The 71,323-nt window shown below is 48.4% G+C and overlaps 1 protein-coding gene across 1 annotated transcript; it reads left to right on the top strand.

The window, feature by feature from the left end:
• Positions 1-23,027: 23,027 nt before the first annotated feature.
• Positions 23,028-35,910, top strand: Efnb1 (ephrin B1). Its single transcript, XM_077106631.1, has 5 exons — positions 23,028-23,954; positions 32,419-32,696; positions 33,452-33,544; positions 33,724-33,849; positions 34,070-35,910. The coding sequence occupies exons 1-5, from the start codon at positions 23,827-23,829 to the stop codon at positions 34,480-34,482; spliced, it is 1,038 nt and encodes a 345-aa protein (XP_076962746.1). The 5' UTR covers positions 23,028-23,826; the 3' UTR covers positions 34,483-35,910.
• Positions 35,911-71,323: the final 35,413 nt, after the last annotated feature.

Raw genomic sequence — 71,323 nt, 5'->3', positions numbered from 1 at the left:
CCATACAAACTTTCCGTTTTCACTTTCAACACTGTATTCAATGAGTTACATGACACCTTTATCATCAAATTCATAACAATTTATTATAACATTTTATTATCAAATAGGCTTGGCGTTGCATGATTTTGTTTTGTTTTGTCATGCAGTGCTGGGGATGGAACCCAGGGCCTCATGCATGCTAGGCAAGTACTCTTGTGTCAGATGATTTTGTTCAGATGTAGGCTAATATAAGTGTTGCATGCCCGTTTCAGGTAGACCAGGCTGAGCCATGATGCTCAGTAGTTTATGTGTATTAAGTGCCTCTTCAACTTATGATGTTTTCCTCTAGGATGGGTTTATCAGGACAGAACCCCCCTGTAAGTTAAGGAGCGTCTTCATGCAGTTGTACTCAGGTACTTAGGGATCTTCACCTGTGATGGATGGGAGAATAACATAATGTCAGGAGGTGGACAGACAAACTGATGACCTCAGAAAGAAGAGGGAAGAAGTCTAAATAAAGAGACTTGGTGGGCATGATGGGGAGGACGCAAAAATGATGAAAAGAAAGAGAATCCAAAGATAAATAGGACTGAGCTACTGGGGGGATGTGTTAGCACTCAAAAGTCTACATAACTGCTGGGCATCCCCCCTCTTGGATGTCACATCAGCACCTCAAAGTCACATGGCCCCAACCCAACTTGGCCTTTTCCCCCTCCTGACCCAGGTTCTCCAGCTCATCAGTTCCCTAGTGCAATGCTTTTTCCCTCCTTCCTATTTCTCAAGTCCAACCCCTCCTCCATAGCAGCACTGCCACCACTGGGCCACTATCATCTTTTGTCACTCGCCTGGAATATCACGGTGCCTCCTAATTGCATGCTCCATGTCACTGACCATTGGCAGCTTCCTGTTGTCCTACAGGTAACATCCAAGCTCCCCATTATGGACTCTGAGACCCTGTGTGGTCTGACTTCTGGCGTCTTCCTCAGTCTTATCTCTTGCCACTGCCTGTGTAGCTGGCAACAGTCCCATCTCACAAAATGACTGCCTCCTGCTCATCTCCAGACCTGCACCGCTGCTTCCTCTGCCTGGAACATCTTTCCTTCTTCCTCCTTGATCACTTGGTAAACGCCTTCTCACCCCTCCAGCCTCAGTGTCTCCAACCTCACCCTCTCTGGCACCCTGTCTGGGTTATGGCTCAGTGTTTAAGTGCCCCTGGGTTCAATCCCCACTACTTCCCCAAAAGACACACACACACACACACACACACACACAGAGAGAGAGAGAGAGAGAGAGAGAGAGAGAGAGAGAGAGAGAGTCTGTCTAGAGTTGACAAACAAAAAATACACGTACAAATATATCATGTGAAGCTTTACCAAAAAGCAAGGAACTAAAGATAATGTATGTAGTGCAAAGACAGCAGAAGACGAGGTAATGTCTTCAACTGATAGATCAAGAAATAGTAGCTTATGCCTATTCACAGGGATAAATGAAAGAACTGATGACAAAGAAAAGCAACTAAAAGAGGAAAGGGTCAGGCCAAGTATGGTGGCACATGCCTATAATCCCAGCTACTTAGAAGGCTGAGTCAGGAGGATTACAAATTTGAGGCCAGCCTGGGCAACTTAATGAGACCTGTCTCAAAATGTTTTTTTAAAAAATTAAAAGGGTGGGGATGTGGCTCAGTGGTAGAGTGCCCCTGGGTTCAATCTCCAGTACCTATAAATAAATAAACAGGGAAATAAATATGGGGCAAGGCCCTGTTGGTTATCATAAAACATATAAAATATATATCATATATCATAAACATATATCATAAACACTTTCGCTCTTTGGTTTATAGCCATATACCCATACTAATTTGATTTCAAAAGTATTTCTTGGCCTGGCACAGTGGTGCATGCCTGTAGTCCTGGTGATTCAGGAGGCTGAGGAAGGAGGATTGCCAGTTCAAGACCAGCCTGGGCAACTTAGCAAGACCCTATCTCAGAGGAAAATAAAACAATTTGGGGATGTAGTAGCTTAGTGATAAAGCACTCCTGCTTTCAATCCCTAGTACAAAAAAAAATCTTAAGCTCTGTGATTCAAATCATACCATTATGGTTTAGATATGAGGTGTCTCACAACAGCTCATGTTAGACAATGCAAGAATGTTCATTGGGGAAATGATCAGATTATGAGACTTTAACCTAATCAGTGGATTAATACACCAATGTGGATTAACTGGGTGGTAACTGCAGGCAGGTAGTATGTGGCTGGAGAAAGTAAGTCACTGGAGGTGTGCCTTTCAGGTTCATACTTTCTCCTTGGTTAGTGGAGTTCTGTCTCTCTGCCTCCTGTTTGTCATGTCCTGAGCTACTATCCTCTGCCACACTCTTCCACCATGATGTTCTGCCTGACCTCAGGACCACAGCCCTGGAGTCTGCCAACTGTGGACTGAACCTGTGAAACTGTGAGCTGAAATAAATGGTTCCTCCTCTTAAGTTGTTTTTCTTAGGTCTTTGGTCACAGGAACCAAAAGCTAACTAAAACCCATGTCCACTCCTGGAATGAAATGATTCTAAGACTTGTTGATACAGGTTAAATTAGATTTTTTAAGAGGGATGTGTTAGAATCCTTGGATGTCACATCAGCACCTCAAAGTTACATGGCCCCAACCCAACCTGGCCTTTTCCCCTGGGGATTGAACCCAGGGCCTTATGCATGTTAGGCCATTGCTCCACCTCAAGTTGCAGCCCCAGTCCTAAATTATGAATTCTTTCTGTATCATTCAAAGCCATTTAAAATCTGGCCCTTGCACAGATTAGTGGCATCATAACTGGCCTACTGCTTAAAGTACCTGGAACTCTGGTCATGCCATTCTAACTTCAGCAGCACGGGTACCATTGTGTTTTGAGCTTTTGCACCTTTTGCTGCCTCTGCCTTCTCCTCCCCACCTCCCTGAAGAACCCACTCTCATCTTTCCAGGTTCTCTTAAGGTCACTCCCCAACTCCGGGAGAGTTTGTTCTTTCCTCTGTGCTCTCTGAACAGTGTGTCACCTCTCTACTATTACTCACATCACATAGAATCTAATTTGATGTGACAAGTCTGCTCTCCCTCCTGGATTGTGAGCACCTTGATGGCATTGACCTGCTTTTATTCATGTTTGTCGACCCAGGGCTCAGCCCAGGCTTTATTAAAGTAAATTTATTTTTGAAAGGATAATAAAAATAAAACATTTTTACTAAGAAACTAGGGTAAAACAATAAATGAATTCTCAGAACTGGTACAGTGGATTAGAGTACAGCATCACCATAATTAGGAAGAAAGAAATATGGACAGTTTGTCTGTTCCTCAAAATATGAAACCCAGAATTACTGTATGACCTTGCAATTCCACTCCTAGGTACAAACCTAAGAGAAATGAAAATGTTTGTGCATACAAAAACATATATACACAAATGTTCATGACAGTTTATGACAGATTCATAATAGCTAGGAGAAAACAATCCAAATGTCTATCAGTTGAAGACTGGTAAACAAAATATGGTATATCCATACAATAAAATATTGTATCCATACAATAAAAAATATTATTTTGTGAATTACTTAAAAAAAAACCCACTAGAAATGTAGTACTAATACATACTGCAATGTGGATAAGCTAAGGGAAGCCAGACACAAAACCCTATACATTGCATGATTCTATTTTGATGAACTATTCTGGTTAGGCAAATATATAGAGGCAGAAAGTAGATTAATAATAACTTGAGGCCTAGGGTGCAGTAAAGGAAATGGGAGTGACTGCTAATGAGTACAAAGTTTTCTTTGGGGGGTATGAAATGTTCTAAACCTAGCTGTGGTCACACAATTTTGTGAATTACAAAAAAACCCATTATATTATATCTTTTAAAAGGATGGACTGTAAGATATTTAAATTATATCTCAATAAAGCTATTAAAAGTAAAGAAAGAAACTCTTAGAAAAAAACATCTGGAAAGAAATCCACCAAAAGGTTGACATGTGGTTAACTTTGTTTGGGCTATGGGATGTTGTTATGCTTTTACTTTACCTCACAGTGATTTCCATGTATTCTTTTTTTTTTTTTTTTTTGGTAGTAAGGATTGAACCCAGAGGTTCTTTATCACTTAAGCCACATCTACATCCCTTTTCATATTTTTATTTTAAGACAAGGTCTTGCTAAATGACCTAGGGCTTTGCTAAGTTACTGAGGCTGGCCTTCAGCTTGCAATCCTCCTGCCTCAGCCTCCTGTGTAGCTGGGATTACACATGTGTGCCATCACCCCTGGCTGACTTCCACATATTCTACTATGGATTTGTTTCTTAAAAGGTACTTTGTATTTTGAAACATGAACAAGGGAAGGAAAGAGGAGGCTTAAATGTTCTAGTACCTAGTATATACTAAATATCTTAGTCTGTTTTCTGCTGCTATAACAGAATATCACAGACTGAAATAAATGATTAACACTGGTCGTTTGATTGGCTCATGGCTCTCTGGAGGCTGGGAAGATCAAAGAGACACATCTGACATGGGACTTCTTTCTGCACCATAATGTGTCAGAAGGGCTACCACGCACATGTAAGACAGAGGGGGCAAGAGGAGACCAACATTATAACAACCCACTCTCAGAATAATGTCTTTAACCCATTCGTGAGGACAGAGCCCTCCTTGCCTAATCATGTTTTAAAGGGCCCACCTCTTAATACTGTCAAATGGCTGTTACATTTCAACAGGAATTTTGAAGGGGTCAAACCATAGCACTAGGTTAATCCCCATAGCATCCCTGGGAGGTCATTGTGTTCATTTCAACTTCATTTGTATGACAGGGAAAAATGAGATGTCTTGCTCTGACCCTCATTTTCTTCTCCCTTCTAAGCTGTTTGGCTTTCTTTGCTTGATTTGGGGCCTTCAGATTTGTTGACCTGGTCATGACTAAAGGAAAATTGAAAGAGGCCTTGAAAGTCTGGACTGATTTACCATAAAAGTAGTAGAGAGTGGCCAGAAGAAGAAAGAAAATATCTGGGGAAAGATCAGAGGTGGACAGAGGGACAGAAGAGATGGCCAAGGTTCCATGTAGGTGGAATTGGCCTTGCGGTGTGGAAAATGAACTTCATGATGGTGCCTGGCTCTTTTGATCATTCTGATCTCAGCTCAGACACAACCTCTTCAGGGCACCCTTTATATGCCTGGCTCGAAAGGAACCCTGTCCACCTCTGCCTCCACGTCTTTCCATTCTATTTTCCTGGGTGATTGTCTCCAGAATATTTATTACTATCTGTGAGTGTCTGCATCCCTGACTCATTTCTTTATTTAGTCTCCTCTTGCTGGGCTCTGATACCATGTCACAACCAGGAACTTCTCTGGCTTTTTCACTGCTGTGCAGGGCTGAGAAACAAGTCTGGCAGCAAGGTGGTTATCAAACAAGAATTATCATAGAATATGTGGAAGTCAGCCAGAGGTGATGGCACACACCTGTAATCTCAGCTACACAGGAGGCTGAGGCAGGAGGATTGCAAGCTGAAGGCCAGCCTCAGCAACTTAGCAAAGCCCTAAGTAATTTAGGTCACTCATTTATTCCTCCCCCACCACTTGTCCCCTTTCTCAAATGCCACTCATCACTCAAAACCTTGTTCATGGGGCTGCGGTTGTGGCTCAAGTGGTAGCGTGCTTGCTTAGCACCTGTGAGGTATTGGGTTTGATCCTCAGCACCACATAAAAATAAAATAAAGATATTGTATTCACCTAAAAAACTAAAAAATACATATTTAAACAAAATAATAATGTTAAAAAAAAAAAAAAACTTGTTCAATGCCCAGAAAATTCTAGAACTCACACTTCCTGGCTGAAATTGAGCTCCTGATTTTGACACAGGAGCCCTACATTACTCCCACACCTGTTTTACCTCTTCAATTAGATGATGAGTTCTTTGATGCCAAGGTTCATTTCTTCTACTTTGCTTCAACAAATTATACTGAGCTTTTCACCCAGGTTTTGTGGTGCATGCCTATAATCCCAGCAGTTTGGAAGGCCAAGGCAGGAGGATTGGAAGTTCAAAGCCAGCCTGAGCAATTTAGGAAGGCCCTAAGCAACCTAATGAGACCCTATCTCGAAATAAAAATGGATGTGGGTGTGGCTCAGAGGTTAAAGTGCCCCTGGGTTCAATCCCCACTACCAAAAAAAAAAATTACTAAGCTTTTCTTGTGTATTTGACAGAGTAAACATTTAAAAAAATGTGAATTTTAGACTTTAGACTTTGATAAGTGTTACGAAGAAAATAAAATAAGCTGGGTGTAGAGCACATGACCATAACTGAGGCAGGAGGACTGCAAATTTGAGGCCAGCCTCAGCAACTAAGAAAGTCCCTGTCTCAAACTAAAATAAAAATGACTCTGAATGTAGCATAGTGGTAGAGTGCCTGACTAGCATATGTGAGTACTGGGTTTGATCCCTAATACTGAAAAAAGAGAAGGGGTACGTGGGGGAAGGAAGGAAGGAAGAAAACAAGAATGCAAATTAATGGCCTAAACAATGAGTAGGTTAGGTGGCATGGTACCAATTTAGCCTGGATGATTGGATAAGACTCCTTGAGGAAGAGGCAACTAAGCTGAAACCTGAACGATGAGATCTGATTATTCTCCCACAATGCCTTGCATATATAGTATGTAGTACACAGAATATATTTGCTGATTGATCTATCATGGTCTCAGCAAGGTTAGATTCCTTAAATATTATCTAACCCAGGTACAATCTTACATAGGTTAAATCTTCTAGGAGTAGTATACTGTTCTCAAGCAGGACAACCTGAGCCACTCATGGTGGCACACACTTGTAATCCCAGCAGCTCAGGAGGCTGAGGCAGGAGGATGGTGAGTTCAAAGCCAGCCTCAGCAAAAGCAAGGCACTAAGTAATTCAGTGAGGCCCTGTCTCTAAATAAAATACAAAATAGGGCTGGGGGTGTGGCTTTGTGGCCAAGGGCCCCTGAGTTCAATTCCAGGTACCCCTACCTGCCCAAAAAAGATGATGCAAACTCAAAGAACTTGAGTAACTTCCTCAGGGCCTCACTGCCAGCAGGCATGTAGCAAATATGCTTGACTCTAAAGCTGGTGCAGTTTGCTACCATTCTTTGTTCCCTTGATTCTGAAGTTTAAATGGCCTAATTCAGGCTTTTTGAAGCTCTTTGAGACTTCAAACCTCAGAGCTGACTTGATTCTTTCTCACTGGAGATATCAGCTCAGCCTTTTTCATACAATGACCCAGCAGAGACATGAAGTTTCACTGTCTTTATTTTTCATAATCCTAACATGAAGACTAAGATCTTGTATGACCCAAATTCCCCTGGCTGGACAATCCCACACTTTATTCAGGCTTCCTTCTTCAAATCTGGGACACACTCATATTTCCTGTGGAGGGGGATGTATAATAGTGTGATGATATATATTTGCCTTGTTTCCATACTAAGAAGTCATTTTATTCCCTTGCATTATGACTTAGTGGGATCCTGGATGAAACCAGGGGTGCTCCACCATTGACCTATATTCCCACTCATTTTTATTTTTTGAGACAGTGTTTTGTGAAGTTGCCCAGGCTGGCCTTGAACTTGCCATCCTCCTGCCTCAGCCCCTTGAATCACTGAGATGTACCTGGCTGCATTATGAACTCCCTCTCCCATTTACCCCCTAATCTGCCTGTTCTGCCTGCCCTTTTACTCTCTCCCATGGGCCAAACAAGCTATCTGCTTTTCCATGTCCCACAGATGATTATGTTAATCTTATACACCTTCTCCCTCTGTTAGGCTCCTTCACAGTCACAGGGTATGTCTGCTGTCCCTCCAAAGGAGAACAAGACAGCAGTGGTCTGAGGTTTCTCTGAAGCCCCTGAGCCAGCTTGTTGTGAGGGGTGTGCGCCCTCATGTGTTCACCTTCTGTAAATTCAGGCTGAGGTTAGCACGGGGGGGGGGGGGGGGGGGGGGTTGCTGTGGGAGCCTTCTCAGTGACCTGGCCTTCCTTTGCCTGCCTGTGTCATTAGCTCCCTGGCACTTGAATTAGTCTAGGTTTAGGAACTTCATCTTGGTCTTACTCCAAACAATGCCTCATGGTCTCCTGGTCACTTCCCCCTCCCCACCCTCAAAACTGCAACTGCAACAACAGTAGTCATTGCTATGAGCTGGGGATGTGCCTCAGAGGTAGACCAGTTGCCTAGCATGTTCAAAGCCCTAGGTTCAATCCCAGTAGCACAAAAGAGAATGGCCAATATTTCTATCTTCACCGAGAATGTAGTACATGCCAAGAATATTGTATAAATTAGCTCATCTATTCTTTTTTTTTTTTTTTTTTTGTACCAGGGATTGAACCTAGGGGCATTCAACCACTAACCCACATCTCCAACCCTTTTTGTATTTTATTTAGAAACAGGGTCTTGCTAAGTTGCTTGGAGCCTTGCTGCTGGCTTTGAATTCATGATCCTCCTGCCTCACCCTCCTGAGTTGCTGGGATTACAGATATGTGCCACCATGCCCGGCCATAGCTCATCCATTCTTCACAGTATTCTGACGGGCATTACCTTCTCAACACATAGTAGGAACTAAGTAAATAAATATATGGTTTCTCCCCAGTTCATTATAGGATAAACAGAAGCCCAAGGTGGTCACACGGGTAAGAAGTGACAGAGAAAGAAGAGAAACCCAAGTCAGTTTTTCCTCAGAGCCTAGGTTTCCAATGGCAGTATTAAGATGCTTGTAAAAACCACTGCAGATTTGTGAAACCCTGTTTGAGAAGGAAGCTGAGGGTTGTGGTTAGGGCCATTGGATTTGAAGTCCAATGCTGCTAGTAATCAAGCAGCACCACTTCCTATCCTTGTGAATGTGGACAAGTTACTTAGCCTCTCTGTACCATAGGTTTCTCATTGGCCAATGGCAGTAATAATAGTAACAATTCGAATGGTTGGTCCACTTAAATGAGATAATGTACATAAAGGTCTTAGCATGGGGCTTAGCACAAAGTAATCACTAGTTGAATATTTGTGAGGCAGTGATGGTGACTGACAAAAACACATCATCTACTGTGTCTGTTCCTTAATCTTCATGGAACCCAGGGCCTCACTCATGCTATGCAAGTGCTCTGCCTCAGAGCTACAACTCCAGCCATAGAAAAGCATTTTTTGCAGATATGATTAGGTTAATCATTTTGAGATTATCTGAGTTATCTGGGTATATACAAAGTCCAATGGCAAGTGTCCTTAGAAGAGAGAAGCAAAGCAAGATTTGATTTGAGTGCCATAAGTATTATACAAATATTGTTAAATTTGTAATGTTTAAGTGACTGCATATCAGGAGAAGAGTAAATACCACTCAAGGAATTTACTTCCTCTTCTAGGGAAGGGGCTACTACATTTTTGCTTGTATACAGGATAGTTGCATCATGTTAGTGGAATTATGATCTTGCTATTGTGTTTGGAGATTAAGTATGGTTTGAGATGATGCCTGTGGGTACCAAGTTGAGAAGGGATGGACTTTTTAAAAAATATTTTTTAGTTGTAGATGGACACAATATCTTTGTTTTATTTATTTATTTTTATGTGGTACTGAAGATCAAACCCAGTGCCTCACACTCTACCACCGAGCTATAACCCCAGCCCAACAAGGGATGGATTTTTGATGGTTAATTTTTCATGTCAATTTGACTGGGTCATGGGGTGTTCCGATGTTTGGTTGAACATTATTCTGGTTACTTCTGTGAGGTTGCTTTTGGATGAGATTAACATTCAAATATACAGATTGAATAAAGCAGATTGTCCCTCCTAATGTGGATAGGATTTATCAAGTCAGTTCAAGGCCTGAAGAAAACAAAACAAAATGATAAAAGCTTATGCGTCCTGAGTAACACAGAATTCTCCTGCAGGGTGGCCTTCAAATTGGAACATTGGCCCTTTCTAGTTCTATAGCTGCCAGCTGGCTTTAGGACTCAATATAGGAGACAGGCTTTGCAGATTTTATTTTCTGTAAACACATGAGGTGACTTTTTAAATCATCTATCATCTATCTACTCCATCTCCTGTTGTTTCTCTGGAGAATGCTGACTTATACATGGAACTACTTCCTAATTCATTCTATGAAGTATTACCTGATTCCAAAATCAAACATCTGAATGTCAAAATTTACTGTAAAAATACAGTATTCAAGAAGTATCATCGGGCATGATAGAGCATGCTTGTAATCCCAGTGGCCCAGGAGGCTAAGGCAGGAGGATTGTAAGTTCAAAGCCAGCCTCAGCAAATTAGCAAGGCCCTAAGCAACTTAAAAGAAAAAAAAAAGGAAAAACATAAAAAGGACTGGGGATGTGGCTCAGTGTTTAAGGGCCCTGGATTCATTCCCTGGTACACCCCCCCCCCAAAAAAAAGTGGATCAAATACCTAAATGTAAGAACTAATATTATAAAACACAAAAAAATCATGGGGGTAATCCACATGACCTCAAATTTGGTAATGGATTTATACAAATGACACCAAAACATAAGAAGCAAAAGAGAAAATAAATAAATTAAGTTTCAGAAAAAAAATCTTCTGTACTTTAAAGCACATTATTAAGAAAGTGAAAAGATAGCTGGGCTCAGTGGCACATGCTATAATCCTAGTGATTCAGGAGGCTGAATCAGGAGGATCACAAGTTTGAGGACAGTCTCAGCAATTTAAAGAGAACTTGTCTCAAAAAAAAAAAAAGTTCAATCCCCAGTACAATAAACAAACAAAGAAAAAAAAATGGAGGGGGAGAAAATCCACAGAATGAGAGAAAATATTTGCAAATCATATGTCTTACAAGGGACATATATCCATAATATTCATAATACTTACAGCTCAACAAGAAAAACTAACTCAATTTAAATCTAGATAAAATACCTGAATAGACATTTCTCTAAGGTAGATTTATAAATGATCCATAAGCATGTAAAAATACTCTCAACATCTTTAACAATCAGGGAAGGCAAATTAAAACCATAATGAGAAACCAGTTCACACCCACTACAATAACTATAATCATAAAAACAGAAAATAATAAGTGTTTGGGAGAATGTGGAGATATTAGAACCCTCATACATTGCTGGTGGGAATATAAAATAATACAGCTGCTTTGTAAAATAGTCTGTAGTTCTTCCAAAAGTTAAACATAGAATTACCATATGAGTCAGCAATCCCACTTCTAGGTAGGTAACCAAGTGAAATGTAAACACATAAGTCCAAACAAAAAATTGTACTTGAATGCTCATAGCAGCATTATTCATAACAGCCCAAACGTGGAAATAATCCAAATACCCATTAAGAGATGCATACATAAAATTATGAAGCTGGAAAGTCACCGGAATAACTGAAAAAAATCACTGTATAAGGCTTTTTAGATGTTTGGCACATGCATTAACAATTGTGTGCAAAATGAAAATTGAACTGACCCTCAACACAACCAACAAAATCTCAATTATGCAAGAAAAAGTACATGAAGTTAGGTGGTATCACCATATAGCAAAATAGTATGTAGCCTATGATACATGCTGCAAAACCTGGGGAACCCCCAAAATAAATACTATGCAGAAAGATCAGGAGAATGAAGGGAATAGGGAAGGGATGTAGTGAGGGAAAGGTAAGTGCTGGGCCCTAAATTAGAGCCGATTATATTCTATGCCTTTAGAATTATGTCAAAATGAACCCTAATGTTATGTATAACTAAAAAGAACCAAAGATTTTTTAAAAAGAAAAAAATACTACGTGAAAGAAGCTATTCACAAAAGACAATGTAGTATATGATTCCATTTATGTGAAATGTCCGAATAGGCAAATCCACTGAGAAAGGGTAGACTAGTGGTCTCCAGGGACTGTGGAGAGGAAGGAATGAGAATGGTGGCAATTGTCAATGGATATGGATTTGTCAGGATGCTGGTGAAATGTTCTGAAATTAGATAATGATGATATTTGTATAACTATACAAATGTACTAAAACCTGCTGATCTCTATACTTCAAAGGGCTATATTTTATGGTATATCTTATATCTCAATAAAGTTTTTGTAAAACAAGGAATAATTTGAAATATGGTAACAGAATAAAAATAATTTTGGCTCCAAACCCCAGGAGTTATGATAAAAATGAGCATTCTTAATATATGAATTAATTTGTTTCTATATATAATATAAATAACTATATTACTTATAATAATGTAAGAAAATATGTAATGTATATTATTAGAAAAAAACATATGGGCAAATTCCCATGACCTCAGATTTGGCAATGGATTTGCACACATGACTCCAGAGCACAAGAAACAAAAGAGAAAATAGGTAAATTGGGTTTCATGAAAATTTAAATTTTCTGTGCTTTAAAGCATAGAATAATAATCATATATTATTCTTACACAATATAATATACGTTATTCTTACAGATTAATAAGAAAAAAACACTAAGGCAAAGAAAACAAATATGCAAAGCAGAGATGAGCTGCAAATGGGAAATAAATATTTGAAGAGGTCAAAAAGACAGCTAAGCCGGGTGTGCTGGTGCACCCCTGAAAATCCTAGCAACTTGGGAGGCTGAGGCAGGAGGATCATGAGTTCAAATCCAGCCTCAGCAACTTAGTGAGGCCCTAAGCAACTCAGTGAGACCCTGTCTTTAAATAAATTTTTTTAAAACTTAAAAAGAGCTGGGGATGTGGCTCCGTGGTTAAGCATCTCTGGGTTCAATTCATAGTATGGGAGCAAAAAGACAGCTAATAAAGGCACTTACTGTATAAATGCCCAACATAACTCATTTAACCTTCACAAGGACCCTATGAAACAAGCCCCCAGCTCCTCATAGTGAACACCACAACCTGCTCAGGCCCGGGTCGCTACTCATGGTCTCCACTCACCTGTGTGGGCTAGGATATGCCCCCACAATGCCCATTTGTGACCCCACTGAGTCCAGTGGCCTGACTTCATCCAGGGGGTTGTTGGAGGTGTCAGGAGAGCATGCTGGCCATCCAGCTTTTAGGCCAGGCTGCTGGAGACATTCTTTCCAGAAGTGCAGATTTTGCTGTGTGCTAGGAGGCAGTGAGTGAGTTGTCAATCTATTTCTGGGGGGGTGGGGGTACCAGGGATTGAACTTAGGGGCACTCGACCACTGAGCCACATCCCCAGCCTTATTTTGTGTTTTATTTAGAGACAGGGTCTCACTGAGTTGCTTAGTGCCTCACCATTGCTGAGGCTGACTTTGAACTTGAGATCCTCCTGCTTCAGCCTCCTGAGTTGCTGGGACTACAGTGGTCACCATGCCCAGCAATCTATCTTCTTTGATGAGCTCCAGGAGCTACTCTGGGTCGCTGTACATGCGCAGCCAGCAGCCTTAGCAATCAGCCAGGCTGGGAGGGGAGTTGTCAGTGGCTGAGTGGAACTTAAGTTGCCTGGCAAGGGCATTTCTGCTCCCTGGGGGAAGACCTCTACACTCCTGCCCAGCAGTGGGCCCTGGAAAGCTCTGTTGGTAGGGCCAGCCAGGATTCCCCCTAGGAAGCACTTCTGTCCTACACCCAGGAATAATGGGAGATCCCAGCCACTGAGTCCTGGGCCTCAATGCCTCAGGCTCTGGTAATTCCAGCCTGGTTGTTTTTAAAAGCAGGTGTTACCAATCATCTACTTTGGCCATAAAACCCCTTAATAAACTGCCCATGGAAAGTCCAACGTGAAACCTACAAGCTTCACTCCTAGCAGGATGTACCTGGGAGACTGAATAGGCTGCCTGCTCTCTGGGTTTGCCATCTCTGAGGAAGAGCCTTGTTGGAAGCCCAGTGGGAGGGACAGGAAGAGAATGGGGGTCCCATCACCTCAGATCCTCCCAGTGGGCTCTCTTCCTCCCTAGCATGAGCAGACCCTGTTCACACCAACGACTAAGAGCTGAGTGCTTAAGAGTCTCAGGGGAGTGGCTTACTTGGGGGAAGAGGAGAGAGCAAGGGTGACATGCCTTACTTTCCTCCAAGGTTACTAGGCCGGAAGAAGATTTCTCAGGTGAACCCAGACAAGAGTAAGACTCAGGTTGGTGGCTCCTCTACTCAAAGGTACTTCCTGACTTGGAACTTGTGTCTAACTGGCCAGGACATGGAATGAAGGGAAGTCACTCAGGCATCTCTTTTGCCTTAAAGTCTCAGATTCCAGAATGTGCCAGGCTCCCAGGGGAGGCCCAGCAGTATTGTGAACTAAACTGACCCTTATTGATTCCTGGGAGAGACTGGGAGGAATCTGGTGGAATCTCCCTCTTTGGCCCTGGATTCTTGACCTTTTCAGGTGTTCATTGTCTTTAGGCATCTTCTATTTGACCATGGCCTCCTTGTGTGAGAGGATTTAGGAGACTGCCTATCTGAGCTGGACAATCTGTCCTTCTGCTAATTGATCAAACTTACCCTGGGTTGAGGAGAGGGGAGAAAGAGGCATGTAGGGCTAGCTCCTCCATGATATGTGGAATATACAACAGGTCTTCTCTGTGGCCCACATCACACCATGTGATCAGGAACTGAGTCACAGTCATCCGTGTCCCTTTCAGGAATAAAGGCAGTGTCTGGCACATGAGAGATGAAGATGCCTGTGATTTGGAGCCAGAAACACCTGCATCAAAGCTCCGAGTCTGCATCTTTTATTAGCTAGGAGATTTTATTTGACATAATAGAGCACCAGTTTCCTTGTGTTAGGATGGCCTTAGGCCTGAGCCTAAGCAACTACATTTAAAAAAAAAAAAAAAAACACTTCATTTTAAAAGACCTGCAGTTGCACTAGGCACATCCACAATGCCCTCCAGTATGGCCTCAAACAAGTTACCTCCCCTCACCCTGATAAAGAGTGAAGCCCCTGTCAGGCTGTCCACGCCTGATAAGAGGGAAAGGCAAGATCATGGTGGAGACCACCAGACCAGATGTTTCTGACCCCAGGGTAAATGATGTCACTGAGAGATCCAGTGGTAGCTGATAAGGATCGAAAGTGGGGTCAAAAGCCCCCAAATGTTGTATAAATAATAGACATTCAGGGATTCAGCCAACCGAAACAAGGATGTACTGGAGCTGGAGAGCCTGATAAGGACCTGGACTGAGGTCCCATCACTTGTCATCATTTTCCTGATCCTCTGCATGATCCTCACTGCTCTCAAACTCTACCCCCTCATCTGGACCCTGGTGAGAGTCACAACTTCTCCCTATGACCCTCTCCTCAACCAGTCATCTGAGGAGAAGCCTGCCTTGGTTCTGGACCTGATCACCTCAGTCTGAGTGAGTGTGTATCTGCTTGAGACTTTTGAACTTAGCAAGCAGAGGGAATGTCTGTCATTAGCCTGTCATGATAAAGTGTGTTTGCAGTGCTTAGAATTAATCTAGAATTGTCTGCTGTGAATTAATTAATCTAGAGTTGTTTGCTGTGAATTGATTATGTCTATTGCAGTGCCTAGCATTAAGGATTGTCATTTTCTTGATTAAGAACCTATAGAGTGAAACTGTATGGAGTAATTTGAGTGAATAAAGCATTGAAAGGGGCAATGCTTTATTTCTCCCATTGACTGCATACATTGCAATTTTGTCTCCTTGTAACACCTTGTCTGTATATAAAATGGATTTTGTATGAAAAAAATGGATACAAAATACCTGGAATGTAGTAGGTTCTCAATAAATGGTTAGGTACTACCATCCCCATCCCCATTAGCATGCATTTGGGGCTCCCTGTATGTCCATACCTATACTTAGCCTTAATGTAGAAGATAAAGGGTCAGTAGTTTCTGCCTCAGGTTAGTATATAGAGGGAGCTCTAAGATGGACACAAATAATGAGAATCTGAGTAGCCATTTCAGGCAGTAATCTCAGGATATGAAGTTCAAAGGAGGGAACAGGCCTTATGACCTTCAAGGAAGACCACCCAGAAATAGATTCTGGAAAAATTGAAATTTGACTTTGGGGATGGAGGAGAAGAAGAAAGGAGGGCATTCCTGGCTTCCTTCTGCCCAAACCAGAACCAGAACTTGACAGCATCTTGGTCTGTTGGCTCCCTGGGGGTCAGGCTCAGTGCTGGGTCAGCTTAGGGGCTGCAAGTACTAATTTGGCCACTAGAGGGAGACAGAGCTTGGGGAATAGCGAGGTGACTAGGGCGGGAACCCATTTCCTTAGGGACTCCACCTCTTCCATTGAATAACCAGCTTAAAGCCTCCCTTTCCCCACTTCAGAGCGCCAACCTTCCCCTCCCTGATCTTGGGACCTTTAATCCCCTCAGTCACTCTTCATTCAGAAACTCCCAAACTTTCTGCTTGCTGTACCTCTGCCCAGGACACCAAACATAGAAAGAAAATTTGCTGTCTTTCTCCATGCCCACCCCGCTTCCTGCAAGGCCGAGGCCATCCTAAGCTCTGCTTTTTGTCCTGGAGAGGGGTTGTCAAAGACAAACAAGCCAAGCCAAGAAGATTTATGTGCCTCTGAACGGCTGGCTTCCTAGTCAGGAAGACGCTGGGTGGTTTGTCAGGCCTTTATCCTCACCCCAAGACCTCCTTGGGCAAACCTGGGGAGGTGGAGCTCTGGGGCAGGGTTGGTGAGCCGGCTAAAGGCATAGAAAGAAACTGGGCTCTCAAGGGACGGTACCTTGAACCTGGACACTGGGACTTTCCTGGACTAAATTGTGACGCAGAGCGGGGTTTCAATGCCAGTGATTCCAGTTGAGTGGGCTCAAGGGCAGCTGGAGGGCTGTGGGCCTGGGTGTTATTTATCTGCCAGTAGTTATCCGACCTGTTGGGTCCAGTCCCTTATCTGTCCTTAGGATGCCCCCAGGGGCCCATGGCCTGTTTCTCAGTAGGCCTGAGGTTATCAGTGGAGAAAATGAAGAACCTGATCCTTTAGCCTTTGTGGCAGGGGGGAAAGTAGGAAGCCAGATTATAGGCTTGTGAGGGCACAGAGCTAGTAGGGCTGGAGAGAGGAGGATGCACCTTCTCCTTCCCTCTGTTCCAGTTGATCCAATGCTTTGCTCCATCTGGGAACTGTATCCCCTGTGTTTATGGGGCCTGGCATGCCCAGTGTGCTCCCAAAGAAGCCACGAGTAGCATTGGGCAAAGATGCCATTTCTTTAGCCAGCATCCTCTTCCTCTGGGCCTCCTGGCCCTCTGAGAAGTAGACCTAGGCTGAGGTCAGTGACAGGTGGAGACAGCTGCTGCTCCCCTCCCCCAAATTCCTGAACTCCTGACAGAGATGAATGACCTGGCCCCTCCTTACACATTCTCCAGGTAACCAGAGCGAGGGAGCAACAGGTGGCCTGGCCCAGCCTACAGCAGACTACCTCCTGCTGGGCCACAGAGAAGACCGGAACGGGGAAACTTAGAGGGGAAGCTGAGCCTGGATCAGTGAAAAAGGGTGTCAGGGTTGTCCAGAGAGGAAGCCCCTAAAGAGCACAGCATCTGGCTACAGTTCACAACCTCATTTATCCCATGTGCATGCTGAGCCACACTCTGCTTCTCAGATGACCTGTCCCCTGGCTCCTTCCAGGAGCAGGAAGAAATTATTTGCGTGTATGGGGCCTGAGGGATTGGGACAGATGTCTAGGATTCCAAGGTACGAATAAAAGGGTATGAGGAGGTGATAAAGAGAGACCGAGAGGGACCAGGCCCTCTCAGAGATCTGGGCTTCTCTCATTCCTGGTGTCAACCTGCAATCAGCCTGACACGGGGTCAAGCTGGCAACTGGGAGACTGTCACCATATCAATACCTATAAAACAGGCATGTGGCTGAGGCAAAGAGGCAGAAGGGCGGGGGTAGAGAGAGGTTGAATTTTTGGCCTATGGGACCAGCTTCTCCATCCCCAGCCACTGCAGTGAAAGAGCTGATCCACTTGGGACTAGATCTAATCTAGCCCCAGCCCAATACGGGCAGTAGCCGGGAGGAGGGAGAGAGTCAAGACTCAGGCGCCACCCTGAGATTGCCCTGAGACTGACTTGCAGAAAAAACGTGAGGTATTCTTGGAGGGAATGCAGCCCTGGGCTCAATATGGGGGCCAACTGGTCTCAACTAGAAGGCAAGTAGGGGCAGAGCAAAAGAGCAGAAGAGAAGCTGCTGGTGGGAATTAGCTGGCTAAGCAGTCATGGCCTTTGCAAACTGAGGTTGGTGGGGGCAGGGACACAGCCAGACTCAGCCTGGAACCTCGGTCTTCTCATCTCTAGAACAGGTCCATTAAAAATAACATTAGAGTGGGGAATGGTGGTTCATGCCTGTAATCCCAGTGGCTCAGGAGGCTGAGGCAGGAGGATTGCAAGTTGAAGGCCAGCCTCAGCCCCAGCAATTTAGTGAAGCCCTAAGCAACTCAGCAAGACCCTGTCTCTAAATAAAATACAAAAAGGGCTGGGGATGGGGCTCAGTGGTTGAACACTTCTGGGTTCAATCCCTGGTAACAAACAAACAAACAAACAACAAAACCCCTTAGAGATATTGTGAGGATTAAGCAAAGATGAAAGCACTCAGCCCGAATGCCCGGCTTCCATGTTCAAGAAGAAATGGTAGCTCTTGGCATGGCTCAGTGGCACACACCTGTAATCCTAGCGAATCAAGAAGCTGATGCAGATGGATAGCAAGTTTGAAGCCAGCCTGTGCAACCTAACAAGACCCTTTCTTAAAATTAAAAGGGCTGGGGACATAGCTTAGTGGTAGAGCACCCCTGCCTTCAATCCCCAATACTGTTTAAAAAAATTTCACTTCCACTCCCTGGAGGGAATGGAGGCTTGTATCTGTGAGGAGGATGCAGGCAGAGGGAGGAGGTCTTCTAGGGGACAGACAAGAGGCATAAGGCAGTGAGGGATGACAATAGAAAGGAGACACAGTTGCTAGCCTCACTGGGTTGAGTTGTCCTGGCTGGCACTGGCCCTCAGGTTAGGATCATTGCTCTCTGGCCCTTCGTTCAGTCTGCTTTTCCCAGTGTTGGCTCTGATGGTGCCTGGTGGCTCACCATGACCTATACCTTGGCACATGCTCCTTTCTAAATCCCAGGGATATCATTGTAGGATCACGATTAGAAGTTCAAGTTGTTTAGCCAGGTGACCTAGGTTTGAATTCTGACTTTTTGGCTTTCTGGCTGTGTGTCCTTGGGTGAGTTACTTCACCACTCTGTTTCTCAGCATATAAGGCAGGCAGGAAGAGGTCAAAGACAAGGGCCACAAAAAGAGAAAGGAGGTGTGTGACTAACATGAGTAAATATGGGTGTTAGATTCTAAGTTCCATGAGGGCAGAACCCAGGCTTGTCACCTAGTGCTGCATGATTGGAGAGGTAAAAACAAATGAGAGTTCATGCACAAATCTGTACATACATGTGAAAATAGGAGAGGAGCTGAAAACCTTATGTGTGGCACACAAAGCATGTGTGAACAGGTGCAAACGTGTGTAACTGGGAATGAGAGCGTACCTGTGGGAGGCTTTGTGGAAGAATAAGAGTTTCCATTTAGTAAGCAGCATGGTGGGCCAAGGCACGACGCTAAGCCCTGTATGTGCATTATCTCATGCTGCTCTGTGAAGGAAGGATGGTCTCCAGGTAACGGAAGAGTACCGGAGGCACACCAGGATGAAGTGACTCGCTTGGGAACACACGACTGATAAGCAGTGAAATCCCTGGCTCTCAAGTGTAGCCCTCTCTACCTCCCATGGGTGTGGGCAGCTGAGCTCACAAGGCGCTCCTCTGTAGTTTTCTGGGGGTGGGGTGGGGGGCACACAACACCTGAGACTTCCTGCGGCTGCTGGATATTCTTTTGTATCCCTGGGCTCCACAAACTGATTTTGGAGCTGGGTGCTTCTTAGGTCAAGGGAAATGATCACTGCTCCAGTTCAGAGTCCAGGACAGAGGAACCATCCATGGACTTGAATTCTGAGGGATCGGGTGGGGGGTGGCATGGTGACACAGTGACTTAGCAGTCTCAGGTGGGGGATAACAGCCAGTGGCGTAGGGAATGCTTGGATAAGAGAGTCCCCACCATCCTTCATAGATTCTGACAGTCTCCCAGACTCCCCTGGTGAATAATTTTTCCCTACCTCAGGGGACTGAATCACTCTATCTGAGGCCCGACAAGGTGGAACAGGAGGTGGGAACTTGGAGTCACTGGTCCTGCCTGTGGCAGGGAGTAGGTCTAAGCCCTGCTCCTGAGGCTCCTGTGGGCAGGTTGAGGCAGAAATGATGTGCCATGACCAGGGGTGACCAGCATGTGGAGCAGGCCTGGACATAAAGAGACCTCTCCTCACTTCCTCTTCCGCCCTCCCCACCCAGAATTACCTGTTGGCTCAGGAATTACTTCTGTCTTTTCTCCATTTTCCAAATCTGGTAGCATAGCTTCATCTCCCCCAGCCCCTACCAGGTTTGGGGCCATCCTTTAGAGGGACACCATGTTGGCTGTGGAAAGAAACAAAATCTGAGGCCAGTTCTGGGATTGGCGGTAGTGGTCTTAGCTGAGAATACCATTGGGCTGTGGCTAGGAACATAGACGGCCTTTCCCAAGCCTAGGAACATCTTGGAGGACTGTGAGTGAAGAGCAGAGTCCCATCCTTTCTGAAAGCTGTCGCTTTCTATACATGATCCAGCCTTGAACTACAAATGAACCCCAAAAGCAATTAAGCAGGAAGGGGCTAGAAACGTGGCAAATCAGAATGGTGTAGGGGAATGGGACAGGCTTTGGGGACACATACACCAGGAGTCAAATCCTGCTTCTCTTAGTGACCAGTTCTGGGACCTTCAGTGAGTTACTTCTTCCCCTTGGGCATTCCCTCTTAAATAAAATGGAGACAGTGGAACTCATTTCAAAGGTTGTGTTAGAAACACATCTAACATGGCTCTTGACACATAGTAGGCATTTAGTACATGGCAGATTGCTCTCTATATTCAGGTTTTTATGTCCTGACATGCACTTCAGGAATCTAATTTCCCAGTGGGACTATTGCTATGTCCTTGTACTTATTTTTTTTTTAATTTTGTTGGTGCTGGAGATCAAACTCATGCATGCTAGGCAAAGTACTCTACCACTGAGCAATCCCCTAGTTTACCCCTCAGTGCAAGGTCCAGCTGGGACTCAAGAGCTTCTAGACTATTCTTGCTCTTCCCTATCTAACTAGAGACATCTCACCATCAAGGCCTTGTCCCTGAAGGTGGGATGAGCTCAGCTTCTTCCTTTTTATTTTCCCCAAAATAGAGACCCAGTCTACAGCCCCAGAGATCATTAGAGGATGCAGTAGCAACTCAGCAGCTCAGTCTCCCATTAAGTGAGATAATGGACATGAAACTGCATATAAATGATAGAGCATTTAGGGAATGTTGCTCACCTAATTATTCCCAAAAAGAAGCAGCAGGGAGGGCTGGGGTTGTGGCTCAGCGGTAAAGTGCTTGCCTGGCTGTGCGGCAGCCCTGGATTCAATCCTCAGCACCACATATAAATCAATAAAATAAAGGTATTGTGTCCAACTACAACTAAAAAGTAAATATTTTTAAAAAGAAGCAACAGGGAGACTATCTATCCTCAGAATTCCCAAAGCCAACCCTGAACCCAGATCTTTCTCACTCTCTTCACACCTGGCGGCAGTTCTTGCCAATGCCACGCCTGTCCACGACAGTCCTGGGTCTAGTATTCAAATGCGCCCCGTTTGTCCCAGGCGGCGGCAGTGCTGTGGAAGACCAGCAGGGGGAGACATTAGCACGTGGGTACCTCTCCTGGGGTCCCACGGAGGAGAGTGGGTCGGACCGGGAGGGTCTGAGCTATGGGAATGAGCCAAGTTATAAGCAAAGAGGCAAGGAGGGGCGGCGAGAATGGGCTAGGGCTTAGAGACAAAGACCCAGATGGTGTGGTGAGGCCGGGAGAGGCTGGACTCCTGCATCTCAGGGCCAGCATGCCTGCTTTTGCTTTTTCAAAAGGACCCTGCCCTGCGCCTTTGCCTCTCGAGCTGTCGTTTTCTAGTCTTGTCTTTCTCGGGGGGATCGAACCCAGGACTTTTATGCGTGCTAGGGAAGGGCTCTGCCACCGAACTATAATCCCCAGTCCCTGTGAGGTCTTTATCGAGGTCCCTTCTTATCCCTGCTTGCTTATTCTAGGGCCTCGCCGGCGCCTTCAGACAGAGCAGGATACTAAGTCTGTGTCCAGGGACCCCACAAGGCTCCCCCTCAAAGCCGATGTTCTGAAGGCCTGGTATCCCGGTGCAAAAAACTCCCTTTCCCCTACGGACCTGATACATTTCCTGAATCTTCACCACCCACTGCTACCGCAAGCCAAGGGTGCACTTCCAGGGTGGAAGGAGGAAAGCCCACCAGAGCCCCACGTGAGACCTGTTGGAGGAGTAGACAGGCCGTCCTTGCTCACCCAGTACTTTTGTCCCACCACCCACTGTTATCGCTTTTGTTATGTTCAGAGCAGGCTCAAGGCGCACTTTTAGAACAGAAGGAAAGCCCAAAGGAAAGCCCACCCCAGCACAGAGCCCTTCGTGAGACTGGACGGGGAGCAGACAGACAATCCTTGCCCACCCAGTACTTGAGCCTCCACCACCCACTGCTACCACTTTTGTTACGTTCAGTGCAGAGACAGTGCATTTCAAGAGCAGAAGGAGGAAGGCTCTCAGAGCCCCTATGTGAGATGGGAGGAGGAGCAAATAGGCAGTCCTTGCCATGGTGGTGGGCCCAGAGTAAGACTTCAGGACGTGTGTGTGTGTGTGTGTGTGTGTGTGTGTGTGTGTGTAAAGAAAATGATGGAAGTACTGTAGTTTCCTGGGGTACTTGGGATAGGGCTTGTCTCGCCCAGGTCAGTGGGTCAGGGTTTTGACTGGATGTGCAAGGAGGAGAACAGGCCGGCAGCTCTCGAGAAGCTCCAACTTCCCACGGGCAGAGCGCTCTGGGAACCGAGCTAAGCAGAACCCAACCCTAACCGCATGAGCCGCACATTCAGATTGGTGCCATCGGCAGCGCGGCGTCCTTAAGAGCTCCCTGAAACCCCGCCCCCTTCCTGCTAAGAGGGCGTGGCATAGGGCAAGGACCCCGCCACGGAGCTTGCTATTGGCTAGAAAGAGCAGGGTTGGCCTTGCGTTCGCCTGAGCAGGGGAGTAGACAGCTCAGCGGCAGCGGAGGGAGTCTATGCGCGCTGGACAGCAGTGGGAGGTGTGTGAGACCTGCTCCGGCCGCAGACCCTAGGGCTTAATTGCCGGGGAGCAAGGACTCGGCGACGGGGCTGCCGGGCTACCCGGCTGAGGCTTCAAAGGCGCAAACTGATGGGACTGGCTCGCTCGGCAGCGTCTCCCCGCTCTTTTAAGTACACTGAGCGGGGCCCGCGCTGAAGTCGAAGCTGTCGGGGGGCGCGCAGCCCGGAGTCCCAGTGTGGCCCAGAGGAACGGAGCCCGTGTCAGGGCGACCCATTCGGGAGCCTGGGGACCGAGCTCATTTTGTGGGGATACCCCCACTTCTTCCCAGGGCCGCCAATCCCAGGACGGTCGAGGCGTCGGGGCAGGCACCGAATCCTCCGCGGGGAGACCCCGTCGGGGAGAGGGCGCACAGTCCCAAACTCTCTCGGGGAGCCGAGCAGAACAAGGCGGAATCACCCGGGGGCGCAGAGCCCCCGTCACGCCTCGTGCGGCAGAGAGGCCAGGGGAGCTAGTCCTCGGAGGCCACAGCCCATGCCCGGATTGGGGGCGCCTGCCCAGTGAGTCCTCCTGGCCGGCCGGGCGGAGAAGAGCTACACCGAAGCCGGCGGGAGGGGAGCACTTCAAGGCCGGCGGCTGCGGAGGATGGGCGCCTGAGTGGCTCAAAGCACAGCGCAGCACGGGAAAGCGAGGCGAGCTTTGCTGAGGAGACGCCAGGGGATTCCGAAGTGCAGCCTGCCCCCGGGAAGATGGCCCGGCCTGGGCAGCGTTGGCTCGGCAAGTGGCTTGTGGCGATGGTCGTGTTGGCGCTGTGCCGGCTCGCCACGCCGCTGGCCAAGAACCTGGAGCCCGTATCCTGGAGCTCCCTCAACCCCAAGTGAGTAACTTATCTGCTCTGATCCCTGGGGGTTGGAGGCACTCTAGGGTGAGGCCGCGCGCCCCCGAGTGCGTGTGAGGAGGTGTTCGGAGGAGGAGCGGCGCCCCATTTTGTCTCCTGCTTTTTCTAGTGTTTTCTTGCGGGCAGGCGGGGCAGGGTGCGGCGGGGTGCGGTGGGGTGGGGGTACTTGTGACCCCTCGGCTTCCCAGCCTTCGCCTCCGCACGTCCCGGATCAAGAGGAGATGATCGCACCAGGCAGAACTGGGGAGTCCCGGCGCTCAAGAGCGCACCCGAGAGCTGGGTGGGAGAGGGAACGCAGTCCCCTCCAGGGCCCCTGGGAACGTGGTGGTTTTCTCCGAGAGCCGCTCCGGAGGCAAGCTTGACCTGGGTGGGGGACGAGGCCAGAACACAGGTTCCTCATTTGCTTAGCTGTGGGGGTAACGCGGCGCGGGACCCGGCGCCTGGGGCGAGTGGCAGCGCCTGTATCCCCACTCCAGCTTCTCCCATTTTCGTTTCTTTCTTCCCTGTTTGCCTCCCTGGCTTTTTGCTTTGCCGTCTCTTCTTGTACCCCCCCTCCCTGCCGGGGCGGTAGAAAGGCGGGCGCCGCTCCCAGGCTCACAAAGGCGGCGGGTGGAGAGGGGCGGAGTGGGAGAGGGGTTGTTTGTTGGGGGGGGGGGTTCGATCCAGCGCCCGTCGGGGGTCCAATGGAGCCGGCAGCAGAGCTTCTTCGAGGGCCCGCCGGGGCGAAGAGTGGCGGCCGAGCGGGAGAGGGAGGTGGGTGGGGAACGAGCGATTCCTGCCCAGGCAGGTTCCTTTGGTCCCCTACTCTGTGTCCCCGAGATTGGGGAGCTGCGTTTAGCTTTTTTTTAAGGGATTGGGGGGATATAAAGGAGATCCTTTCTTTTCTTTCTTCTGCTTCCCTCCACAACTCTCTCTCACCTCCAAACAACACACACACACACACACACACACACACACCTTTCAGGGCGGTGGCTCAGTGGTTTCTGCGCTGTTAGTGGGGAGTCGCTGGGGCTGTTGTGGTGACCTCTGGACCTTTTTCTCTTTTGGCTTGCAGGACTTTCGTTGGAACCCGGGGTCAAAATCGCTCTCCAGTTTTCTGGAGGTCCTGGCAGTGTGTGGACAGCCCCACACAAGGGAAAACTGGGGGCTTTGACCTGCCCCATCCCTCCTCTCCAAACCCCGTATCTGGAATTTTCACTGTCCACTATTGCCGGCTCCCAGCTAACTTCCCAGGCCCCTGTCTGCTGTGGCCTCTTGGTTTCCAGGGGCCGAGCATTTCTCAGCCCTGGAGTGGGAGAAAGTGGCTTCTTTAGTTCTCTTCCTGGGTTAAGATAGGCTTCTTACTACTGGTCGGTGGGATGGCTAAACTAGGGTCAGGGTGGACAATTCTGCTTTGGTACAAGGAAAGAGAGACTGGCAAGAATTTCTCCCTACCTAGAAGCCAAATGGAGTGCAGTGCTCTTCTAACCGCAGAGGCTCAAAGTGGTCTGGGAACCCTGGATTGCAGAGCCCAGGGGAAAAGGTTGTGTGAAGTGCCCAGTTACCCCCTGTAAGGATGGAAGCTGGAAATGCTCTCTGGAGCCTGGAGAGTTGAAATCTGCCTGGGGTAGCCCATCCTAGGGGCTCATGGGAGTGACCTAATTGCTCTCTCGGGTCTCTAACCAGAGATAGCATGCAGCTCCACAGCTGGAAAGGAGCCCTCCTGCAGAGTTGGGGGTGCTGGAAGAAACAAGATCTCTCCTGGAGCTTCCCCGTTTTTTGTGTTCTGAGCCTTTAGTACTCTGGACGGGTTCACAGGTTTGGGGTGGGAATGGGGGGTGGTAGCGGACTCAGTAGAACCTGCCCGAATTCCATCCTGTAATTGAGCAGATCCTGGGAATGGTCGGGGACTGATCCCAGTGCGCTCCCCCCCCCCCCCAGAGTTCCATCTACGCTCAGGGGTCTGGAATGCAGCCGCCGTCTGCGTGTGTTGGCGCGGGGTGGGGGGGGGCAGGAGCACAGGAGGGAGGCACTGCCCTGGGCTCCACTCAAGCTCTGGGGGCTGCTTCTGCCACCGCGCCCAACCCGCAGGCTGCCACAGCCTTTCAAATAAACAGTCTCTCTCTGTCTCTCCCTCTGTACCTCCTGCCCGAGTTCTCCCTCCCTGGCCCATGTCGGTCGTCCTCTCACCCTCCGTGAGCAGCGCTCACCTCCCCTCTCCAGCTCGGCTCGCCTGCTCTCCCTCTTTCTCACACTCCCTCTCACTCTTAGTCACTCTCTGCCTCTTTTTCTCAAGTCCTTTTGTTTCTCGCACATGCCCGTGCTCTCCCTCGCAGGCTCATTTTCTCTCTTCCCTCCTCTCTTCCTCTCCTGGCTTTTGGTCTCTCTCCTAAGCCCTGTCAGGAGCTGGCACCCCCCCCCCAAACAAAAAAATCTCCCAGTGCCTATAAACCCTGCTTAATTGCTTCCTCATTGGGAAAAAATCAAAATAAAGAAGTGATGGGGCTGGGGGTCTGCTTTCAGGTTCCAGGGCGCACACAGCCCCAGCCTGAACTGAAAAGGGAAGCTGGATGGGCTGGCTTGAGACTCCCAGCTTCTGTCCCAAATTGGTGCTGGAGACTTGGGGGGGGGGTGGCAAGAGCTGCTACCTCCTGGGCCCCTCCTGTCAGATTTGCCCCAAGAGTACTGAGTGGGGAGATGGGTTTGGTCCTTCTTGAGTTTGGTAGAAATCAGAGTGTGTGTCTACACGCCTGAGTCGGGGGCTGTGATCTAAATGGTCCCAGAGCGGCCCCCTCCCCCAGCCTCTTCCCCTGGAGACCTTGGGGCAGCCGGCAGGCCTCACACTTGAGTCCTCAGCCAAGTCCAGCTGCTGCAGTTCAGTCTCTCAGTCCTGTTCTGACCCCTTCCTGCCCCCCACTCAGGTTCCCCCACTTCCAGGGAGGGGGGAATGTGCCTGAGATCACATTACAAACCTTCCCTATGTGGGGGTGGGGGTTCAGCTTGACATGTGGGACCCTTGACTCCAGCATGGGTGGGGGCAGCTGCAGACCCCAATTCTTGCTTGCCTGCTACAAGCCAAAGTGTTGGTCCCAGCCCCCTCACAGCTGTTGTAGCTCACAGTCCTGGGGAGGCCAGCTCAAGGGGCCTCTTTCCGGGGTGGCTAGAGACCTGACCTCTTCTACTCTGGCTGATTGGCCACAGGTGGGGGCCTGAGAGTGATGGGAACCCAGCAGTTTATTAAAGTTGCCAGTTGCTCTGCCTCTCTACCCCCACCCAGGGCAGCCAAGCAAGGGCAAGAAGGGCCTGTGAGGTGCGGGTGAGGGCTGAATTGAGGGTTCCTTTTCTTTCTTTGAGCTCTCTGTCGCATCCCCAGCTCAGGTAAATGGGTACTCCTGGATACTACTGTGCATCGCTGTTTTCTGGGGTTAGGAGTGTGGGGAGAACAGGCCAGTCAGGAGGCTGCTGGTTGCCATGGGAACTCCAGGTTTGGGGGAGGGTCCACCCTGTGATTATTAGTGGAGCTGAGGTGGGGGATGCTCACCAGCCTATTCTAGAATCTTGGCCCTGTGAACCTTCGAAGCCCCTACTGGGTGCGTTATTTTTGTCTTGTGTATTGTAGTAGTTTTGGATCTGGGAGCTAGCAGCCAGGGGTGTGAGCATTTTCTACTACAAAACGACACTGGTTGGCATGCTAACTAACAGGCAGGCAGCACCTTGCTCCTTACCACATAGTCTCCTCTGTAATCTCATCGGATGCTCCCCACAGCCCCCTGGAGTAGGTATTGGTCCCATTTTCCAAATAAGGGGGCATATGCCCAGCAAAGCGAAGTGACTTGTCTGAGATCAGTTGGTGACTTGTCTAAGGGGGCAGAGCTGTGCTGTGTGCCATTCTTTCCACATCATCCTGCTGCCCCGGAATCTAGGAAACACAGGAATTTGAGGTAGGGCTCTGCCAGAGGTGCTGGCCCCCTGCTGCTCCTGGCTTCCACTCTCACCTCAAAGGTAGGCATGCATCTGCCCTTGTGACTCAGGCCCTGTGTAACTTAAGGAGTGCTCCAGCTTCCTCATTTAACTCCCTAGGCTACCTCCCAGGGCAGCCTGCTGGGGCCACCTGAATCCCAGGCAGCCAGCTAGCAGTGTGGCACTCCCCCCTGAGCTCTGAGTAGCTCTGGGCCAGGAATCTGTCTTCCTCTCAGGGGCACCATGGAGAGCAAACAACCTGGAGGTGGTGTTAAGCCTTCCCCAGTGGACACTAGTTTTGGCCAGCTGGGGCAGAGGGGTGGCCATAGTTCATGTAGGTGGTGAGGGTGGCTTCCTCTGGGACTCTCCTGGCTTCCCTGCCTCCGACAGAGCTGTGTGTGTGCCAGGACCCAGCTGCTGTTCCTGCCCACCCACGCCTGGGCGGGCACTGCTGGGACACGCCAGGCCTGCTCCTGCTGCCTCGGGGGCTGGGTGGAGTTGGGGGAGTGAAAGAGGAGCCTTTAATTTGGGGGCTCCCCACCCTAGCTGAGATGAGAGCAGACTTGAGCTCTGGCTTGGGGTCCGTCCTCCACTGGTCTTGCCACCCTAGGGGAACAGGCACAGTAGTGGTAGGGTCACCAAATCAAGGCTGTATGTGGCTCAGATCTTCTTCTGAGCTTGCATTTGCATGGTCTTCCATCAGACTCCACCTTCGCCATTCTCTGATGACCCTGAGTCGCTGGAGCCTGAGGGAAGGGTGGGAGGCAAGGGAGTTTAGACCCAGTGGTATGCAGGCAGCTTTCTGTCCCTGCTGCAAGATCTCCCCCTATAGATCATCTGCAAAAGGGTGGAGAAGACCTCTTCCCGACAGAAGATACATGAGGGGAGGGCAGGGAGACATTGGTTTCTGACCAGTCCAGGACCTTGAAGGTTGCTGTTCCCAGATCCTCTAGGCTTTTCATATACCAGGCTTCTTTTGAGCAATCATGATACTACCTGTAAGCTCAGTAGAATGGCTGAGGGAGGGATTTGGGCTACCCTAGATGGGAAGGGGCCAACCATAAGACAGGAGCCAGAATAGTCCTGGCTGCCTCCCCCAAGTCCTTTTACACCCTGGGGTGGCTCCCTGGGGTCCCCAGGCTATCAGAGGCTAGGGAGCAAAGGCTTCAGGGGTTACCATGGCGACCTGCTTCAGGCTTCCTGCTGGGCCATGTCAATCCCCTTATTTTCCAGAAAAGGGCTTTGTCTGGGGGTGGCCCCAGGCAGGAAAGCTTGGCTCAATAATGGGTGGGGGGGCGTTAATAGTTTTTGAAAGGTGTGGAGGATAAAGAGTTTAACTTAGAGACATGTTTTCTTTCTCCTCTTCTACTCCTAACCTGGTAAGAAAAAGGAGAGACATAGAGGGTCTCCCTATAAAGTGTCATTAACATTGCTCCTGGCTTAGGACTTTACTCTCAATGTCCACTCTTGGTGCTCCCTCGCACTTTCTTGGGCTTCTCACAGGCCAAGATGAAGTTTGCCCAGTGCTGGGGCAGGGGGAGATGCTAAGCAGCTACCGGTGTGGGCGGTTAGGGTCTGGGACATCAGGTCTCATCAGACTCCCCTGCCTTTCCACAATTTAGGGGAAGGTGAGTTTACATCTGCCAGCTTCTATGCAAATGAACTAATGAATATTTATGAAGTTTGTTCACTAAGGTTGGCAAGACTGAGGGGTATTGAGAGCAATAGTGCCCCCCCACGTCCCTACCTTGTAGACTTCTGTTTCCTCAATGTCCTTGGGTTCAAGGTAGAACACTGAGTAGACTTGTTCCATCTGGGGCTTCTGGAGCCTGGGTGGCAATGGCAGACTGCACCAGGACAGACAAGTCTCCTAGGTGAGTAAGCCACGGCCAAGTGGTTAGAAAGGCAAATTGGGGCCTGGGGATATAGTTCAGTTGGTAGGGTGCTTGCCTCGCATGCCCAAAGCCCTGAGTTCAATTCCCAGCACCACAAAAAAAAAAAAAAAGAAGAAGGAAAAAAAGAAAGATTGGCCTGTTTCTCTTTCCAGTACCTTCTGTGTCTTTTTGAGGTACAACCAATGTTTTAGGTTCTCTTAGACCTCTAGGGATTATCATCCTGGTTGGCTTCTGGCCCCTCTAGTTGATTTTGAACACCTTTCTCCTCAGTGGGAACATTCATCTGATCTCTGGAAGTCTCTAATGTTTCTTTGGGCTCTAAGATGTTTAGAAATTGTCTGTTCCTGCCATCTGGATAGAACCAGTGTGGGCACTGGAAAGTGACAAATGCCTTGGGAACTATAAAAACTTCAGTGAAACTTGTGGGCTTTGCATGGTACATGGAGAGGGGCATTTCCTCTCAAATGTTCATTTGGGCCTCCGTCCCATGCCTACTTCCTTTCTGGCATTTACCCTCCTAAGCATAAAGATGGCAGCTCCCAGCTTGGTGGAGCATCATGTGGCAAGGAAGGAGGGCTGCTTTTCTTCATCTACTCCATCCACTTGATGAGTTCCCTCCTGTGGATGAGGACACAGGGTTTGGCAATGTGAAGGCATTTGCTCAGATCTCCCAGTAGTCCCTCATTGTTTGTTCCCACTGTGTGTCATGAGCCTTCAGAAAATGGAACCACTCTCCTCCCAGATGATCATAGGAGCACGTGAACTGGTGCCTTTGGCCAACACAGCTGGGCAGCATGTCTGTCTCCTTCTCCTTTTTAAGCACTACCTTAAGCCCTCCGCTACCCTGTTAGAGGGTTTTTGTCACCAGGGGAATGAAACCCACCCTGCTTGTCCTGGCCCTTGAGGCCTTTCAGTCTGGCCCTAGCTGATCATTTCCACCTCTTTCATCTTTCCCCTGTCCCATCCACTGCTGTCCACTCTTGCTGCATGTTGGATTCTTATTCTTCACACAGGATCCACCTTCATCCTGCCCTTTCTATGGAACCATCTCTGACCATCTCTGAGCCATCTTTTTTTTCCCTCGACTGCCTCTATTTAGCCCTTGCTGCTTGAAACATCATCCTCACAAGTAACCTACAGCTAGCCTAGGGTTATCTTTCACTAGCTAGAGTGTGGGCCTTTTCTGGGCCAAACCAAACAATAAAGTCCTTGACAGTGGGGCTGTTTCTTCTCTTCCTATTTCCAGTCTAAGAAACAAGACTAGGCTCAGGGGTACTTAGTGTTAGTGCCTGATCTCTGCCTGTTGGCAGATTATTGCTAAGAAGGATTTGGAACTGTTGAGTGCCTACTATGTGCAGGGTGTTCTCCAGGTGCTGCCTCTTCTCTCCACTATAACCCTGGGAGATAGGGGCTCCTATCACCCCCAGTTTACATGTGAGGAAACTGAAGCTCAGAGAGATCAGGCAGCTCATCCAAGGCCACGGTTCTAGTCAGAGCCTAGCATTGCCATATCATTCCCCAGTCTGTTCTTTTTTCTACACGCTACTGTTGCACTCTCAGCTCTCACCTGCCTAGGCTCAGAAATGGGAAGCTCTGCCTTCTTACTGTGCTTAGGCAAAGGCAGAGTCGAACACATAAGTGGCCCTAGACAGCCACCCTTCCCTGTTATACTCTGGTGCCTGGCCTCCTAGATTACAGCATGAACCCTGGCTCAAAAGGCATCTGTCTGTCTACTCTGAGGATGTGGAATGGGAGCAGTGTGGAGGTGAGGGGTCAGAACACAGATGAATGGGGTTCCTGGGGCCCTGTCTTACGTGATTTGATGTCTCTGGGTTGGGCCCCTTCTCCCCCTCCCTCTGTTCTTCTTAGGAGTGAAACTGGCTATTTGTGGATTCAGGCTCTTTTATTATGGGGGTGGGGTGGGTCACCAGTAGGACATTCTGGAGTTGCACCTGGCCAGACACTGTGACCATCATCCTTTGGCTCAAGGCAATGCCTATTCGTATTTCCTCATCACACCCAAGATTAATAAGAATGGGGGAAAAGGCATGGGTCCCAGACAGGTTGAGCTCCCCCAGCTTTGGGCTGGGAGCTGCGGGGGTGGGAGTGAAGGCATGTGTGGGCTTGCTCTGTGTGTGTGTGTGTGTGTGTGTGTGTGTGTGAGTGTGAGAGTGTAAGAGAGAGAGTGTGTGTAGGAGAGAGGAAAGAAGGTAGCAGTGACCATGAAGGAATGTGAATGTGTTAAAGAGGCAGGGGGGACAAGGTTGCCTCCTCCAGACAGCCTGGGCCTGACACCTTGGTACTCAGCCCATTTGGCCACGTCAGCCCCCTGCGGAAATGCCACATTAGGACAAAGGGCTCCCCCAGCCAGGCAGTGCCCCACCCTGCCAAGCACTCAAAGCCTGGCAGCCTTGCCCATGGGCCACCCCTTCCACACCCTGCTGGCAGTGTGGTTCTCTCTCCCCACCCCCAGCCTGAGGATGGGGGAAGGGCAGAAGGCCTACTCTCGATATCCCCACCCAGAAGGCCCTCATTGCCTGTTCCCTTCATTTTGGGCTGGTCTGGGCCCCTACAACCCTGAAGCTGACCACCTCCTCCTTTCTGGACAGGTTCCTCAGTGGGAAAGGCTTGGTGATCTACCCGAAGATTGGAGATAAGCTGGACATCATCTGCCCCCGAGCAGAAGCAGGGCGGCCCTACGAGTACTACAAGCTGTACCTGGTGCGGCCAGAGCAGGCGGCTGCCTGCAGCACTGTGCTGGACCCCAATGTGCTGGTCACCTGCAACAGACCGGAACAGGAAATCCGCTTTACCATCAAGTTCCAGGAGTTCAGCCCAAACTACATGGGCCTGGAGTTCAAAAAGCACCATGATTACTACATTACCTGTGAGTCCTCCCGCATTGTGTGGCTCTCTTCCCTCCTGCTCCAGTGGAAGCTTCTAAGTGGTGCAGTGAAACCACACACAGTTCAGGTCCTACCCTTTGAAGACAGGCGTGCTCCCCTCCCAGTTTGGCCTTGGAATTCTGGCCCCAGCATTCCCTGTGTGGCCGGCCGCCAGCTTGCCTTGGCACCAAAGGTTGGGTGGGAGAGGCCTCCAATTCCTGTTGCTTTCTGTCTCCTTTTCTTGCCCACCTAAGATCTAATCTTGGGAATGGCAGAGTTGGCAGAGCCCTTTGGGACCAAGCAACTTCTGCCTTTTTCTTATCAGGTAACTGAGGCCACCAAGGGACCTTCAGTCACATGGGGAGTTAGAGATAGGTTTGGGACTCCAATCTGGTTCTTCTGATCTTGAATTTCTTCCAGTCCACATAGAAGCCTCTCTCGTGATGCCAGGTCTAATTGCTTTGCCTCTGAGCAATATCTCTTAGTGGGAAGGCATCTCTTAATGTTGTCCCTGAAAAAAGAGGGACCAAGGCCTGGGCATGGGAGAGGAGCACTGCCTCTTGGGGAAGGACTCATTCTTAGCCTGGCTGGGCTGGATTACAGTGTTCCTCACGGGAGGGAGGGACGTAGAAAGGTTCACAAGCTGCTTGCCACTCCCTACTCCCAGTTCCATCTCTGTTGGCTGAGGCAGCTTTGAGATTTCTGGGTAATGCAGGCAGACATTCCCTTCTTCCTGACTTCTCTGGCTTTCCCACAGCAACATCCAATGGGAGCTTGGAGGGACTGGAAAACCGTGAGGGGGGTGTATGCCGTACACGTACTATGAAGATTGTCATGAAGGTTGGGCAAGGTGAGTGGCCAATGTGAGGGTCCAGTTAAGCCTTTGGAATGCATATTCCTGGCTGGCTGGGGTGTTGGGAGTGGGGGAGGAGGACCGGGTTAAAGTAGCTAAGGTCCCACATTTAGATGACCAAGGGCATCTATGCTGGCAGGACCCCTCCCTCTCATCTGTCCTATCCCTGCCCTCAGATCCCAATGCTGTGACACCTGAGCAGCTGACTACTAGCCGGCCCAGCAAGGAGGCAGACAACACTGTCAAGACAGCCACACAGGCCCCTGGTCGGGGCTCCCAGGGTGACTCTGATGGCAAGCACGGTAAGTGTATATGCTCCAATGCCCTCTCAGGCCCCGTCTCAGAAGAAACCTAATCTGGGCCCACCCTGAAAACTGCCACATATCTGTAGTAAATTTAGATGGCAGTGGGCACCCTATGATGGCTTCTTCTGACTCCAAGGCAGCACTGTTTACAGCCATCAGTGTCAATGGCACCATCTTCCCCTGACTAACCATTCCTCCCTCCCTGCCCCTTCCTCAGAGACTGTGAACCAGGAAGAGAAGAGTGGCCCAGGTGCAAGCGGGGGCAGCGGTGGGGACCCCGACAGCTTCTTCAATTCCAAGGTGGCACTGTTTGCAGCCGTGGGTGCTGGCTGCGTCATTTTCCTGCTCATCATCATCTTCCTGACGGTCCTACTACTAAAGCTACGCAAGCGGCACCGCAAACACACACAGCAGCGGGCGGCTGCCCTCTCGCTTAGTACCCTGGCCAGTCCTAAGGGGGGTAGTGGCACAGCGGGCACTGAGCCCAGCGACATCATCATCCCCTTACGGACTACAGAGAACAACTACTGCCCCCACTATGAGAAGGTGAGTGGGGACTATGGGCATCCGGTCTACATCGTCCAGGAGATGCCACCCCAGAGCCCAGCGAACATCTACTACAAGGTCTAAGTGCCCAGCGTGGCCTCGGGCCCCCGAGGGACAGACGGCCTGGACCGGACCTCTCCTTTCTCCCCCATGCCCCTCCCCTTGCCAGCTGTGCCCACCTTTGTATTTAGTTTTGTAGTTTCTTGACTTTTATAATCCCCCATTTTCCTTGCCCCCTGGGCTTCGGAGGGGGGTGTTTGTGCCCCCAACCCCCATGCTCTTGTGCCTTCCCCCTCTGGCCAGGCCTCTGGGCTCTGTGGGGGCGCCCTTTCTCGGAGGGCAGGGTTGGACGCTGATGGACAGCAAGCAGGGAGACGGCCCCCTGGCCCTGCCCCCTCCCTTGCCCCCTTTCCCCTTTCCCAGGACTGCTCGTCCACTATCATCACTGTTTATAATGCTTTTGTGTTCATTTTTTTAGCTGTCAACTCATTTTCATCTGTTTTTTTGAAGAAAAATGGAAAAATGTACAAGGCAGCCCCTCCCCAGGCTCTCTGAGCCTGGCCTGACCCAGTATAAGAGGGCCTGGGGCAGAACGTGGCCAGCCAGGAAGCACAGGACGGCATTTCTTTTATAGGCTCCTTGGTATTTCAGGGAGGGTGGGGGGAGGGCAGGCCAGGGCCGTTCCTGCCCACGAGGGAAGAGGAGAGTGCCATTGTGCAAGGTGTCCCGCCCTCCCCTCCTGACCCTCCTTCTACAAAGCTGATCCTGGCAATGGGGTAGTGGCTGCCACCCTTCCACCAAAAAAAAAAAAAAAATCCCTTCCTTGTGGGATTCTTGGGCATCTCCTGCCTCCCTCACTCTCACGGTAATTAATGTCTTAATTGGCTGTTGCCTGGGGAACAGGAGAGCTGCTGCAGGCAGATGACCTCATGGGGGGTGGAGGGAGGTGAGGTGCCCAGGTGGCTATTTGCCCTGCAGAGCTGGGAGTTCCCCCAGCCCTGTTCTCTCCTCACCTTCAGCATCCCTCAGCCTGGTGGGGAAACAGAGGCCCAGGGTGGAGACCTAGGCGGGTATAAGGCTAGGTGGTCTGCTCCTTTTCTGGGCTCTAGCATAGTTGGGTGCCCCCCACCCAACCAGCTCCCACTGTTCCTGCTCCCCAGTCTTGGGCTGGAGCCTGGAAAGAGGAAGAGGCTGCCCCAGGCTGGGCCAGCCCGCCGTGCACTTTGACCCCTGCTCCTTGCCAGCATGGCTGCTAACAGACTGCCACTTGAGTGCGCCTTGCAGGCACTCCCAGAGCGGCCATGGAAGGAGCTGGCCTTACACCATCCACCTCCACACTGCCTCCTAGCCAGCCGACCACCCCAGTGCCAGGTGGGAGAGGGAGCAGAACAGCCAGCCCCTTCCAGGTGGCAGTTGGAAGGGTTTTTTGATTTTTGTTTCTGTTGCCATTTGTGTAAATACTAGTCTTTTTGGAAAAAAAATAATGTAAAGATGTTTTGTATAAACTCCGAATTATTTTCTGGTTGCTTTTTTCTTAGAAAAAATGAGAACTAAAAAAAAAAAATTAACCACATGGAGAAATGGGTGTAAAATGGTGTCATGATGTTGGGGAGTGGAGCGTGAGAGTGTGCACGCGTGCGTCAGTGTGCATTTGTGTGTGTGCGTGCATATGTGAGATTCCGTGTGCCCCAAGTCACTGGTAATGTGAACAGAGTGGCCATCCAAGCCAAGAAAAATATTTCAAGTGCCCCATGATCCTGCTGCTCCTCTTTCCCTCAGGTTTCTGTGTCTCCTTGTTCTGCCATGGAGCATGGAACCATTTTCTCGTGTCTATCTTGTCACCTCTGTGGCACAGGCCATGGACATCTGCCCAGTCTGACACCAGGCTCAGCTAGAAATGATTGGTGGGGGAGGTGTTCCCATGGGGACCTGGGTGTGTCTGCAAGTACTGCCACCACCTGGCTGGGGCTAGATCTGGGGCCTGCTGGCAGGCCCAGCCCTATCCACCTCAGGACACTTGGAGGTCGATAGAAGTAACTTCCCAAGAGCTGAGCTTTGGCCGCAGCCCACTGGGGTGGTTTCCAGCTGCCCAGTCCACCTCTCAGCCAGGATAATCTCCCTATACCTGTCTTTAGAGCTCGGCCACACCAGAGCCCCCACCATGGCTTATGTGGGGCTTCTGGCTGGTAGTGGGAGCCCTCAAGCTAGGGCAGCCCTGTGCACCCAGCCTCCCTCCCACAAGCTGATGAGTAACTTGCTCGGGTCAGAGAGTATGGAGAAGGCCCCGAAGAGGGTTTGGCCTGGATCCCACAGCAGAGACACAGACTGGCAGGGCTTAGGGCCATCCTGCTCTAACCTGGAGGAGCCTGTGGGCCTTGTGGGGGGACTCCCTGTGGAGATGCTAAGACAGATGTCAGGGGAGGAGGACAAGTGAGATCCCAGCAGCTAAAAATGGGTAAGAAGGCAGTAGAGGAAAGGAGGAGGAGGAAGGAAGGGGAGGGTGAGTAAGGGATCCAGAGCAGGAAGCCCCAGCAAACCAGCCAAGGATCAGGCAGGCCTCTGCGGGAAGTGGGGAGCGCATGGAGAAGGCAGGGGGAGGAGAGCCCTGGGACTTGCAGGCAGAGGGAAGGGAGGCTGGGCTCAGGCTGGGCTGGGCTGGGCTGGGCTGGGCTGGGGTGCTCCTGGAGCCAGCTGGGGCAGAGGCTGTTTATTTGGTTTCTCATTAACCAAAGGAAGTGCCTGGATCAGATGTGGCCTCTGTTGCTTGACTGCCTGCCCAGAGTGGGGCCTGGCCAGGGTGGGGGGGTCTCTAACCAGGGATGTTTTAGGCCAGATTAGTGCCTCCAACTGAGGTAGAGCTGGCCCCAGGTTGAATGAGCCCATCCTGTACTTCTTCAACTGAGAGTCCTTTTGTGATCTTCCACCCCACCCAGGATACCAGCTGCCTCCCCCTGACAGGTGGGGGATGGAGTTCCTGGGGCACCCTGGGAGTCTGCTGTGGGGACGTAAAGTAAAATGGGAGAGAGAGGGCCAAGAAGAGTATGGGGCAGTCCATCAGAGAGCCCAGAAGGTCTGTGACTGACTAGCTGTTCCCTGGCATGGGCATTGTGACTGGCGCTAGTTGAAGCTCGGCACGTACATTGTGCCAATCACACTGTGGTGCTTATTATTCCCTTATGGCATAGCATCTTTCACCTGGCCAGCCCCTGCCACTTGTTTCAAGTACTTTTTACCTCCTTTATCTCATTGGACCTCATAAAGTGTCCTTGTGAGGGTGGCAGTTGGGGAATTATTTGTATTTGAGATGAGGAAACAGAGACCCTGCAAGGGGCTGCAGCTTGCCAAAGAACAGATGTCAGGTGAATAGGACACTAGGGTTCAAGCCTAGTCCTTGAATATACCGTAAGCAAATAGGAGAGTGAGGGGTGTGACTCACCCCTGACTCCCCCACTTCTTGCCTCTGGGAGGTAGAAATGAGATATTGAGGAACAGGAACCTTCCCCACCTCAGTTCCCTTTTCCCATCGGCCTGGGTCAGGGAGGGACCAAGCCTAGCTAGCTGGAGGCAGGAGGTGTGAGCCTCCTCTGGTCGGGGCCCCAGACCTGCCCCACCCTCTACTCTCCTTCCTGTCCCAGCTGGGCCCAAGCGAATGGTGAGTCAGGGATAGAGGATGCTTCCCAGGTGAGGGTGGGGCTGCCTGGCTTCCTCTGCAGGCTGAACCCAGTTCCCTGATAAAGTCAAACAGCAGGTGCTAACCAGGCCTCAGTTTCCTTGAAGGGCCTGGCTTTATAGTACTAGACCAAAGTTCTTGTGACCTTACTGTACCAGTCGATTTTTAGCTCCCAGAAGGCACCTCAGCCAGATGTATGTGGCCTGGCACAGAAGGCCAGGGTGGGCTGAAGAACCCGAGAAAGGACCCTGGCCCAACTGAGGCCATCCTAGGTTGAGCTCTGCTGAGCAAGCGGCCCTCTAGCCACTAGCATCAGTCACTCTCGGAAATCCGGCCCGCCCGCCTGCCTGCCTGGCCTCCTATCTTGCCTGGGCACGTCACAGTCCCACTAGACACCCCAGCTGAGTCAGCCCCAGCCTGCCTGGGGACCCTCCTCACCCATCTGCTGCTGGCCTCCTGTACAGCTGGCCAATGGATCTGAGGGTTGGGGCCCCAGCTGGTGCCCGTTAGGATGACTCCCCTTTGTAGACTGCTGAGGGGGTGACCAGCCCCCACCCAAAATGGGGGTCACAGAGCCTAATATGAAAGCAATTTAAGGACATAGGGAAAACAATAATGACAGCTTCTGTTTCCAATGGTTAATTATCCAGCTGGCAAAGAGAAAGCTAAGAGGGCAAGCTGGGGGAATAAGGGACTTGTGAAGGGGTCTGGGAAGGTGAGAGAACTTTGCCATGGGACCCTTTAATACAGAGGAAAGAGCCCCAGGCTGAGTTCCTGGAGACCTGAGGATCTGAACCTGCTCTTCCATGACTCCCTTTTCAGGCAGGTCCCTGACTCGTTGGGCCTTAATTTCCATGTCTGATAATGAGGGGGTAGTATTTGATTGATTCATTCAGAAAATATTTCCTGAGCACCTGCTCTATGCCACCTCTGGGCACTGGGGTACGAGGTCTTTGAGTGCTTAGCTAACTCTGATTCACTTGTGTGGTAACTGGTTCGTGGGAATGTGGGAGACAGAATGGAGGATACAAAGATTAAGAACGTGCATTCATTCATTCATCTTTTTTTTTCAACAAACATTGAATGCCTGGCACAAAGTAGACACCAATCAATGGTCACTATTGCTTTTTCCATGAGGAATGGAGGGGATACTTGGGCTCTGGGGCTGGGCTTCCTGGGAGCTCTTTCTGCTTTGGTAGTAGACCCCAAGGTCTGTTTGTCCTCCCTCATCACCCACCAAAGCTAACCTTCAGCAAAGTTCCTTCTTTGTGTGTGTGGTACTGGAGGTTTAACCCAGGGGTGCTTACCACTGAGCTAAGTCCCTAGTCCTTTTTATTATTATTTTTTAACATTTGAGACAGGGTCTTGCTAAATTGCTGAGGCTGGCCTTGAACTTGTGATCCTTCTGCCTCAACCTCCCTAGTTGTTGGGATTATAGGCATGTGTCACCTTGCCCTTTGCAAAGTTCCTAAACATCTACAGAAGTTATCCTGCAGCTCCAATACCAGCCTGCTTCTTCCAGCCCTGGTCCCAGATTTCTGGGCAAAATGTCCCCAGGATAAATACTCCAAAGACTGGAAGCAGAAGCTGCCCAGACCAGAAGAGCTGACCTCAGCCCTTACCTATTCCTGTGACCCCCAAGCCAGCCTCTCCTAGGTGTTGGGTTGTGGGTGAAGACCTGGCTTCGGAGGAAAGAGATTTCTCCCATATCTCTGGCCAGATTCCTAAGGAGAGGCTTCATATCAATTCTGGGTTCTAGGGAAAAAGAGGGGAGATCCTGGAATCCACACTTGCACCAAATACTCCACACTTGAATGGGATCCTTCAAGTCATACGGGAACTAGCTGGTGACCTCACCAGCTGCTCTCATGCCCACTCAGGTGGAATCTGAGTGGAATCAGGGGCCAGAAGTGACAGAGCCAGGACTTTTCTGAGAGCTCCTTTCCTGACCTAGCCCCTCACGAGGAAAGAATCTCAGAGGCTGGAAGAGACTTACCCAAGGGCACACAGGGAGTGCCCACAGAGGCAGCCCTAGGAACCATCTTCCTTGACTCACAAGCAAGAATTGGTTGCCCTTAAACACTGTGGCTTTGTTCTCCAGAATCCCCAGCAGAGCGTGTCTTATGTGTGCTTACAACAAACCTATATATATATATATATATATATATACAATATTTATATTGACAAACTCTAGTTTATACAAGGCAATTACTAAAACGACGGCATAACCCTGAGGAAAATATGATCCTGGGAGTTTTAGACCTGGTTCAGAGCTGACCTCAAAAATGCACTAACAGTCTGCCGCTTTCCCTGGGGGCCCCTCTCCTGCGACACCTCACACAGCTCTGAAGCCACACATCCGCACAACATCCTGGTACATCAGTAGGGGCCAGACCCACTGGTTCATGGCCCAGACCTAGAACTGGGCATGTCATGGCTAAGTGGAGGCTGGAAGGTCCTGCAGCTTCACCCTTCTGGATGCTGAGTGTAGTGGGCCAGTCTTCCTGGGCACACCTCAGGGCTCACTTCCCTCCCTCCCCTGCGCCAGGCTGCCAGGGCCCTTCCGGCCTGCCTGACAGTTAGCTGTCCTTGCCCGGTCTTCAGCCCCCCTGCACACACTAATAGCCATGGCAGTAACATGCTTTCACATGCAAATTGCTATGGAATTCTCAGCCCCTGCCGGTGCCCCAGCCCCCAAGGCCTCCCCCTGGGCAGATTCAGAGAAGAGAATGGAATCTTTCAAGCTGTTAGGGCGTCTAAAGACCTTGAAGTCCAGCCCCCTTATTGGAGGGATGGGAAAACTGAGGCCCAGAGAGGGGACACAGGAACTGCCCAAGTCACGCAGAGAGTTCACCGGGACTGGCCCTCACCCAGGTCTCCTCACTTCCAGCCCATTGCCTCTCCCAACCCCCACACAGCCCCACTACCCCCACCTTCCCCAATCATAGGTTGTTTATTATGAACTCTGGGGTTCCTCCCTCTGGCACAGATGCTCATCCCAGGCACCCCTCGGTGAGGCCTGGGAGTGTGAAATCCAAAGAAGAAAAGGCCAGAGGTGTCGTGACTTAGGGGCCTTGCCCAGGGACAGAAGCCATTCTCCTTTGAAACATGCAACAGATTTTCCCTTACTTCTCTCTCTGCCCCCCTCCCCTGATCCTGGCCAAACTGCTCCTCCCCGTCCTCCAGCACGCCTGCCCAGTTATGCCAAGCTCTCCTCTGGGCCCTAGTCGGTTTCCCCAGGTAGCAAACCTGGGGATGAGCACATCTTCACTCTGCAAAGTCTGAGGCCTGCAAGGGCCCAGGAACCATGGTCCCAGCTGGGGTGTGGAAAAAAAAGAAAATGCCCCTTCCCTTCGGTTCAGCCAAACAAGATGGGGGTATTTTCTGAAATGAACTTTACAAGGAAATGAAAGGAAACAAAAATAAACACCAAATGGGAAAAAGAGGCACATTTACAGAACACAGGTGCCTGCTCCCAGCTCAGCTAAGGTCTTACCACAGATGGGCCCAAGCTCGAAACATCCGAGTTAGCCTTGAAATCTGCTTTCAGTTCTGCCTGTCACACAGCATTTGACTCTCCATTTCTGACCACCCCAATACCCAGGATCAAATGGCCCTCAACTGCTATTCCACCCTGCTATCTTGTAAAATGGCTGCCAGAGTGATATTCCCCAAACTCAATCCTGATCTTGTCTGGGTCTCCTTATCTTTCAGATTTGTGAATCCTTTCTCAACTCAACATGTCTTTCAGGATCCTGGATGATCTGATCCTTGCCAGTCTCTTTAGCATCTGATTCCCACCCCTCCCCACCACATACATTTCACACCCCAACACCACCAAGCTACTCACAGTGCCTGACTAGTACAGCCCCCCCCCAAGCCTCTGTGTCTTTCTGGGTGCACTGTCTTCAGCCAGAAATGCCCATCTCCTTGTCCCTGGCCTGACAAACTACTGTTCATCCTTCACCGACACATCCGACTTCGAAGCAGGCCAAATTGGTGCCCTCTTCTCATCTCTTGCTAACAGCCATGGCACTGTGTGCCTGTGTCTATTTCCCTCACTAGACTGTGAGCTTTTGGAGGGCAGGGACTGTATTTCTTTCCTTGTCTCAACTGGAGTGACACCCAGCACAGTGTTTAGCATGGAGGTGATATCAATGAACCTTTGAAATGCTACTCCAATTTAAGGGGCTTGGCTGGGCTGGAACGGTCATCCCAGGGCTGTGTTCCTGTCTGCCACTGCCCACATTACCAGCAAGCCAATCTGGAGGGTCAATGTCTTGTTATATTACCCTGCAATAAACACTAACATTTATTGAGTACTTATTATGGGGCAGGCACCTTGCTCAATACTTGATGTGTATTACTTCATTGACACCTTATGTCATTGTGATGTCTCATTGAGGTTCCTATCTGGGGTAGGACTATGATTATCCCTGTTTTACAGATGAGGAAATGGAGTGTCAAAGAGGGAAAGTACCTTGGGCTGGGGTTATGGCTCTGTGGCAGAGCAGTTGCCTCACACATGTGAGGCATTGGGTTAGATCCTCAGCACCACATAAAAGCAAATAAACAAAATAAAGATATTATGTCCATCTACAACTAAAAAAAATATTTTAAAAAGAGGGAAAGTACCTTGCCCATGACATTCCATTCCAGCCTTGGCACTTTCTACTTATGAATTCTCAAGCAAGTTACTTAAAACCCACTGTGCAGCTTGGCATGGTGGTGCATGCCTGTAATCCGGTGACTTGGAGGCTGAGGCAGGAGGATTGCAAGTTCAAGGTCAGCCTGGGCAACTCAGTGAGACCCTGACTCTCTCTAATATCAAAAAGGGCTGGGGATGTAGCACAGCAATAGAGCACCCCTGGGTTCAATTCCCCAAATGGGAAAAAGAGATACATTTACAGAGCACAGGTGTCTGCTTCCAGCTCAGCTGAGGTCTAGAAAACAAGAAAAACAAACCACCTCTGAGCTGGGCTTGAGGGTATGGTTCCATGATAGAGTGCTGGCCCTGGGTTCCATCCCCAGCACTACAATCAAACAGGAATCCCCTTCGGGCTTCTGTTTTTTTTTTTTTTTTTTTTTTTTTTGTTGTTGTTATTTTGTTTTGTTTTGGTACCAGGGATTGAACTCAGGGGCACTCAACCACTGAGCCACATCTCCAGCCCTATTTTGTATTTTATTTAGAGACAGGGTCTCACTGAGTTGCTTGGTGCCTCACTTCTGCTGAGGCTAGTTTTGAACTCGTGATCCTCCTGCCTCAGCCTCCCAAGCTGCAGGGATTACAGGCAAGTGCCACCATGCCTGGCTGGTCATCTGTTTTTGGATCCAAAAGATGGGACTGAGAGTAGCAGCCATCTCATAAAACTACAGGGAAGATCAAGTGAAAGAACACACATCAAGCCCTTAATACAGTGCTCAGCCTGATAATTGCTGAGTATATGCCATTTGCTACCCTTTCAGTATTGAGGCAGGCCTTGCTTCCTGCTACTCAGCCTTAGCAGCCTAAGTCCTCCCCAGGTTGGTCTCTGCTTGGACACTTGAATTGGAAGGCTCGGCAGCCTAGATTCTCTGGCCTCAGCCTCAGCCTGTCACCATGACCACATGTAAGGTCCAGTCAGTGGTGGCTCTTGTGGCCCTAGCCCCAAGGCTTAGTTACCCTGGCCTTGACTCCTGAAGGCCTCAGGGGAGGAATACCCAGGCCTAACTGTGCCTTTTCCAAGGAACTTGAAGTTCAGGGTCCAGAGATTTGCATTTGAGGTTTGACTCTGCCACTAATACTGGAATACGACATCTCTTCTCTTAAGGCCTGAGTTTCTTCTTCATATGTTGAATGTAAATGGGATGATGTTAGCAAAACTGTTTTGTGAAAAGTAGCAAATGTACTTCCATGTAAGGAGCCACTATTTCCCATCAGAATGTATGTTCCTTCAGGCCATGAGCCTGGGCCTCAGTGGAGAGTCCCTGAATAATGAACTAGCAAAGCCAGTGTCTCCCCTACCCATAATCTATGCCCCTCCCTGCAGGACTCCAGCAACCGGAGAGCCAAATCACAAGCAGGAACATCCCCTCTGATAGTGGCCTGGAACACTTCTGGAAGAGCAAAAAAAAAAAATAAAAAAAAAAATAAAAAAAAAAGATGTGTTGCCATGCACCAGAGAAACCCCTAACCAAAACCTGGGACTCAAAGACTGTTTAGTTCCTGTTCTCTGCAGGGTGACTGTGGAGCACCAAGTACTATTTGAAAGAAGGACAGCTACATTTTTGTTTTGCTACTGGAGATTGATTTAGGGGGTGCTTTACCACTGAGCTACATTCCAGGTCCTTTTAATTTACTTTTTATTTTTTTCATACTAGGGATTGAACCCAGGGAAGCTTAACCACTGAGCAACACCCTTAGCCCGTTTTTAATTTATTTATTTTAATTTTGAGATAGGGTCTCAGAAAGTTCCTTAGGGCCTCACTGTAAGTTGCTAAGGCTGGATTTGAACTTGAAATCCTCCTGCCTCAGCGTCCTGAGCTTCTGGGATGACAAATGTGCACCACCATATCTGCCAGTATAGATTCTTTCTATACTATGTCATGCTGATGAAGTTTTGACCAATAAAGCCTTTCTAAAGGCCACTTAGATAAAAAGATGCATCCATCAACAGCCTAACAATAAAGATCTCTTGCCCAGCTATTCCAATGTGAATTTTGGCCCGGAGTAAAGGATTCTCATCACAATCTTATGGATTTGCAGTGGTTTCCTAATATCCGAAAATCGGAATGCTCATAATCTCAGCTACTCAGGAGGCTGAGACAGGAGGATTGCAGGTTCAAGGCCAGCATCTGCACCTTAGTGAGAACTTGTCACAAAATTAAATTTAAAGAAAAGACTGAGGGTATAGCTCAGTGGTAGAGTACCTGCCTAGCATGCATGAGTCTCTGGGTTTTATCCCCAGCATTACAAAAACAAACAAATAAAAAAAAAACTTGGAACACATCTTGAATGCCATGTCCCCTGATACTTTTTATAATCTACACATGCACACAGACAAACATCTCCAGTAACAATGAAAAATTTTCAATATAGCATATATTAACTGTATGCTTTCAAAATCTTGCCCATTTTCCCTCCAGAGGTTTACATGTGTGTCTCTAAACTCTAGCACATTAGATTGCAAACACAGGGCCTCCACCTCTCAATAATCCAGTTTCCTCATTTGTAAAACAAAGTTATTGATACCATCTATGGTGTTGTGTTGTTGAGAAGATGCCATGAGATACTATATGCAAAACCCTTAGCAGAGTGCCACACATATCATCTATCTCTACATGACAGTCACATGTCTGCCTTGGCCACTAGATCATGATCTCTACAAGGTAGGGGCTAGGCTTTATTTTTTTCTCTCTGGATCTCCAGTGCCCAGTACAGAACTTGGCACATAGTAGGTGACTGAGTGACTGGTAAAAGAATAAATTTGGGGGTGGGGGGTAACTGGGGATTGTATTTAGGGGCACTCAATCACTGAGCCACATCTCCAGCCCTATTTTGTATTAGAGTCAGGGACTCACTGAGTTGCTTAGCACCTCGCTAAGTTGCTGAGGTTGGCTTTGAGCTTGTGATCCTCCTGCCTCAGCCTCCCGAGTTGCTGGGGTTACAGGCGTGTGCCACCAGTCCCGCAAAAATAAATTTTAACCAATGCCCTTAATGCAGAGAAGAGGTAGGTAAAGTTCAGGACAGGACAAATCATGACTTGGGACTAGAACTCAAGTCTCTGTCCACACACTAAGGTCCCTTGGGCAATGGGAATGAAGGTGGGATTGGGAGGAACTTTCTAGATTCCTAGAACTGCACTGCCTGGGTTTGTTCTGGGTTTTGAGTTTGGGTTCACTGTGATCAGATGGTCTCCAGGACTGGGCCAGTTGTGCTGACCCCCTCCCCATTGCCCTCAGTCTCTCCATCTTGGGCTCTAGTCTGGTCCAGTCAAACAGGAAGATTCATTAACCATCTAAATATACAGAGCCTAGGGGCCATGTGCAGCCTGCAACAGAGCTGGGGTCCCAGCAGGGCCAGAGCCTGAGGCATGGTGCTGGCGGAGGCAGAGGGCTGGCTGGGAGGGGGGCCTGGAGTGGGGAAGCCCAGAGAACAGCTAATGTGATGATTGATGGGGAGGTGAGTGAAGCCAGGCCAGCTCCGGGTCCTCAGAACCCCCAGTCCCCAGTCCCATTCTTTGCCAACTATCCCTGCAACCGCACCGCCCCCCCCCCAAGTCGAACCCTGGTTCTCCCACCAGCAGTGGTACCATGTCTCTCTGTCTGCAGTCTCTAACTCTTCATTCCAGGTCCCTGAGCTTCAGAAGGACGGAGCCTAAGAGGTGGGCGGCCAGGGGTGGAGGCGGGTCTCCCTAGGCTCTTGCCTGCTTATTATTGTAAGGGCTATTTCTCTAATCAAAACTCCCCAATTACCCAAGGGCCCCTCTGATTAATATTCCATGATAACAGGAACAGGTCACATCTGGCTGCAGGAGCTGGAATTCGACACTCCAGAGCCCCATGATTGGTCTGCAGGAAGAATAATAAACTTCCTTTCTCTTGCCCTGCGTTCCCTTCCTTTCCATTCAGAGGTTCCCTTTTCCTCCACCTCCTTCCCCAGCCCTGCATTTGTCACCTTCCACTCCAATCCAAAGTCCCTGCTTTGCACTCAGCTCTCCACTGAGGTAGAAACCATCTCTCCAGTCTCCATCAGCCTCTGGTCACTGTTGTCCCTTTGCCAGGATGGCTTTTGGGCATGGGAGCATTTTATGCTGGGTCATGGGAAGCCAAGCAGGGAGGACAACGTCAGTGATTGTGGGTACTTTAAATATATCACCTCATCGAAATCCTCCTTAGCCTCCTCTTACCTGGAAGGTAGTGTCCTTCATTTATAGATCAGGGTCTGGGGTGTCTGAGAAGCCATAGGACTTGCCAGGGGTTATACAGAGCTGTGGTTTCAAACCCAGGGCTTTCTGCTCCTAACCCACCTTGCTCTACTGAGGATGGTTTTGGTCCCCAGAATCTTGGGTTCAAACCAGACCCATTATATGGCACGAAGCCAGAGCCTGGGATACCTGGACTCCCAGGCTTTCATTGGATTATAGATATTTTTAGGCAAGAAGGATCTATGACCTTATAATGAAATCCCATAGCCTAGACAGGAGAAAAGACTTGCCAGTGCTCATCCAGGAAGCTAGTAGTAAATAGGGACCCAGCCCCAGACCTTGGGAAGCTTAGATGAGAAGCCCTTCCATGTGTCATCATGTGGGTGGCTCTGAGTGGGAAAGGTTTCCCATCACACCTGCTTGCAAGGGACTGCCAGCCACCCCCTCTCCTGGACTAACCTAGAGACACTCCAGATAGGGCCTGGCTGCCTGTGTTTGTTCTGTCTTCCCCAGGACCTGCTTGCGAGGGGGTGGGGATGGCAAGGGAGGGCTTGCAGCAACTGCTGGCAGCCAAAAATAATTTGCCTTCAACCAACCTCACCTAAGGGTGCTCCCTCCCTCCCACAGTCTCACCTGTGGCTTAGTAGCTGGGAGTAGGACAGACCCTTGTGTTTTGGGGACACCACCCTTCACCATTCCTCTCCCTCCCTGCTCACAGCAGTGGGGTGCAGGCTCCATCAGTGCCTGGCAGTGGGTCACTAGTTTGATTTGCTAAGGAGGGGTAGTGCAGTGATGTGTCTCAGCCACCCTTGACCCCTCTACCTGGCAGAGTCTCTCTCTCTCTCTCTCTCTCTCTCTCTCTCTCTCCCCCTCTCTCATTTCAGGGATTGAACCCAGAGGTGCTTAACCACTGAGCCACATCCCCAGCCCTTTTTGTATTTTATTTAGAGACAGGGTTTCGCTGAGTTGCTTAGGGCCTCACTTTTGCTGAGGCTGGCTTTGAACTGGCAATCCTCCTGCCTCAGCCTCCCAAGCTGCTGGGATTAAAGATATGTGCCACCACTCTTGGTCCTCAGACTCTCAACTTGCTCCTGCTTCTCATGGCCTGTTACTTTGCTCAGTTCTAGTAAAAAACTCCATGAAGCCATGTCCCTAACTCATAGCTAGGTAAACTGAAGGCAGTGTGTGAGGAGACTGAGGCTTGACTCAGTCAGTGGCTCCTGGCTTTGTGCCTCCCATACACTCCTTCTGCCTGGGACTGTCTTGGCCAGAGGTCTAAAACATGGAACTCCTTGGTCCTTGTCCTGCACCTTGGTGATGTCTGAGTCTCACTAAGACTCAGGGGAGCCATGAGGCACAGCTATGTCTACATTAATGGAGGCCCACACAGGCCTTGGAAGACCTCTAGCTCTGCCTGGGAGACCAGGGGACCTAGGTCTCTCAATCACTCCTGTCTTACTTTCTCTCTGCTCCTGTACAGATCCCCGCAGCCTCACTTTAACCCCGGCTTCTGCCCCACCCCAATTACACCCTACCTCCCAGCTGTCCCTTTGATCCATCTTCTCTATGTTGAAGCTAAGCTGACCTTCTTTAAGTCCACATCCTGGTGAGTCTGTGCCTCAGGTTCCTCATCAGCAAAATGGGGGGGAAGAGCCGCACCTAGCTCAGAGGGTGGGAAGGATTCGTAGAGAGTGTGCATAAAGCACTTAGACCAATGCCGGGAATAGACTGAGCGTTCAGGAGCATCATCTGATCTGCTAATGCCAAGTGAGTGAGGACTACATGCCAGGCACTGTTCTCAACACTCATATGTGCAGGAGTTTACTTAAGCTCCCCAACACTGTGACATGGTATCTCGGCTATCATTCTCATTTCACAGATGACTATCTGAGGCACAATCATATTGTGCAATTGGCCAAAGTTCACCTTGCTAGTAACCTGCAGATCAAGCATTGAACTCACAGCTTCTGACTCCAAATTTGGTCTTTCAATCACTATCTGTAGGATAAAGTCTAAATCATTCTCTCTCTCTCTCTCTCTCTCTCTCTCTCTCTCTTACTAGGGGCTGAGCCCAGGGACACTCTACCACTGAGTTGTTGTTACCATCCCCAGCCCTTTTTAAAATTTCTTTTCCCATTTAAAAAATATTTTCTTATCATGTGCTCTAGTTAACATTTATCTCTCTCTCTCTCTCTCTCTCTCTCTCTCTCTCTCTCTTTTTTTTTTTTTTTTGCTACTAGGCATTGAACCCAGGGGCATTTAGCCACTGAGCCACATCCCCAGCCCTTTTTAAATTTTACTTAGAGGACAGGATCTCGCTGAGTTGCTTAAGGCCTCACCATGTTGCTGAGGCTGGCTTTGAACTCGAGATCCTCCTGCCTCAGCCTCCTGAGCAGCTGGGATTATAGGCGTGCACCACTGTGCCCAGCTAAATTTATCTTTTTAATGGCCATGCAATATTGCTTGTTGTGCAGTGCTACATGCTGGTGATTTTTAATTTAATGGACAGTTTATTTTTCGTTGTTTTTTTTTTTTTTTTTTTTTTTAATTTTTGAGACAGGGTCTCACAGAGTTGCTGAGGCTGGCTTCCAACTTGTTATCCTCTTGCCTCAGCCTTCCAGTAACTGGGATTACAGGTGTGCACCACTGTACCTGGTTTAAAGTCCAGATTATTTAAATTGCCTTTCAAGTTTCCCCACCCCTATTCCTCCTCACACTACACTGCACCTTGAGAGCCAGTGTTTCCAGAACACCAAGAGTACTTACCCACTTCCAAGCCATTGCTTACGCAGTTCCTTCCTTTTGAAATGATCTCCTCCCTAAAACACCTGTCCCCCCAAACCACCTTTCTAAGGGCTTCACCTTTGGAGATGGGTTCGAAATAAAAGGACAGGTGGTGTTCATGGGGGTGTGGGGAGTTTGGAAGGGTTGGTTTTAGAGGGTGCCTTCAGATATGACCATCCTTGTGAAGCTGATGGGACCTTAGAGGTACTCTGAGCCAATGGATCTTAAGCATTTGGCCACCTAGAACCACCCTTTTGAATATTTGCCCCGCTTCTCTCTTCCCCCTGCCCCTACCCTGAGGCTCTGAAAAATCTTGTCTACCAAACACCCTGCATTTAAAAATATAAAAAAGGGTTAGCAATAAAAGTTAGTCTTCTGGGAAATCAGACACCGCAGTTGAGAGGAGTATGGATTTTGCCTCCCCCCCCCCCAACCCTGCTTCTTCTGAACTTGAGTTTGAACAACTCCTTGCGACTTCTGGGCAACTGGATGCCTGCACCAGGCCTCCTGCAAGTGAGAATCAGATCAGATCGGTATTTTTTTCTCCGCTCTTGATATGGTTTTATTGTCATGCTCTAGGATTGACTGCAACAGACAATTGATCCTACTGCCCAATTATTGTCAGAAAGCAGGACTTAAGATCAACTACCCGGGGCTGGGGATGTGGCTCAAGTGGTGGCGCGCTCGCCTGGCATGCGTGCGGCCCGGGTTCGATTCTCAGCACCACGTACAAACAAAGATGTTGTGTCCGCCGATAACTAAAAAATAAATATCAAAAAAATTCTCTCTCTCTCTCTCTCCTCTCTCACTCTCTCTTTAAAAAAAAAAAAAAAAAAAAAAAAAAAAAAAAGATCAACTACCCGAAAACCCAAATCAGCAGCATTGGCAGACGGCCCCCAGCATTCAATTGGTTTCTCTCCAACAATTTAATACAGCAGGTCAAATCATTCAGTTACCTGCGGGTGCAATTTGCAACTAATTCATCTTGGAGGGTTCACCAGGAAGCTATATTGCCTAAATTAGATGTTCTAGGGGTGTTTTATTGAGAGTTTTTAAATGGCCACAGTGGCAATTGGTAACGCCTGCTTTGAAAGCGTTCCAGACAGAAATGGCTGCAGGCCTGGCTTGATGGCAGAGAACTTCGCACACGGGAGGGGATTTAGAACTATTTTCAGGGGGAAAGACTGCCCTTGGCTGCGGGTGCCCCTCTGGGCCCCTTTGTGAGAATCACCCCTAGTCCTTCTTGATCCCTTTAAGCCCTGCTTCTGCCTGGCTCTCTGGCCAAGTGTGGGGGCCCTGCCCTGCATCAGCAGCTCACAACTGTGACAGCCCAGGATCTCACTCCAGAAAACCCAGCCCTGGAATGCCTGACAGCCCAGCGGCACTGGGAGCTCAGTTGGGAAAAATAATATGGAGGATAGACTGCCTGACAGGCAGACTGTCTAGCCTTGTTCCTCGAGTCTCCCATTATCTCCAGCTTAAGACAGCAAGCACATCAGAAGGCTGGGTATCGGGACCACTGCACTGTGGCCTCTCAGGAGGCAGGAGAGCTTAGTGGTTAGGAATCTGGGCTCTGCTATCAGAGACCTGCATTTGCTTCAAACCCTACCACTCTCTGCCGAGGGCAAGTAATTTCACCTGGCCTCAGTTTTCTCATCTGTAAAATGATGATAATGACAGTGTTCACCTTCTGGCTTTCCTTGAGGGATTCAATACCTATATATCGTAGTAAATGGTGACTATTATTATTTATTGTTATTCTTGGAGAGTTGCCATGGGTCCTTGTAGTAGGTGGACTGGAGGGAAAATCGTGAGAAAGTCCACCTGTGGTCATTGTAGGCATGTGGTTGAGGACATTGTGTGGTCGCTTCTCCCAGGGATCTCTTTGTGAGGGACCAAGAAAAAGATGTGATTCTTTTGCTGACGAGCAAAAGCCGTGCTTCTCGGAATCCTTGGTTTATTTTTATGTTACAGATGTCTTGAAGCTTATAATTGATGATGTTTCCCTCTTTTATGTGGCTACCAGGGGAGTTGAAAGCCAAATCAGGCCCTAGTAACTGTATAGAACTTTGCAAAGCATTTTATGTTTTTATGCAAAGCATTTTATGTCAATCTTACCCCTGGATTTATTATTTTCCTAACCTTATTTTTCTTTATCATGATTTCTCTCAAATACATATTTTATCATTTTAGAGTTTATGGCACTCTTTCAGTTGTTCCAAATCCTTTGATGAATAACATGTGATATAAATGATTGTAAGAGCCACCATCCTGTGGTGAATGTTTACTGTCACCTGTGCTTACCAAGAATAAGTCCATTGACTCTTGCGATGACCCTATAAGGAGGGGGCCATTATTATGACCCCCATCTTACAGAGGAGAGAGTTGATTTTCAGAAGGGTTGAATTACTTTCATCAGGACATATGGCTTGGTAGGTTTGGGAATGAACTTGTGTTAACTGAGTCCAGAGTGGTACCCTCTCTTAGCTGCAGTGCCTCTGATAGGTCGGAGAAAGACAGGTACCCAGGCAGGTATCTAGGGGATGCAGGCGTACAGATGACAGATTAGATAAATTGATATGGGCAGGTATGATAGGTGTAGATGGCAGGTAGTGAGATGAAGATATGATTGGTTTTCCCATATAATAACCAGAGTTGCTTCATTGAGGTGATATAATTCTAGACTGAGGCCAAAGAACTTGATGTCTTAGCATGCACTATCCTACCCTAAGAAAATGTCTTTTTTTTCCCCAGAGGGTTTTGCAAATTGAGATTCAGATGGTTGTTTTTTGATGCCTTTCATTAATAGGGGTTCACCCTATTCCTTCTTTCTTTATTTATTTGTTCTAATTACTTATACATGACAGTAGAATGCATGTTGACACATCATACATAAATGGAGGAGAACTTCTCATTCTTCTGGTTGTACATGATGTAGACTCACAATGGTTGTGCAGTCATACAAATGCATAAGGTCATAATGTCCAATTCATTCTATTATCCTTCATACCCCCATTCCCCTCTGCAACTATTATGTGGCTAGGCACAGGGGATGCAGAAACAACTAAGACATGGTAGGTCCCTGCCCTCAAGGGGCTCCTGATTCACTGTGCGAGACATGTAAGAACACTAAAGATCATGAACAGATGCAGTGGAACTGAGATCTCTCTGGGGAGTTTGGGTAGCAGCAAGGCGGTCAAGGTTGGGGATCAGGTGAGAGACCAAAAGTGCTTGAACTCATCATCTCATTGGGAGAGGCTTCCAAGAGGAGAGTGGAACAGAGTGGAGAATGAGTCAGAGTTTGCTAGGCTACAGGGGTGCTGGAGGACAGACTGAGCCACATGGACAAAGACACAAGGGCAGGCATGTGGGAGGACCTGCAAGTAATCTCTTGTGACTAGAGGGCAGTGTGTTGGTGGTCAAACAGGTAAACCTGGAGGGGGGTGGGGGAAGGCCATGCCAAAAAGGACCAAGGCATTTGAAATGTATCATGTAGTTTACGGGGAGCCCTTCGAAGGTTTGAGGCGAGGAAGGGACCTGGTCCATTCTGTTGTGGAAAGTCATCCACATCCTCAGAGCAGTATGGAAATCAGCCTAGAGGCAGATTTCTTTTTTCAAATTTACTTTTATTTTTGATATCAGGGATTGAACTCAGGGTCAGTCAATCACGGAGCCACATCTGCAGCCCTCTTTGCTTTTTATTTTGAGACAGGGCTCACTAAGTTGTTTAGGGACTCACTAAATTGCCGAGGCCAGGCTCAGACTTGAGATCCTCCTCCGTCAGCCTCTTAAGTCACTGGGATTACAGGCATGCACCACGGCACCTGGTTACCAAGAAGCAGATTTCAACCCTGCCATGCCACTACCTGATCTAAGCTGCTATTATATATGTTGCTCCTTCAAAAAATACCTACTCAACATCATTGTAGTCTGTTCTGATATAACAGAATACCATGAACTAGGTAGTTTATAAACAACAGATATACTTCCCATAGTTCTTGAGGCTTGAAGTTCTTGAAGTTCAAGATGAAGGTTTTGGCAGATTCAGCGTCTGCTGAGGGCCAGCCTTTTTGTTCACACATGGTACCTTCTTATTGTTTAATCATATAGTAGAAGGGACAAGGGTCTCTCTTAGGCCTTTTTATAAGGACACTAATCCCAATCAACTCCCAACACCCCACTTCCTATTACCATCACCTTGGTATTAGGTCAGTTAGGATTTCAACACATGAATTGGGAGGGGGAAGACATTCAGATCATGGTTAGTAAGCACCTATTAAGCACCAGGCACTATGCTGGGCATTGGTGAGATCACAAAACACAACATGAACAAAGCTCCCTGCCCACAAAGAGCTTATAGTTTTAATGGAAGGAGATAAAGAATACATAATAAACACAATACATAAGCAATTTACATAATATGTTAGAAGATGATAAGAAATACGGAAAAAATTAGAACAAAATTAGAATTGGAATTGTGAGAGGGGAGGTGGCATGTGACTTTACAGAGAAGGTGACTTAAAACTTGAAAATAAACTAGATGTGGTGGTGCACACCTGTAATCCCAGAGGCTCAGGAGGATGAGGCAGGAGGATCTTGAGTTCAAAGTCAGCCTTAGTAACTTAGTGAGGCCCTAAGCAACTCAGTGAGACCCTGTCTCTAAATAAAATGTATTAAAAAGGCCTGAGTTCCATCTCCAGTACTAAACAAGCAAACAACCCTGTCTGAAAATAAAATAAGAAAGCCTGTGGGTGTTGCTAAGTGGTAGAGTGCTTGCTTAGCATGCCTGAGGCTCTGGGTTTGCTCCCCATCCTTGGAAAAACTAAAAATAAAAAGTTGAAGTTACAAATGCACAGGCAATATGGTGACTCTTGTCTGATGCCCACAGACTTTCTCAGCCCAGGACAGCAGACTTGGGATCTGGGATCTGACTCTCCTGGTTTCAAGTTCTAGCACCTTGGGTGAGAAACTACCTCTGAGAGCCTCCATTTCTCTGTGCTCCCCACTGCCCCGGGCTATGGTGAGATGATGGGCATAATCATGTAGTTGAACAGGCAGGGCCTGGAGCTGAAGAGGTTACCACGGATCTTCTCTCCTGCATCCCTTCCTAACCCTTTGTCAGTCTCAAGGTTCTTTGCAGATAAAGAGCCAGTAGAAGAGTGGGAGAGTTGGTGTGGGAGAGTTGCTGATAGTCTCTTGTTCAGGGGAGGAGAGTCTCACAGCTCCAGGAAGGATGAATCTGGGCCATGGGTTGGGCCTGTGGAATTGTGGCTGTTGCCTCTGCCATGCGTCACTGGGCATGAACCCACAGTGTGGCACAGCTGGAGGGAAGGCTGCAGCTCAGCCCCCATGAGACAGATGGGGATGCTGAGGTCCGGGCAGGACAAGGGACTGTCCCAAGGGTACACAATGAGAAAGTGAGAAACACACCTGGCGCTGGGCAGGGTGATACAGTCCTTTAATCTGAGGAAAAATGGATGAGGCTAGAGCTTTGTGGTAGAGTACCGCTGGGTTCAATCCCCAGTACCACAAAAAGAAAACAAAACAAAATACCCCCCACTCGGCATTGGTGTCTGGTACAGGATCTAGGTCTTCTGATCCCAAGTGTGTCATGGCTGAGCCTGGAGGCTGCTTTGACCCGGATGAACTTACTCATGGTTATGGCCTGGCTTGGGCTTTTCCCTACAGAGCCTTCTTCCTGTGTGAGCCTGGAGTCAACTGTTCAAAACTATAATAATGGATAGCATTTTGTGTTCTTCCAAGGATTTCCATTTGTTATCTCTTTGAGTCTCCCAAGAAGCCTATGAAGTATTATTACACCTAATTTCATTGGTGAGGAAACTGAGGCACAAAGAAGTTAACTGGCCTGTTCAAAGCCACACATTGGGAAATGAGACAGCTGGCTGACCCCGATAGTTTTACTCATTACTCTTTGTAGTTAGCCACTAGGTTATGTAGGTGCGAAATAGGTGTGTGCGTGTGTGTGTGCATGACTTTGTATGTGAGTGTGGCTGAATGCATGTATATTGGGACGGGTTCCTGGATAACTCCTAATTGTTCTTTCATGTTCTACCAAAGGCTGCCTGGGGGGCAAGTGTAAGAAATCTCTCTGACAGGCCTCCATAGGGATTGAGGGGCTGCCGGTGAGTCTGAGTAGCTGTGAATTCATGTTAAGATCCCCTTATCCCTCTGTTATATACTTGTCAAGAACTTACACTGAGTGCACACCTGTAATCCCAGCAGCTTGGGAGGTTGAGGCAGGAGGATTGTGAGCTCAAAGCAAGCCTCAGCAACTTATGGAGGCCCTAAGTAACTCAGTGAGATCCTGTCTCATATATATATATATATATATATATATATATATATATATATATATATATATATATGGGCTGGGGATGTGGCTCAGTGGTTAACTGCCCCTGGGTTCAATTCCCACTACCAATAAACAAACAAACAAACAAACAAATAAATAAAATAACAAAGAACTTGCAGAGATACCATGGGGGAGGTTAGTCCTCTTGTGTGCTACAATATAGTGGTTCTCCAACTGTGGTCTCCAGGTCAGGAGCATCAGCAGCACCTGGGAACTTGCCAGAAATGCAAATTCTTGGGCCTCACCCCATGCTCTGAATCAGAGAGTCAGGGTGGAGCCCAGCAATCTGTGCTTTAGCAAGGCCTTCAGGGCTTCCAATGCATGCTCTCAAGTGTGAGCATGAAATACATACAGGGGATCCCCCCTGCAAGTGTGCCGGGGTGCGTGCTTCTGTGTGCATGCACACGTGTGCTCAGGGCACAGTGCTTTACCGTTTCCAAAGGGCCTTCTCACCTGTAATCTTCTTCAAGCCTCTCAACAACAGGGATCCTGCCCAATTCTCAAGGAAGAAGCTAACATCCAGGAAGGTGAGGTCATACAGCAGGCAGTCCCTGACAGATGCCAAGTGGGGCAGTTTTCTCTGGTCTTCTCCGGCGTGCAGGCCACAGTGACTCACTTAGCTCCTCCCCCCACCCCGCCCCTTGTGCTGGGCCAGGGCTCCCCTTGGCCACAGCAGGCTCTCAAGGGAAAAAGGGTGATAGAGAATGGTCTTCTTTGGCTTCCCGACCCCCACCCCCCATGTTCTCTTCCTCCTATTAGCAGTACCTGTAGAACAAGTTCCCTCTTCCCCAGGTGAGTTCACCTGGCGTGGAAGGGCAGGGTGTCTGAGAAAACAGTAAGGCCCTAGGAACCCCATGGCTATTTTCTAGGTGATGCCTAGAGGCAGACCCAGGAGCAGCAGAAAGTTCAGGTTTAAAGTCCCCTCTGTATTTTCTCAGCTGAATTATGGGGGGCTCCACTGAGGCTGGCCCAGGAGATACACTCCATCCCCACTGGAGGTGAGAGTGAGGGCCTCAGGCTAACTCCTGACCAGGCCCATCTTCCGCCCCAGCCATAGGCCCGCTCTGGGGTCCATGTCTTTCTTGGGGTGGGGGATAGTACCAGGGGATAGAAGTCAGGGACGCTTGGCTACTTAGCTACATCCCCAGCCCTATTTTGTATTTTATTTAGAGACAGGGTCTCACTGAGTTGTTTAGCACCTAACTTTTGCTGAGGCTGGCTTTGAACTCGTGATCCTCCTGCCTCAGTCTCCTGAGCCGCTGGGATTAAAGGCATGTGCCACCATGCCCAGCTGGGGTCCCTGTCTTGAATAGCCTACTTGATGGGTTGGTGGGTGAGAGGATAGGACAGGGACAGGGGGAGATGTCCACATGTGATTGAAGAAGGTATAAACATATTTTGCAGATGAGGAGAAATGAAGCCCAAGAAGGCTAGATCAATTGATTCTGTCAGAGCCCAGCTGACTGATTCCTGAGCACACTTTTTTCATAGTTCTTGGTTTCCCATGATCCTCATGGTAGCCCCTAAAGGAGGCAGTGTGGGTCATTTCCCCCAATTCACAGAATTAGAAACTGTGACTCAGAGATCGGGAGCATTTGGATCACAGGGTACAAGCTAGGAAGTGTTCTGTTTCCCTTCTGATAGAAGGTCTCATCTTCATCCCTCTAGTGCCCCATCAAAGATCCAAGGCTATGAGATTTTGAGGATTTGGGAGCATGTCAGGAACAAACTTGTCAAAAATCAGTGACAGCAGCAAGTGAGTTGAAATTATAAAATGGTTGAAAATAAATACATCCAGTCAATGGTTTTCTATGTAATGGTAATTTCCATGCACTATGGGGAAGTTGTTTGTTTGTTTGTTTGCAGTCTTTGAGCATGTTTGACTGTTTTCTGGATCTAAAAAGTTCTATTTTGGGGAGGAAGAATTTGTGAATCCATTTTGAACTCATTCTTCGCACCCTGTGTCTTCAGTAATGTTGTAAAACTTTGAAATTTTACCTATGATTCTAAGTAATTTACCCAAAAAAGCAAATAAATTGAGAATGAAATGTTTTCAACTATTGGCTCCTGTTTCTAGAAGTTTCTGCAACCAGGGATAAAGGTGAAAACTTTACAGGAAATATAATTTGCTTTTCAACTATTTTGCCTTTAAGTCATTTATTTATTTGTTTGTTTGTTTATTATTTTGCCAGTGATGCCAACTTTATCTTTAGGCCACATTCTTTTTAAAAATTATTATTATTTTTTTAATTTAAAATTTTCTTTTTTTTGGTACCGGAGATTAAACCTATGGGTGCTTAACCTCTGAATCACACCCTAGGCCCCTTTTATTTTAGATTTAGTTTTTAAATTTTGAGACAGGGTCTTGCTAAGTTACTTGGGGCCTCACTAAGTTGCTCAGGCTGCCTTTAAACTTGCAATCCTCCTGCCTCAGCTTCCTGAACTGTTGGGATTACAGGCCACTGTGTCCAGTTTATTTTTAGACTACATTCTCATCAGTTCCAATATATGATCTTTTTTAATGGAAGCAGTTTTCGCTTACCATCTTTTCAATTATGCCATGATAATTGTTGGCTGCCACTGGGCACACCACTTCCTGGCAGAACTGAGGTGATATATAGTTTTCGGGGACAAGCTTAGGCCAACCTTTGTTGGTGAAATGGTACTTGAAAATATTGGTGTAGAAAATGCCAGATGTTCTAATGTCCATACACAGGAGACATGAGGTGGGGGAGGCCTCTAATGTCATTGTAAAGAACTGGGAAATATTGTTGGAAACTTTCTGCCATTTCAGTGTTTGTCTATGTTGTCTGGGGCTTGGTGCCTCCAACCCTAGCTCTCCTTCCAAAATCAGAGCTAGCATGCTTATCTCCAGTAATACTCAAATGGTTTTGGTACTTGGATGGCTGAGGCAAAGGGGATCACAAGTTCAAGGCCAGCCTGGGCAACACAGTGAGACCCTATCTCAAACAGAACAAAATGAAACAAAAAATTGATTTGAATGTGTCTCTTGGGTGGCAGTGGTGAGGATTCTAGATCCAGACTAGTTACTTCTCTAGCCTTGCACACATTGATCCTTCCATCAAAATGAAATCATGGGCCAGACACATAGGTGCAAGCCTGTATTCCTGGCTACTCAAGAGGCTGAGACTGAAGGATCATGACTTTGAGGCCAGCCTCAACAACTTAGCCAGACTCTTCCCCAAATAAGAAAATTTAAAAGGGCTGGAGATGTAGTTCAGTGGTAGAGTACCCCTGGGTTCAAGTCCCCAGTACCAGGAAAAAATAAAAAGACAAACTCTGCTTCTCAAAAAAAAATTTAAAAAAAAGAAAGAACAGAAAATAATCAAATGCTGGAATCAAATGCTAATGAACAGGAAGTATAAATGGGCATCAAAATAAATTAGAGAAAATCTCCCACAAATTAAAAATCAAAAACAAAATACCTACTCTCAACATGTTCAAGGTAGTAAAAATGCTTAAGGTTGACAAAAAATTCCTGAAGCATCATAGTGCATCAAAATCACCAATATCTGAAAAACCAATAATTACAAGTATTACTTTTTCTATAGTCTATCATTCAACTCTTCTTTCATCATTTCATCTGGAGCCAGAGCAGATCATTTGGAACAAAGGTCATCATCTCATTCTCCCTGGAGACACTCAGCCCACTACTGGGCCCATGTTGGAATTTAATTCATGAGGGTCTTGTGATTCTTTCTTCATATGCCTGCACCACAAAGACCCATTTCTAAGGAGAGACTCTGTCTTCAGAATCTAGAAAAGAGACACTTGTGGATCAACCAAGGTCAAATCAACCTTATGGCCATTATGGATTCAAAGTAGGTTTCCTCTTCTCACGGGGTTTTTCTGCACTTGACAAATTTTCCACCATTACCATATACAGTTAGTTGGCTCTTTTATATCCACATGTACCAGACCTGAGGATTCAACCAACTGCTGATCAAAAATATTTGGAAAAATAATTGCATCTATCCTGAACTTGTGCAGGGGTTTTTTTCCCTTGTCATTGTTCCCTGCACAATACAGTATCACAACTTTTTGCATATTGTTTACATTGTATTAGGTATTATGAGGAACTCCAGATGATTTAAAGTACATGAGCAGATGTATATAGGTTGTACGGTAACATCACACCATTTTAGAGAAATGACATGAGTAGCTGAACACAGTGGTGCACAACTGTAATCCCAGTGACTCAGGAGGCTGAGGCAGGAGGATCACAAGTTTGAGGCCAGCCTCAGCAACTTAGTGATACCCTGTCTCAAAATAAAAAGTGCTGGGAATGTAGCTAAGTACTAGAGCACCTCTAGATTCAATCCCCAGTACCATGAAAGAAACAACAAAGAAAGACAGATGAAGGTAGGGAAGAACGGAGGGAGAGAGGGAGGGAGGGAGAAAGGAAGGAAGGAAGGAAATGCAGATTTTTGGTATCCATAGGAGGTCCTGGCACCAATTCTCCATGGATAGTGGGGACAACTGTACTATTTTTGTAATTAGCAAGCACAAATCCTACAATAAATAGTACAAAACCACATATTCAAAAAATGCAGAACCAAACCCTATACGTAATATTGAGCGGGGTACTTTGGGGTTGGGACAGTGAATCCCTGTCCTGGGTTGTCTGGTGCTACTGGGGACTTTCCCTCTTCAAGCCTCCCCTTTCCACCCTGGCTTCATTTGCTAATGGAGCCATGGAGGGGCTCCAGTCTCTAGTCACCACAGGAATGATTAGCCGAAGGGGAAAAATAGTAAAAATGAAACTGGGTTTAGAGATAAGATAGCACAATTTGTGACAGCAAGGACAATTTTTCAGCACTTGTTTTCTGAGTGACAACTATGTGCCAGCTGGGGTGCTCAATAAGGCAAAAATTGTACCCCATAGCCAGGTGTGGTGGCACATATCTGTAATCCCAGCAGCTTGGGAGGCTGAAGCAGGATGATTGCAAGTTGGAGGCCAGCCTCAGCAATTTAGCTAGGCCCTGAACAACTTAGTGAGACCCTGTCTCAAAATAAGAAATATTTCAAAGAATGGGCTGGAGATGTACTTCAGTAGCTAAGTGTCCCTGGGTTCAACCCCCAATACCCAAACCAACCAAACAAAAATATACTGTACAACTTGAGAAGCAGACAGACACAGAGGCATGAGCTTAGGCACTTGGACTAAAAAGAATGGGTACCTCACTTAGTAGCCCTGTGACTTGGAACCAAAACCTTAAACTTCTAGAAGAGTCAGCCTCATCATCTATAAGATGTGGACACTGATTATCATACTGTCACCCGAAGTATGTATTGAGGGTTTACTGTGTTACACCTACATGTGCATTTGACTACAGGGTCTCATTGCATCTTCACAGAGATCCTATGAGAGGTACTGTTAGACCCATTTGACAGATGGTGAAACTGAAGCTCAGGGGGATTAAGTGATAGTTCCAGCATCCCATAGCAAACAACAGATGAGAACAGAGTTTGAGACTAGGCAAGCTGGCCCCAGAGTCTTGGCTCCTTATCGCTGTGTTGTGATAAAGTGAGCTGATGTGATGAGTCAATGGGGCTTCTATACATGAAGCAGGCCTTGCACACAGTAGCTGTTCAACACCAGCTGGTCCACTTCCCTTGCAGGTCTCCCAGGCCTAGGGGGATCATAGAGGGGGAAGGAATGGGCTCTGTGCATCCCAACAAATTATTTCCACCACAGAGACTAAAAACCTCTCTGGTGACACCCTGTCTCAAAAGAAAAAAAATATATATCTCTGGTAGAGTTGCCCTGCTTCAGTCCCCAGTACTGGATAAAAAGACAAAAGAAGGAAACCCATTCCATTAGATGTTGGTGCACATGTCTCCTGCCAGGGCCAGGCTGTGGGGTCTGTTCTCCTGATTTCTTCTTCCCCAAACTTCAGGCAAGCTGGGTGTCCCCCTGTCTCCCTGCCCCCCCACCCCAGTTCAGGGCAGACATCTTCTGCCCCCTCCCTATGGCCTGTCTGGGCCAGTGTGTTCCCCCAACCCTAGTGAGGCATTAAAAATTGAAACCTCCTTCGAAGAGAAAACAGTTTAATAAAAGCTCCATCCATTTTTCATGAGAGGATCAGGAGAGGGATGGTGAAGAGGATGGGGAGAGAAACGGCAGGGTGGGCAGTGAGGGTCCTCGGGATTCCTTGGTGGAGGTCACCAGAGGGTGGGCTAGGCAGCGCCACTGACCCTTTCCCTGCGGCTCCGATGGCCCTAATGCCCTGTTTTTTCTCACTTCCTGTCAGTAGCATGCAGGCTGGGTCTGGTAGTTTAAGGTGCAAAGGAAAGTGGGCCCCAGAAAACTGAGCAAGCCCTGGGGCCTGGAAGACAGGCAGCCCTGGATGGTCTAGCCCCAGTTACAAAGCAGTTCCCTGAGGATACTAGGAATTGAGAAAGAGCTCGCTTTATGATCCTCCACAACCAAGGAAGGTGTATGACTGCATGTTTGTATAGGGGCAGGGGGACACTCCTGGAGTAATCACTGGGGAAGAGGCTGGGAGACAGATTGAAGGAGGCTTCCCTGGTTTGGGAGACCAGCTTTCAACCAAATATCTACACCAATGTCAGCAGAGCTTCCTCCCACCCCTTTCCTGTCCAGGGAAGTCAGGTCCCCAGGGTCCAGCCTCCAGGTAATTAGAGTAGGAGGTAGGGGTCTTAGCTCTGGAAGAGGGTTTAGGATCAGTGTTGGGGATCCTGGCTGGACCTTCATCTGAGGTTTGCTCCAAATCTGTGTCCATCCTAACCATTCTTCCAGCCATCCAACACATTTTTCCTGGGACACTGAGCAGCCAGACAGGGCCCTCCCTGCTCTGTGAGACCACTGAGTCTAGTGCATTCTTAACATTTCTGCTCCATGACTTCACATACCCTGCCTCCTCCATGGCCCCTGTGTTAGTCAGCTTTCTGTTAGCTGTGACAAAATACCTGAGAAAAACAACTTAAAAGAGGAAAGATTTGGATCATGGTCGCAGAGATTTTAGGTTATGCTTGCTTGGCCCTTTTGCTATGGGCCTATGGTGAGACAGAACATCATGGTGGGGAGCACGTAGAGCAGTGGAGAGAGAGAGAGAGAGAGAGAGAGAGAGAGAGAAGAGAGAGAGAGGCTGGAGACTAGACACAAGCTTCAAGGACACCCTCCCACTGACCTACTTCTTCCAATGAGGCCTTGCCTCCTGAAGTTTCTATCCCCTCCCAATAGCACCATAACTGGGAGCAAAGTTTTCAACATATGAACCACTGTGGAACATTCTAGATCTATACCATAACAGAACTGGAAGGCAGGTGGCAGCTTTACAGGCCAGGGAATCAGGAAACCCAAATTTCCCTTCCCCTGTGATGACAGGCAACTTACTGTCCCTGCCAGGGTGCTTCCCCCACCCCTGCCCCCATAGTTATACAGGGAGAGGTTGTACCAAGATGGCTTCCAGATACATTCTCAAAGATCCAGGGTTGATCATTCCTGTGGAATTTCACCCTTAGTTAGTGACTCCTGGGTAGCCTTGGGCAACGGATGGTATCTGTCTAAGCTCAGTTTCTTTGGTTACAAAAAAAGCATAAGAAAACTGCTTTCCTCATATGATCTTCAGGGGCATTAACTGTGGGTTCTCATGTATGCCAGGCCCTGGAACAGTGCCTGTGGACCTTGAACAGCATGGGGCTTGCCTTAGTTCATGTTATGCTGCTATAACAGAACATGGAGACTGAGTATTTATAAAGACAACAGAGATTTATTTCATATAGTTCTAGACGCTGGGAAGTCCAAGGTCCAGGGGCCCACATCATCAAGGGCCTTTCTACTGTGTCATTCCGTTGCTAGAAGGCAGAAAGAAGGGCCAGAGAACAGGTGAAAGAGACTGAGGGAGGAGGGCCGAACTCATCCTTCTATCAGGAATGCTGTCCCGTGATAAGCACCCCGGTCTTGTCATGAAGGCATTAATCCATTCGAGAGAACAGAGCCCTCACGGCCAATCACCTCTTAAAGTCCCACCTCTCACACTGTTGCATTGGACACTGTTTCCAACATGTGAACTTTGGGCACATATTCAAATCACAGCAGGGCCATTGGGTTAGGTTAGTAGTGGCATCACTGACAGTGTCCCCAGTCCCAGAGCCGACCTTATCTCCTGCTGCACTCTGAAATGTAGAGACGGGAATAGGGTTTGGTGGTTGAGAATGCTGGCCTGAGACTTGAGGAAATCTTTTTTTTTTTTTTTTTTTTGGTGGCAGGTGGGTGGGGGGTATTGGGAATTGAACTCAGGGGCACTCAACCACTGAGCCCCATCCCCAGCCCTATTTTGTATTTTATTTAGGGACAGGGTCTTGCTGAGTTGCTTAGTGCCTCACTTTTTCTGAGTCTGGCTTTGAACTCATGATCCTCCTGCCTCAGCCTCCTGAGCTGCTGGGATTATAGTCATGCCCCACTGTGCCTGGCTTGAGGAAATCGTATTAGGGAGCCAAGGAGAGAGGTCACACTAGGTATGGGCTACATGTGCTTCCTCACAGGCACTTGAAAACTATTCAGGAAGAATCCAGAAAGCCCCAGGTCAGGGAAAAGGGTGTTTGCAGTACCCCTACCCCCCCATTCTGTCCTGGTCATCCCTTCAATTTGAACACCAGTGCTGAACAATAGCTGTGGCCTGTAGCTCTTTGTGGGTCAAATATGGCAGGACAGCTGGGAAGTGAAGGGGTACAGCAGGAGGCCAAGAGCCAGGGCCTGATCCCCCTTTTCCCTCTTCCTTCTTCTTAACTGCCCTCCTCTCTCCCCACCCCCACCCCTCAGAGGAAGGAGTGGGCCTCCTCCCCCCAAGTCCAACCAGCCCATCACCCAGGGACCACACTCTAGTAATTATCTCCCCACGCTGGCTCCCTGCCCTGGGCCTGCAGATACATTCTGGATTTTCCTATCTGAACAAACCCTCCCCTCCACCCTCTCATCCTGCCTCCTGCTCATGACCCTCTCACAGCCAAGTGGCTTGGACCATGCAGCCCTGCTCCTGTCTCCTGGCCTGGCCTGCCTCCCACTCCCTGCTGTCACTGCGAAAACCAGTGATGTCTGGGTGACTGAAGGTCATCTCCTCCCCTCCAGCCTTGGGCCTTGACAACCCCCACCTGGTGTTTGCCTTGCATCCTCGACTCCTTGTCTCCTCGCAGGGGTTCTTTCCTGGTCTCCTCTACCCTGGGCTCCCCTGCCCTTCTGTTGGTTTTTCCTCAGGCTTTCTAAGACACTTTTCTATTCTTATGGCCTCAGTTCTCTCTCTCTCTGGAGGAAGAGTGGGCATTTGAGGTCCTGGAAGAGGCCAGAGATGACCCTTTGTTCCACTGGGAGAAATGAGGGCCAAAGAGGAGGCCAGAAGTTGTGGCTTCAGTTGGAGCTCCCAATGTCCCTTCTGTCCCTCCTCCCTCTCTGCCTCCATTCTTCTATTTTTTCTTTTTTGCCATACTGGGGATTGCACCCAGGGCCTTGTGCATGTTAGGCAACTGCTCTACACTGAGCTACACCCTCAGGCTTCTTCTTGGTTTTTATTTTCCTAACATCTTCAGTGCTTTCTCCCTGCTAAGAGTTTTGCTGTCTTAGAGGATACAGCAAGGAAGAGGTGGGTGAGATTGAAGCATAGCCAAAAAGATGGACACAGTAAGGGCTAAGCAGCAGACACAGGTGAGGCCAGACCACGCCAGGCCCTGTAGGGCATGGGCAGTACTTGGGGTTTCATTTTGACTGAGACATGAGACCGGTGTGGGGGTGGTTAAGCAAGCAAGTGACTGGATCTGATTTGCATTTTTAAAAGAAAAATCACTGTAACCTCTGCATTGACAATAGAGTATGGCAGAGCTGGGTGGTGAAGGCAGGCCTGATGATAGAAACTCCTTCCATACTCTTGATAACTCTGGAAGAACGAGGATGGCAGCTTGGACCAGGGTGGTGGAGGAGGAGGCCGTGAGGAGTGGGTGGATTTGGATATATTTTGAGGGTAGAGCAGCTGGACTTGCTGATGGATTAGATATAGGACATGAGAAAAAGGAAGCTTCAAGGGTAATTCCTAGGTTTGGGGCTGGAGCAACTGGGTGCACAGTGAGGCCGTTTGCTGAGCTGGGGAGCACTGTTGGGGGAGGCTTGGTGGAGAACCAAGAGCTCTACTTTGGCTGTGGTAAGTTCAAGATCCCATTCGATGTCTTAACTGGAGTTGTTGTCAGAGCTCAGTGGAATGAATAGGGCAAGAGATAGAATCATGGAAGGTAACAGTTTTCACTGTGGGGCTTTTGAACTTGCTCTTCCCTCTGTCCCAGATCCTGCCTTCCAAATTTCACATAGCTTTGGCTTCATTGAGGTTGCAGCTCACACATCATCTGAATCTAAAGCCACCTGCCATGTGCTAGCCTGGTCATGCTCTACTCAGCACCCGTGTTTGTTTTTTTCCTTCCCACCACTCATCACTAGTCCAAGTCATCTCATTCATTTATTCATTTACTTGCTTCTCCACAACTTTAGACTGTAAGCTCCATGAAGACTGGTGTTGTTTTTGTTTGCTGTTCTATCCCCCAAACCTAGAATCTGTCACATAGTAAATGCTCACTGAATCTTTGTAGGCTGAATGACTAAGCACTTTACAGTTTATCAGCTCCCAGTATCCTGACAACAATGTCATGAGAGTAATAGTTTTTAACCTTGGTTTTCAGAAAAAGAGACAGGCTTAGAGAGTTAGCGGAAAATCCAAGGCCACATGGCTAAGGAAGGGTGTAACTGGGACTCAATCCCAAGTCTATTTGGTTCCAAAGCCTCTGCTGTTATCTAAAGAAGGATTGTGTTGGAGACCACCCCTGTCACATCCTTGCTAGGACCTTGGAAAAGTTCTTAAGCAATTTCCTTGCTTGAAACTGGGGAGTGTTCTGAGGATTCCACATGGGAACACACGCTAAAGAGCTTTATCCATGCTATTAGTGCATATATTTATGGGTGATGTCATAACCTGTGTGGGCCTTGGTCTTCTTAACCGAATGACGGGCAGAGGTTGGGGGATGTGTAATGGGACAAGATGATTTCTAAATGTCTTTCTACAATATCTTTCCAGCTCTGTCATTCCAAGAATCCTTGATCTCCAATGTTGGTAGAAATAAATTGAGTTTAAATGTTCCAAATTGCAAGCATTGTGAACCCAGGGGCCTCTAACTTTGGTCATCAAAGTTCCAGCTCTGTGGATGTGGGAGGCCTCTTTGAAGCTTGAGGGAGGTAAATTGAGGACAAATCAAAGGAAGTCCTTCTTCACCCCAACTTAATGAGCTTATGGCTTTCATTACACACAGGAGTGGTCCAGGCAGGAAACAGGAACGGCTTTGGATGGAATGATAAATGCCAGAGACACGGATGGCTCTGAACAGGAGCTGGCAATGTTGACCTCTAAGGTCAATGGGAGGGAAATGGCCCCTTAGGACCCAATCAGAGACTAGCCCTAGGCTTCCAGAGCCACAGTTGTGGGTGGTGAGAATTGGGGGTGGGGAGGTCACCAAAACCATCTACCTGTGTCCCCTCCCCCCAGCTCCATTAGTTTAGTCCCTGGCTGAAGGAGAGAGGGGGCTTGGATAGAGCAGTAGCAGCAACTGCAAGAGAGAGACACGTGACAGAGATCCCAGCTCCCAACCTCCACCCACCTTCTCAGGGAGGCTCAGGCTGGTGGTGCCAATACTCACCAGCTGCTGTGGGGAACACCTGGCACATGATCTCCCTTTCCTTCTGCCTCACCCCCACCCACACCTGGGGACAGCAACGGCGTCCCTTCCACACAGCACAGGGCAACAGTAGATTGGCATTTGGGGGAGGTGGTGGGGTTTAGCTGGGTGCCCTCCTTTTGACCCAACTAAAGCCCTTCTCTTTCTACGATTCCTGTCCTCCTTCTTCCAGAAGCTCGTTCTGCAGGGTCTTGCTCTCAGCTGGCTGTCAACTGAGGTGTTAGCTGTCAACTAAGGTGTTAACTGATATCTAAGGTGTTAGCTGACAACTAAGGTGTTAGTTGATAAGGCTTAACACCCCCCAAGGGGTATGTGCATTTTAATAGGGGATTGTTGAAAAGGAATGGCCTTCAAGACTCCAATGATATATGCTATATTGGTGGAATTTCAGGCCACGGTGTTGATTATGGGTGGAGGTGTGGGTAGTCCCCTCTAAATCATACCACTTAGGTCATCACTTATTCATAAACACACACGTGCGCACATGCGCACACACATGCATGCAGGCACACACATCTATCACTTTTGCAAAACGGTTCTGAATTGTGTGTATAGAAGTATACATTTTTATGACGTGTAATGATAACAACAAACACTTACTCTGGTGACAGGCAAGTGTTCTAAGCACTTTACATGTATTAACTCATTTCATCTTCCCCCCAGCCTTATGAGGTAGGTACTATTATGATTCCCATTTTATAACTGAGGAATCCGTGGTTGGGGAGGTGAGATAACCTGCGGCCAGGCCACACAGCTAGTCTGTGCTGGTGCTGGGCTGTGCACTCAGGCAGCCTGGCTCCAGGGCCTTGTTCCTATATCATGTGCTACTTGCCCTGCTGCATGCTCTGTGGGATCTGCAGTGTGGTGTGGGCCTGTCCTGGGGTGTGAAGGGAGCAGGAGCAAACTTCAGGCCTGGGGGGGGGGCACAGAGGGGTGGCACATTTTGAGACAGATGTGCATGTGGGTGGGACTGTGCATTCCCACAGGGATGTGAGGGGTCTGTGGGCAGATGGAGGTGCAGACAGCTAACGTAGGGGCTGAGTCCATCAGGAGGGGTTGTGTGTGTGTACAGATCCTGAGCCCGCCAGTCACATGCCACAGTCCTACTGTTTGGGTTGCTTTGGGACTTGCCTCGCTGTCCTATGGAGTTGCCTCTATCAGGAGGCTGAGGTCTGTCAGAGTCTACTCCTGAACCATAGGACTCAGCCTCTGGCTACCAGAGGAGAAGATAAACCCAACACCCAGTGGGGAGGACAGGGGAGAAATGGGATGAAGTGAGGAAAAAGGGGCATGTGTGTGGGACAATGGCATGACAGGGTATCTGTCTCTCTCTCTCTCTCTCTCTCTCTCTCTCTTTTTTTTTTTTTTTGGTACCAGGGATTAAACCCAGGGGTGATTTACCACTGAGTCACATCCCCAGGTCTTTTTATTTTTTATTTAGAGACAGGGTTTCCCCACATCACTGAGGCTGGTTTTGAACTCGAGAACCTCCTGCCTCAGCCTCCCAATCCGCTGGGATTACAGACATGCACCACCACACCCAGCGAGATGGTGCATCTTAATTGATGGGATTTTTGCCAAGTAGGAGCAAAGGTTGGAAGTATGTTTGTGTGTGTTCACACGCACTTGTGTGCATGTGTTCTTCCTCCTTGGGGGAGGAGAACCTGGGGAGCGAGATTTGCCAAGATATTTCAAGGCCTATAGGTGTTTTTCTATGTGTGCTTGGAACCACCAACTTATTTTACAGGTGGGTGAGACATGATGGAATGTAACTTGTCATAATAGTGACTCAGTTCGTAATGTGCAGAAGCGGGTGGGGGCAGGTCGGATGCAGGGGAAGCCAGAGCGCAGGCTTCAGGCCCTGGCTTGAGATTGTAGGGTAGCCTGGACTGGGGTGTGGCTGTATGGAAGGACAAAAGGACGGGCCTGGAATCTAGAGGCACCCTTGGTTTAAATTGCAGGAGCCACAGAAGCAGGAGGAGCCTGTGGCCCGAGTTGCTGGCTCTGGGCCTGAGTGGCTAGTGGGAACAACAAACTGTGTGGGTTGCTTGTGGGGTTGGGAGCCTGGAGGTCAGAAGAAAGGTCTGGATTAGAGACTGAAATCTTTAATTTTTCCACATGACTTTTTACCTCTTTTTCTTATTACAAAAGCAATTTGAACCAGAAGAAGAAAAAAAAAATTCTTGCTTATTAAAGAATATAGAGATGTAGGAAACAATGGCAGCAATAATTTGCATATCACTGACAGAGATAACTAGTATTGATATTGGGGTGTATTTCCTAATTCTGGTCTTTTTTTCCCTGTATGCATTTATTATTTTGGTTTTACAAAGTGGTCTTTAAGGTACATTGTAACCATTTTCTGACATGAAATGTTACCCGCAAGTTTGTTTTGTGAGTATTCAACACCATATATAAACTAGAATTTATTTATTTACTCAGTTCCCTGTGGTTTAAATTCCCTTATTATAATTATTGTCGTAATGAATATCTTTATGAGTGATGAGAAAGAGATTTGGAAGTTGTCCATCTGTCCCTCTTAGTGCCCTCTCCTCTCAAGGGGCCCCTCCTGGATTGGGGTATTGGAAATTCCGCCAGGGAAAGGGTCTTGGATAAGCCCTTGCTCTCTCTGGGGCTTCCGTCCCCCTCTGTGGGTGGTGGAGGCCTTGGGACCCAGTGAGTTGTCATCTCCTACCTCCCTATTTCCCTTCTCTCATTCCTTCCTTCTGCTCACTGCTCCTACACCTCCTCTGGTCCCCTTCTCCTTGGCCCCCCTGGTGGGTGTCACAGCCTGCTAAGCCATGGGGGACATTTCCCAACTGGCCCCTCTATCCCATATTCGCCCTGCCTGGCAGGGTCGGGAAACCCCAGCAGAGACCTAGCACAGACACCAGGGCCCTGGGGCACTTCTGGCTCCCCAGTGGCTTAGGGTGGCCCTGGACTGTCCTGGCACTTGTTCTTGGTCAACTGGGCAAGCAAGCAAGATGCTCATCAAGGGGAAACTGGTTCTGGAAAAGGGAAGAGAAAGTTGAGGATTTCTGAGGTTCACCCTGAAGGGTTATCTTTCCCAAGAGGAGGTGGTATCCTGCAGGGTAAAAGCCACTGGGCCAGACATTCTGGCTCCAAGTTCCCGACCAGGATCTCTGGACTGCCTCCAGTGGTTTAAGGATTCATTTTTTTTTTTTTTTTAAACCAAGGTGAGTGTGTTTCCAGACACGGCTTCTTTGCTTAAGATGATCAAGGCTCATGACTTCAGCAAAAGATGAAGCAGGCTTGTTCACAGGGCCTCTGGAGCTCCCCTGGCCTCTAGGAGAGACCTAGTCCCGACCCCCAGCCGAGTGCACATACTGGGAATTGACTGCAGTGATGTTGTACCCCTGGGAGATAACACCGGAGTCACATAGGGACATGCTCTCCAGGCATTGCCGTCCAAATAGCCAC

This window comes from Callospermophilus lateralis, chromosome X, assembly GCF_048772815.1.
Source record: "Callospermophilus lateralis isolate mCalLat2 chromosome X, mCalLat2.hap1, whole genome shotgun sequence".
NCBI classification, from domain to species: Eukaryota; Metazoa; Chordata; class Mammalia; order Rodentia; family Sciuridae; genus Callospermophilus; species Callospermophilus lateralis.
The sequence above is the reverse complement of the archived record's forward strand: the minus strand, read 5'-3'. Positions and strand labels throughout refer to the sequence as shown.

Coding starts and splice junctions, on each gene's coding strand:
- Efnb1 (XM_077106631.1), top strand. CDS start 23,827: ATGGCCCGGCCTGGGCAGCGTTGGCTCGGCAAGTGGCTTGTGGCGATG. Junction 32,697..33,451: donor CCATGATTACTACATTACCT/GTGAGTCCTCCC, acceptor GCTTTCCCACAG/CAACATCCAATGGGAGCTTG. Junction 33,545..33,723: donor TGTCATGAAGGTTGGGCAAG/GTGAGTGGCCAA, acceptor CCCTGCCCTCAG/ATCCCAATGCTGTGACACCT.